We start from the raw sequence: 72,089 nt of genomic DNA on the forward strand, positions 1-72,089 counted from the left end.
AAATTTGTTTAACTTGTACACACTAAAAGGATCAAGAGTACATATGTGTCAAAATGATCTCCCAGGATTGCAAAACTAAGTAAAATTGTAAAAGCTAAGAAAGCAGGGCCTTTTTAAGCCAAAGAATTGAAACAAAAGCAAGTTTTTTCAAACAAAAGTATACATTTCTGCAGACTTTCAGAAACGACTTGCCTGTAGCAACTTTTAAAGCCCAGTAATTTGTTAGTAAGATAATTTATTAAGCTAAGTTTTATTGAAATACTTTTTTTAAGATTTACTTTTAGTGTAGCTTTTAACTTTCACCTTGTCCTTTATATTAGGCAATGGATTACTTTAAGAAATTTAGAGCAAAGTAGTTCACTTGTACATCATATCTAAGACAATGTTACAAGTCATAATCATGTTTTACAAAGTTTTTGTTAAAATATTTTTGAAGATTACTTTAAAATTTATTTTTCTTCAAGTTTGAAGTCCAATTTTGATTAAATAAAAAGTGTTTTTCTTTATGAGTAATATTGAATATAAAACAGTGTGTAACTAATGTTAGAGGTATAATTGACTTTAAATAACTACTGATTGAATAAAATTACTTGACAGGACAATTTTGCTAGCAATGAGCTCATAAGATTTAAGTTGACTAATATAAAAGCTTTGCAACTGTTATGTTTTTTACCATATCAAATTTATGACAACCTTTGATAAGATTTGGTGATTTCTGGTTTAACTTCTGCCTGGTCATGGAACTAATTTCAAAACATTACTGAAAGCTAGAAAATTTAAGTTTTTAGAATTGACAATTCTTTTTTGAAAGTATTTTTTTCAAAAGAAAAGGTCCTGAAATAGAAAAAAATATTTGAAATCTTTTTTTTTCAATTTTTATCTAGGATAAAAGAGTTTTTCTTCATAAATTAAAAAAAAAGCCAAGGGGATCTTAAAAAATTGAGGGTTAAGCCAAAACAAGTTTGGAAACTTCTTAAAGCAATTTAAATAAGGAAAAAACTTATTTTTAAAGAAAAAATAATAATTTAAATAATTAAGATGTTGGTGAAAAAGACTATAACTTCTTTCCTAGAACTGTTTCTTTGTAAATTAAATAGTCATTTATTATGGTTAATTTTGATTAAAAGCAAATCTAAAAGTTATAAAGTGAAAAATTAGTTTTGTCTGTTCGTGTTATTAACATTTATATTATCTCAGAACTTAAAACCACAATAATTTAAAATTTTACTTTTTAATAATATTAAGACCAGTAAAAAATAGAATATTAATTAAGCAAAAAGAAAAAAAAAACTATAAAGGTTATTTTTAATAGGATTCTTTCATAAAAAGCCAGATATTTTCAGAAAACTAAAAAAAATCAAACTAGCTTGATTGTTGGAAACTCTTACATTATAATAATTGTACATATTAAGTATAATTATAAATGTAAAGTTTTTTTAAGTATAATAGCAAATTTCATTATATAGTTTACAATCTAAACCACAGTGCCAAAAAATTAAAAATAATTAATGTTATAATGTTTTGTTAAAGTTTAAGTTTTATAACAAACTGTAGTAAAGAATTGTGAGCTAGTTTTCCTTGTCAATTAGAATCAATTTACAACAGGAAAACTGTGAAAACTTTCTCTAAAAAATATGTGTATTAAGAAATATGAATTATTGTTTGGCCCTTGAAAAATAGTAAAAATAAACATTTTAATCTCTTTTTTTTTGTTGTACTTTACATAAAGTAATCATGCTATTAGTAGATAATAGCTTTTTTGCTATGATTTGCAAAAAAAAAAATTTTTAGTTTTTTTATTACTAAACTTAGGCTGAAATTAATTTCACAGCAAAAATTTTTTCACAAATTGTTTTTAAAATGAAGTTTTCTATTGTTTACAGCTGTTATTTGAGAAATTTTTTAGTCAACATTGTAAATTTTTTATTTTTTATTAAACAAATTAAGTCTAAGAAATAACTTAATACGGGAAAGCCCAAAAGCTGAAAACAAATTTTTGTTTTTATTTTTTCAAAAATGTTTAGTTTTTAAGTTTACTAAATTTGACGACACAGTCTAAAACAAAAAAAAAAAGCTATAATATTTATTTTTGTTAAATAGTTTTAAAGTTTTCAAACTGAGCAAGAATTAAACTCACATAAAACTTTAATAGAAACATTTAACGACTATATTTTATTTTTCAACTTTAAGAACAAGCATTAAATAATCGCACTTAATTTCGCGAGCCAATTTTAACGCATATTTTTTCGATACACAAAATTTCTGAACGTTGAAGTGACGTAACATAAAATTTTTGAAAAATTTCTTAAAAGATTTTGCATAATAACAAAGCTTTATATGTAATTGAGTATGTATTCTTTCTTTCATATACTTAATTCATTTAAAAGTTCTGTGAAGAGCTGCATATTTTGGTAATGTTAAGAATATTTACGAAAATAAAAATGTGTGCATTTGTTAAAGAATTTATTTTGGCTTTTCCATTTTTGTCTACTTTAAGATTTTTTAAACTCTTAAACTAGCTTAATATTGTAAATGTCGCACTTTTCATACTTTAATATCATCTAAAATTTAAGTGTTGACAATTGACATAAATGTTTATTGTTACTTATTTATAATACTTTTCGAATTAAAAAAAACGAGTCTTTTAACTGAAAAAAATACTTAAATGTTCATTTTATGTTAATTGACCCAGCTTTTTTTAAACAACTTTAGCGATAATTGAAAAAGAGAAAAAAATTATGAACGAAAAAAGTCTGAATTAAACTAAACATGTCTATTTTTAAAATGTATGAACTAACTTTATAATTAACTTTACAAAAGTTAACTACTTAATTTTAGCCCAAAAATGACTTTAACAGCAAACATTTTTTAAATATATTGTTTTTAAAATAAAGATTTGTTTAAGTACAGCTGGCTTTTGCAAAATGTTTTTATTGATTTAGTCAGTTTTTTAGTATTTTTTTAATAAGCGAAATAAGTCTAAGATATAAATTATTTAGGGGAGGCTTAAAAATCGAAAACTTAAAAACTTTAAATTTTTGGAAAATTGTTTAGTTTTTAAGTTAGCTAAAATTGACGACACAGTCCAACTAAAACGAAACTATAAGCTTGAATCTAACTATTCTTAAAAAAAATATTTTAAGTTTATAAACTGAGCATGAATTAACTAAGTTTAAAGACACAGTTTAAAACGCAAGTTATCAATTATTTTTTATTTACAATTTGCATTAAAAAATTTATTTTAATTATGAAACCCGACTTAGTTGATCTAACTAAGTTTTTTTTTCAAACACTTGAAATGAAAGTTAAAAATTTTGTATCAATGAGTACATGTAAAAATTGAATACTTGCAAAAGACTTCGCAAGCTTTTTCTACCGCAAAAGTTTTGTAGAATACAAAGTGCATTCTAAATTTCTTAGTGACGTAAGTTTTATTCTGGAAAAGTTTATAACATGTTTTTGTACATAAGTCAAGCTTAAATCTAATCTTATTAAGCTTCTTAGTCGTTTAAGTCTCAATCAATTTAAAGCTCTGTAAAGAGCTAAACAATAAAGAAACATTAAAAGTATTTATACAACTACTAACATGAATATCATTAAACGAGTAAATTTTGCTTTACTGTTTTTGTCTACATGATACACTATTACTTAAACTCTAAAATACGAATTTCCATAAATAACATAATAACACCTCTTCATGCTTAAAATGTTACATACAGAGTTTTTAAAACTGTCAACCAGCATTTATTACATACTCAATTACATTTTTTAACTTTATAAGTTTTTTGAACTAGCTAGTTAAGATCAATGATAATTTAATATAAATGTTTAACTTTATCTACAATAGTAAATTGAAAAATAATTATATATATTTTTTAAAGAGTATAAGCAAAATTAAAAATTAAGTTTGCAATAGATAACAAATACTACATTGAGCTTTTAAAAAATACATTTTATTTCTACTTTTGCTTATTAAAAAAGCTACTTTAAAAGAAAAACGTGGTAAAGGGTAAGATAGGAAGTTTTGGTGATATTTAACATTGCGATATTTGGATTTACAAAGAAATGTTATATAACTTCACGGAATTCGAAAGGTAACTTCTAGTCTATTTGGAATCCTGAAACTTTACAGGATTCCTCTTCAGAGGTTTTATTTTTGTGAACTATTTTTATTGAAAATTTTATTAATTTTTATTTAATTTAAATATAAGTTAATTCTACATACTTGAACGCAATATTAACGATAGCTAGCCTAGTAAAAACTGTCTTATAAAGCTTTACGGAATTAAAAAGGTAACTTCTAGTCCATTTGGAATCCTGAAACTTTACAGGATTCCTCTTCAGAGGTTTTATTTTTGTGATCTATTTTTGTTTTAAGATTTTATTGAAGTTTTTGTTATATAATTATAATTTAAATCTACATACTTGAACGCAATATTAACGCTAGCTAGCCTAGTAAAAACTGTCTTGTAAAACTTTACGGAGTTGAAAAGGTAACTTCTACTCGAAGTATTAAAGTAAAAACATTATTAAATAACTTATTTGAATAAAGGTACAGGTTGCATGCAATGAATAACAAATTGCATGGAATCCAACTAGAAAAGTGCATAGTGACAGATCCCACACTTTACTTAGAAGAAATATGGAAGCCCAAACAAGACTTGACCGAAAAAAAAGACATGAAAAAAAATTCCAAGTATTTAATTTAGCCGATATTTAGAAAATTACTCAAAAAGTAAATTCTTTTTTAATTTAGAAATAGTATTACTAGTCTAATATTTTATTTTAAAGATCACAGGTAATAAAAAGCCTAATAAAAGCAAAACTTCAGAAAAGCAACCAATAAAAGGCGATGAAGATAATATTCTACATTCAACAATGACGGTAATTACTTATAAAAACCTACAATAAAAAATTTAAACACGTAAGAAAACTTATTTTTTTACAGAAAAGTGAAAAACTATCTGTAAAACAATTTAAAATAAGGTAAACGAAATTTTGTTAAAGATCCTGAAGGACAAGTTGTTTATTTTTTTCTGTGGTTATAATTAAAGTTTCAAGTTTAATAAGTTTAAATAAATAATCAGTATAAGCAGTTTAAAGTTTCAAAGCTTTATAATCCAACTGAGATATTATTTTTTATACCGCTGGTAAAGTATAAGTTTTCTTAAATTATATTTTGAATAAAGATTTTACAAATTAAATATTTTATCACAACCGGGTTTCGGTGACAAACAATTGTGACATCTTCAAGTTAAATAAAATAGTAAACTGCACAATACAATGTGAATATAATATTTAATTTGCACATCTTTATTTGATTAAGCTCTTTACATTTCAGTAAATTGAGCAATTTCTTAGTTAAGACAAATAACTATATAAAATTATAGTTTAAAAAATTGTTTTGTTAACTTAAATTGTTTTTCTAAACATAGCATAAAACTATATTTTATTTATAAAATGCAACTTTACTAATTATTTTCTATTAATAACATTTTCAGTATTAAATTACGTTAGCAAGTGTTTTGAATGTAAAATAATAAATGTTTGTTTACTAATACTATATTCTAACTTATAAATAAGTTTTTAAAAAATTTCAAAAAGAAAAAAGTTAAAATAACAAGTTTTCTTCATATAATTTTTTTTTTAGTAAAAAAAATCAGCTACGGATAAAAGTTATTAAAGTATATAGATTTTTTTGTGTTCTTTTTTTGATCATTGCAAACGTTTTTTTACCGTGATTTACAGGTTTTAAATGATGAAAAGTAAGATTTTGAATTTTGATTTTTTTTTACGTTAAGGTAAAGTAATTTCTAAACATGTGCTACTTTTTTTTATTTTACTGTTATACTTTCACTAATTTTCATAATACCATTAAATATATTAGTGTTTGGTCCTACTTTTATAATAATATCTTTATCATTTTCTTTATATGAGTAAGATTGATAGTTTTCAGTTTTAATTTTTTTTTAAGTGTATAAAACACTGAACATAAGTTACGTTTTTTAAATCTTAGTTATATTTAAAAGCAGTTAATTATTAAATTTGTGAAATACTCATTTAATTCGATAATTAATTAGTTATCATATATATATCACTTTATACGCTTATCACAAATTCCCACATACCTAGACATTTCGTAGGAAGTTTTATCTGACTGCAGAATATTTCACAGAAAAAAAGAAAAAATGTGAGCAATACCCATCTTAAAATTACGTGAAATCAAGATAATTAAAAACGTCATTTTATATCGGGCTGTTTAGTTATTTATCTACACTTACAAGTACTTAAAAAAAAGGTAATTTTTAGACGTTAAGTAATTTTATCTTTCGATATTTTACTTAAATATAAAAAAATATGGTTTTATAAGCTTCTAACTTTACTTATTCGATAATTATCGATTGATTTAGAAATTTACACCACTTTGTCAAACAATCTTGTTTATTTGATCCATTTTAACTGTTGCTAATAATTAAATACGATCAGTGGATTTTTAAATTAAATTTAGTTAGAATAAAAAAATTATTAAAGTGTAAACAAACTTATTAAACATATTTTTTTTTTCTCATTTAAAAAGTTCTTTCTGCTAAACTGTAAAAAAATACGCCTAGATTCGAAGCTTGTATAAAGCTCGGTAAAAACCAAAACTTATCTGGATTAATAAAAAAAAATTCATAGTATTTTAACCTAAGAAGATAGCACAATAGTTTATTAAAATGCAGTTCATTTTGGTTGTAATCCTTTTGTTTATTAACATATAACAAAAAATGATTTAGTTATTTTTTGGGTGTACGTAGATAAGCCAAAGTTATGTATGAATATAAATTTTAAAATTTCATAGTTTTCCAATGCTTAATTTTTCTAAGAGTTTTAATATTCAACTTTAAAGCAAATAAAAACAGTGTATTAAGTCAATAACAACAATACAACTTAGGGGCATGTTACTTTTTATTTTCAATATGCTACTATTTACTTCTTCTCAAAATAGTATTAAACAAGTAGTGTTTTTATTTGTGATGACTACTTAAGTTATTCTGTATTTTTTTTTAATTCTCTTATTATAGTTTTCCAACTTTGAATATAAGAACAAAGTATGGAAGATAAAAATTTTGTATTTATTTTAAGCTTTCTATACCTTAAAAAAATACTTGGCTGAAGCTAATTTTCTTTGAAAGTTTGAAATCGATACAAAAACTTCTTATTATACACGTATAATTGTTAAAAACAGAATTTATTTTACTTTAAAGGCTTTTTTTTTCTAATTAAAACTAATATACTTTAGTATCAAATTTATCAACGGTCGTTTTTTTTTTCTTTCTAGGTTTTTGAACTATAAACTTTTATTCTTAGCTACAAAGTTTTAGTACTTTATAAATATAACAACATTTTTTTTGACTTTCATAGTCTTGGTTAATAGTTTAATGTTAAAAACTTTATTGTTTTGTTTTTCTTAGTTGCTCTTCAATACATCTAAACTAAACACTGTGAATTTTAATTTTAGTTTTTAATTCACCCAATTTTATTTTTAGTTCCTACAAAAACAATTTAATTTTTACTACGTTTCATCGATATATCTTAGTTTTTTAAATTTATTTTTTTAAATCTAAAAATATGTTTATTATCAGCTAAACAGTCATTTTTATAATTATATTTTGAAAAATATTAGCTTGGAAAACTTTAATAACCAGTAACCATAAACCTATCTAAATAAAACTGAAGAGGCATTCAAAAAGCTTTTTGAACATCAGTTTTAAAGGTTAACTTTTTGTTCTTACAGTTTTTATTTTTGCTTTTATATACGCTACAACTTATGAATTTAACATGATATGTAATTCCGTCACGTAGCTGTACAAAAGTTTCAAAGTTATAGAGTACTATAACTTATAATAGTACAAAATTGTTTAAATATATATTATCAATTAGTTTCGTTTTTGTCTTTAATGTTTTGTGATGTTTTTAATATAAGGTACTTTCTAAAAAAAAAAGTTTTAACTGTTTTTAATATACAATATAGGGGTGTGTCTTGACTTTTTTCAGTTCGAAGCAAATTTTTTTTCAATAATTTTCTGTTGTAGCTTCTTTAAACAATAAACTTTAGAGAAAAAATTATAAATTTCTACTGCGCAACTGTTTAAAGTTCATTTAGGTACAAAAGATTGTTCAAAATTGACACAATTTAAAAATACCAGTTGAGGAGATCGAAAAATCTTAATAACTAATTAAGTCTTTTAATTTTAAGTAAAATATTTAAAACATAAACCTAAGAACTGACAGTATGAATGATATGACGTTAATTGTAAAGCTAAAACTTATACCGAAAACTTTCACACACTAAAATAATAAATACAAAGCACTAATCAAAATTAATTAAATTAAAATAATAATATTGTTCATACTCAAATATTTTATTATTTTTTTTTAGTCGAATAGTTTATTTATAATTAATTGATAATTTTTTTTTTTGAAAGCAAGTAGTAGCGGCATGAACAATTAATTTACAACTTGATAAAATAAAACTATTCTAAAACTTCAGCTTTTCTAATGTTGTAAACAAAAAACAGTACGCTAATTGATCAATTATTTCCTTATTAAAAAAGAAACTCTTGCAGGTGGGAAATCGTTCAAAAATATTCTTTTTGTTCGGCTAATTTTAAATCAAAATATTCCTTTTTCACTTTTAGCATGACGTAATTAAACATTTTTGGTAAAATCATACTTTTTTTTTTCTACAACAAATTTTATATTACTACGTCATAAAAAATAAAATTAAACTTTACTTTAAAACGTGTCAAAAAAACTTTTCTTACATATATTTTTGCTGGTTTTTATAGATCGCACAGGAAACCGGTAAAAATACGCTCTTGATACAAACATATGTTTTTCGCATTTTTTCGATAACAACGTTCCCGTAAATTTTATTGTTAGATAATTTTTAATAAATCTAATATTTAACTGCAATTTTTTAACCACTTAAAGCACTTATTTATTTATTCATAAAACGATAAAGACACGTATTAGCTTTTATTAACTTCCAATCTCTTCATAAAATCTTTACAATTCTCAAACGTTTTGTAATTAAAGAAATATTTGGCATTTCAGGATAGTTTTTAGATTATTACATTTTTCATTATACTTACGATATGTTTTGTATTATGTATTGGCGTTAAAAGATAAACAGAAATGTAATATGGTTAGTTTTCAGATGTTAAGTGACGATTTACGCTTACTAGTTTTAAGGTTTTATAGTGTATGAAAGTTAGTTTAAGGATTGAGTTAATGGTACAATGATAATAACTATAAGTTATTGCCGTTATAACAAATACTGACTTATACATTAACTAGTACACGATTTGAGTTTTTTCAAACATGTTTAATTTAAAGTAACCCGTCTTTATTGTATAATTTTACGGATTAACAAAATACAAAATTCATGATGAAATCCCAGTTAGAAACATGAACAAATTAGTTTTTAACAAACTGTTAACAAAAGATTTAGTAAAAACAATAAACATAATTTATAAAGTTTATTAAAGCAACTAACTAAACAAAACATACAAACTTTCTCTAAACATAACAACAGTTAGTATTAACAAATAAAAACAAAATTCACCATTGCAGTACTTAACAAATACCTAAATTTATATTCATAAACGACATATATCATCTGGTTACAAGTCTGTAGGTTTTGGTAGGCTTACTTCATAAGAAGGTTCAAACGTGATCCTATCTCTGTAAAACTTGTTGACAATTTGAGGAAATAATTCATTCATGTCATTTCTTAGAACTAAGTCTGGTTTATCATGACCTTTCCTGATAAAAGTATTAAGTTTCAAAAGCTAAGTTTAGTTTTTTACTTTAATAAATTAGTTAAGAATTAACAAGTTTAAATTCTCACCAAAATATACAAGCTAAAAAAATGTAAAAAAATAATTTATAGCTAAGGATACTCAAGCATTCTAACAAAAAATTGAAAAACCTGTTTCACTGAGAACTTTAATACAATTACAAGTTAGAGACTTTATGGTCAAATTTAAAATAAAAAGTTTATTTAATTAACAAAGTTTGTGCTAAATAGGGTTTTGTAAAGCCAGCTATTAGTGGGTGAAAAAATTAATGGGTAATTATTTACTAAAAAAACAAAATCTAATTAAAAGGGGGGTTAATGTTTTATAACTAAAAATTTGATCAAATATAATTTAAAAAACAGTGTTATAGTTTCGTAATTTTTTAAAAAACAACATGGAAACTGTTAAAAAGTTTGTTTAAGTTGTCAAAACACATAAATTTATCCATTTAAATATCTATTAAACAAATCAAACAAACCATTTGACGAGGAAAACCGTTTCATCAGAAACACCGTCATAGTCTTCAACATGCCCTATTCCATATATCTTTTCTGCATGAAGTCCTTTCTTTTTAGGAGGATTGTTTTTATTCACTTTAGAGTGCAAAGAATTTTCCACAAATATATAATTCGTCTTGGGAGCTACACTTTTCTTTGGAGTAAGTACAGTTTTTTTTGCCACAGGTGCGTTTCCTTCTACCTTTGTTGCACTCTTTTTTACTTTTGGGACGTTTCTACTTAAAACAGTCTTTTTTGCTTTTGGCACACCTTTCATGTTAAGATAATGTTTGATTTTTTCTTCACAGTTTTCTAAGCTACTTTGATGCAACCAAGAATTTTGATCCCTAATAATTTTTTAATTTAATTAAAGTTATTAATCTTAGTGTAAAACTAAGATTCAAGACATTAACTTGAAACAACTATAAGTTGTACTTTTAATAACTGCATATTTTATCTATTTTTAAATATCTTAAAACTGTAAATTTGGTTACTATTTATTTAGTCAAAAATTTGTTTTTCATAATACTTTTAACAAAGTATATATTATCAAAAATTAAAAATTCTGTTTAGACAAGTTTAAGTAAATTTAAAAAGCTTTAATTTACTACCCAATATCTAATATTTTCTAAAAAAAATATCTAAAATTATAAAAACTTGAACATAAAACGAATTTATATCACAATACAACTTAACTAACGCAGGATACCCTTTCCATTTTATTAAATATTCCTTTCCGTATCTGTTTTGAACTTTATACCTACTTTTTCTCTCACCCACAATTTTTTCCACTGCAAATTCAACTTGTTCTTCACATTTTTCCCAAACAGCTTCAGTTTCATAGAAGACTTTTGTACGATTCATAATGACTATTTGTTGTTAGATAAAGTAATAGGTGCTACATTTTTTAAGATATAAAATAAAACTTAAGAAAACTGATACCTTAATATTATTTTTCTAAAAATATTGAAAGAGATTGTCTAAAAAAATTTAAATACAATTTTTAATTGATAAATTTTTCAAAGTCAAGTTAAGTCATATAATTGAAAAATTTGAATTAAAATGAGCATTATATTTTTTTAATTTCAAGCAAAAATTCAATTATAACTGAAAAATACTTTCTTCATTTTAATAAAATATATGTATCATTTTTTTCTAATATTCATAAATTTAAACATTTAAATAAGGAACTTAGTTTAAAACTTACTGTATTGAAGTTTTATTTACAACTTGGTGTTTTTTTTTTAAATAAAGTTTTTAAAACAGTGGTCTAGTGTTTTAAATGCACAATTTTTTAAAGTAAAATCGTTTAGAAAACTTTGGTCTAAATGTTGTTGACTAAACTATTTTTTACACAAGATGCAATCAAAAAAATCATTAACTGTTGATTACTGTTGATTTTTATTTTTTCGTTTACTAGTAATACTATTTGGTATTTTTTTGAAGTTATTAGATCACTAATTTCTTTAGCTGATCTATACAAAGGAATTAATTGAAAAAATGTTTTCTAAAATTTTATTTTAAATTTTTCCGGGATAGTTTTTCAGTATACATTCTAATAACAACTTTCAAATTTATGTCTTAAATGCGTTCATACGATTTTGGTCTTAGATACTATATATTTTATTTATTATATAAACATATATATAGTATTTATAAATACTCATTACATTGAACTTTTTAAGCTCGACTTTAGCTATATTTTCAAACTTTATGCAGGATTTTAAAGATTTCAAGTAAATTTAAAACGTGAGGTTAACAATGAAATCAATGAGAATATTAGTATCATACAAACAATACACAGTTACGATTAACTAGAACTAAATTTTACTTTTAATACAGTATGAAAACGTTGAGTGGTTGTTATTTTTAACGAAAATACTTAAATGATTGTACTTTATAATTTGAAGCTGGCTTTTTATGAATATTTTTTTTACGGTTATACAAAATATAAAACCAAATATGATCTTCAAAAACAGTTTACGCGACGTTACTCAGTTTTAACTTAGCTTTACAGCAAATTAATTAGGTCAAACTTCATTTAATTTTTAACTTGTTACCATTATGAAGTAAAAATTAAAACTATTGTTAAATCAAACTTTAGTAGTTAGTATACTACACGATTACTCGATTATTACTACATCTACTTTTGTGTAGCTAGTTACAAGGATCTTAACGAGAAAGTGTTTTCGATCTTTTTTATATTACTTAAACAATAAATTATATTATTTTAGTTTTAGTATTACCTTGGGGGTGCGATGCAGCATTCCAGGGGGTGCGAGATGACTTTTCATTTTTGTATGATAAATAAGGAGATTTTCACTCTCTGATAAAGTTTATAAAGTTAAAAAGTACATTTTGTTATAGAAAGAAGTTGGTGCTAACTTTCTTAATAAATTAATTAACTAATGCATCATAGAGCAAAAGCGTTGTTCTAGAAGTAAACTTATTTTACTAATTTCATTTAATAGCTGTTAGTTTAGAATTAACATTTGAGTAAAGCTTTCTTAGAGTTTACACCTGTGAATTTTAACCATCTATTCTTTAAATGTTTTATTTTCTTAACTGGCTATTAATTGTTCAAAACAGTTTATGAACTAGCATCTATTTTAATTACAAAACTTAAATGAAAATTAGTATATTCAGCAGGTTTTTTATTAGCTGTTAAGAACAGGTTCTGTTAAGTCTATTACATTTATAATGCAATCTTTTATTAAGCTTAGTTATGAAGAAAGTTGTGCTTAAAGATTTAACATATGTAAATTGTAAAGTTCACCGCAATTACTGTATGTTATACCATTAAAGAAAACTTGTTTTTAGCTTTAGTGAAACTACTTTTATAGATCATGAGCCGTTTTCTCAAAATGCAGTTTGAAAGCAAAACTCTTGAACAAAATTGGTGTTGTTCAATGAATATTTTTCTAAAACTTGGTGAAAAAGCAGTAAGTACTCTCATTCCATTCGCAACGACTTACTTGTGCGAGTCGGGATTTAGTAATTTTTTGTCAATAAAAACTAAATCAAGAAACGGCTTGAATGCACAGGCAGATATTCGAATTGACATCAGCAACAAAATGCCACGTTTTCAGAAAGTTTTGTGCAATAAACAGGAACAAAAAAGTCATTAACTTTAGAGTAGATTTAAAATTAAGTTCTTAATCTTTTCAAAATAATATTACATGAATATTATTTTAATAATTTGTTAAATACCTTTAGAGTATAACGACATATCATTTAGAATTTTTTTTAAATATATAAGATTAGTTTAGTTTTTTATTTATGAAAATTGAAAAAAAAAAATTTACAAATATAGATTTTTTTTTTCGTTTAATTGAAAATTAATTAAATATTTTAGTTAGTTTAAAAATGAGCAGGTAGAATTACAAGTGATGAGCTCCAAACTCACTTGCTTGACCTCCAGAAAACGTTTATCGTTGCAGAGGGAAGAGTGAGTTCTGATGTTTTCTGCCTTATAAAAAATAGATAAAACTTGTTCAAATATAGTTTGTTAATTTTTTAAGTTTTCAAGTATTTTATTTTTGTTAATATAGTACACTATCATAAAAATTAAAATACAAATTATTGATTAATGAAATCAATGATTTTATAATTAAATTATTAATAAATAATTATAGCATTTAGTGTTAGGGGTGCGAGATCAAATTAAGAGACTTTAGGGGTGCGGGGCATCAAAAAGGTTGGGAACCACTGTCCTACATGGTCTAGTGGTTAGGATTCCTGGTTTTCAACCAGGCGGCCCGGGTTGAAATCCCGGTGTAGGAATATTTGCTGTAATCGTATAGTGGTCAGTACTTCACGTTGTGGCCGTGACAACCCAGGTTCAAATCCTGGTAACAGCACCTTTTTGTAATGCAGAATTTGAAGTACTAAAGAAAAAATAGTAATATAAAATCATGTGGGTATTTAGTTTACTAATTAAAGCAAAAAAAAGGATTTTATATAAAAGTTATTTGTATAAAATTATTCAAGCAGTAATAAAAGTGAGAACTAAATATTCTATTTTTATCAGGTTTCAGTGTGAAACATTCTGACCCTAGCAAATATCAATAAAATAGTAAAACAGCACGTACAACTTTAGTATAGTGTTTACATAAACATAAATTTTATAGGGAATTTTTATGTAATATTAATACAAAAAGACAACATTTCACAAACTAAACAACAAAATGTATAAGTCATGTTGTACGTTTGTAAGCATATGGTTTATGACTTTTAAAAAAGTGTTACTAGTTGAATATTATAAACTTATATTGGTAAACCATTTTAAAATTAGATTTAAAAAAATTAAATAAACTTGTGTTTAATAAAGCTTAATAAACCTTCACTCAAACACTTTTAAAACTTATGTTCAATATAGTTTTGATAACTCGAGTTTAGAAAAAATTAAAAAACTTATATTTAACAAAAGCTTTTTAATTCATATTTTATAAAACTTTACAAACTTAATTTGATAGTGTTTTATAAACTTTGTTTAAACAAAATTATTGTAAAACTTTATAAACATATGTGCAATAAAACTTTTTAAACTAGTTTCTATTAAAGTTTTTCAAACTCATGTATATTAACACTTTATGAGCTTATGTTAAAAACTTTATAAACTTGTTATTATAAAATCTATAAGTTTATTTTTGATAAAACTTTTTAGTCCAGTTACAAAAAAATTTACTAACTCATTTATAATAAAGTCTTAAAACTTTAAAAACTTGTGTAAAATAATTTTATAAACTTATGCTCAACAGAACTTTATAGATTAATGTTTAAAAAAAACCTTGTAAACTTATATTTTTTTAAACTTAACAACTAATTACTATTATAGGAAAGTTTTTAAACGTATTTACATACCACTTGAAATTTATTATTAACACTCATCTATTCATAATATAGATATTAACATTCATTTAAAATTTACCACTTGACAATGAAACTAGTATAGTTTTGAAAAGCTTAGTGAAATAAAAAAAATAAAATGAGTAATCTGTTAATAATAAGTTGCAAATGGTATATAAAGAACTTTACAAACTAATATCTTTATAAAGTAATGCCATATGCTAAATGAATCTACTGAAAAATATTTTCTAATTAGTATTGAAAATAATTAATACTTTTGTTATTAACTGTTTAAACCTGAAGTTTGTCAGTTAATACTTTATAAAACACTTTAGTTAATATATTTTGAGTTACTTTTTAGTTTTTAACAAAGTTTTATTTAACTTGTAGTACTAAAAATAAATCAATCACCATAAGTAGTTTAATAAGCAGAATAAATATCTAAGTTTGCTTAAAAAGTTGTTAACTGCTTTAATACTGTTAGTACAAATTTCAAAGTATAAAGCTTAAAAGTTTTTGATTGTTATAAGTATGCTTAAACCAAAGTGATGTTTGTAAGCATGAAGGGTTTATAAATACATAAAGTCGTAGTTAGTATAGCGGTGAGTATTCCCGCCTGTCACGCGGGCGACCGGGGTTCGATTCCTCGACGGGGAGGTTTTGAATAAAATATTTATACTTTTGTTTAAAGATTTTTCTACTGTTGGTAAAAACATTAAAAATCTATATCATAATAAATAAATTAGAATTATTATCCGTTACTAAGCACCTAAGCTATAACAACGACGTTTAGTATGTTAAATTAATTTATATAAACTTGAAATTTTATGCATGCTGGCCTCAGTTTATTTTTAAATCTATGAACTAATATTGAAGACATAAGTGTGTTATTATCTTTAATAGTGATAAAAAATGCAGCCAAGTTAAGTAGCTTAGCTTAATTATTTTTAGTTTAATTTTTTGGGTTTAGTTTATGAAAAAAACATCGTTTGGTAAGGCCTTGCCTTAGGCTATTGTTATGAATTCTACATCAGGCAGACAGGCAACAAAACAATATTAGTTTTATATTCTCTAAAATAAGCTCGTAACCAATCGACTGCGTGGCCTAATGGATAAGGCGTCGGACTCCTAATCAGAAGATTCCGGGTTCGAGTCCCGGCGTGGTCTTTTTGAAATGTAACTTGATTTTACACATAACTTGAAAACTGTTAATAATAAATGAGCATATTAATGATTTTTAATTTAAATTAAACATATTAACTGAAAAAACTCCTTTAAAACCATAGTTTATATCGTTGTTATATGGAAGACACTTCTTGTTATTGTAGATAATAAGTTATTGAAATTTGTATGCTGAAAAATTAAACTAGCACCTTTATTGCAATTTTTCTTAGCAAAATTTTTAACTGAAAACAAGCTACTTTAACAATTTTAATAAAAGTAAAAAGTATATAGTAGTACATATATACAAAATTAATTCATCAAACCTAAACTCAAAGGATTTACAGGCTAATAATTAAGGTTCAATGAATACAATCAAAATAATGACCACGATGGGACTCGAACCCACAATCTTCCGGTTCGTAGCCGGACGCCTTATCCATTGGGCCACGCGGCCAGTCTATCACGATCTCATATTAGCGTTTATTAATGTTAAGTTTTAATGCGCGCGTGAAATATTCTCTCAACTATACAGTTCGATTCAAATAAATTCGGCTAAATCGCTACGTCACGATTATAATTGGCTGTTGACTGAGATTATATCGCTGTTAGTTTTTAAGTTCAGTTGTAAGCTTTATTTATTGGCTCAAAACTATTAATGAACTCTTTTCGGTTTTTATTTATTTTACTAGAAAAAAATTCTATTCAAATAAATAATTTTTTTTGATATTTAAAACTTAATCTTAACCATAAATTTTATTACCAACAGTCAAACTTTAATTGCTAGGTCAAACTTGATTATTATTTTGTACAGCAATGTTGATAACAATTTACGCCGAAAAACTTGCTTTCTGTCAGTATTGGAAACTATTTTTCGCCGTGTGTATATAGAATGTACAAAGTAAAAAAATAAAACTTTAAGGGTTACAATTAAGCATGTATTTTTACTAACAACTATAAGTCGTTATATGTTTTAACGAATTCCAATTACAATTAAAAACAAAATATAGTTGATAAAAGTTACAAAACTAAACTTATATATGAAATTAGATTTTACAGGTAACTTGCATAAAAATTCTTACTTTTTAAAAGGTACTTCGAAAAATGAAGAAAGTTTTAAGTGTTTGATAAATACTTAAGTTTGAATTTTTAAACACTTTGTTATTAAAAGGTTGTGGTTTTTTAAGATAGAATTTCGTATATAAACCTACACGTGTTTTTTATATTAATATACAAAATGCATTTGTTAAAACAGAATGAAAAGTTTCAAATAAAAGCTACGTTAATATGATGCTAAGATAAAGTTATATTCTGGTTTAAGTGTGCTGTAAAATACTATATAGAAGCCCTTGTCGGTTTGTTATTAGTATATAAACGCAATTAGCTGCATTTGTGCATAAGTTTCCGTAGTGTAGCGGTTATCACGTTCGCCTAACACGCGAAAGGTCCCCGGTTCGAGCCCGGGCGGAAACATGATTATATTCAAAAAATAAAATTATTGATCAACCTGCCAAAAAACGCATATTAGACAACTAAGATAATCAAACTACCATCTATTTTTTCTGTTTTAATGATTACTGAAAAAACAAGTTATATCAAACTTTGACTATTTACATATATTAACGTATGAGAAGTCAATAATTTTGTTTTGCCATTAAATGTAATCAAATGTTTTTAAGCTATAAACTTTAATAAAGTGAATTTTATACATTTTTCTCATTATTTGTGTAGAAGCATTATAAAAGTAAGTAAAAGTATTTTGGAGAATAAAAATATTATTCAAAAGTTTTTATTTCTGATTAATAAATTTTAAGCATCAAACCAATTTCCAGACAAAAATGCATTGTCCGGGAATCGAACCCGGGCCTCCCGCGTGGCAGGCGAGAATTCTACCACTGAACCAACAATGCATGTGTTTTTCAAATCGGATTGTAAAGTTAATAAATTATCTTTCCCTTATGTGCTCAGTATAGCTGCAAATATTACTTATCAATGCTTATATTTGCTTAAAAATTCCACCATTGCATTATAAGTTTTAAAAACAATAACATACAACAATAAACATACAAAAAAAGCGTCTAATTTAAATTATTTTATTGAAACTTTACATTGAATTATTTTGTTAACTGCAGTTTTTGTTAAATTGTAAAAATTAATTTTTAGCTGAGTTAGTCAATTTTTATTATTGACCATTTAGTTAAGAGTATATCATGGTTACATACTTAACTGCTTATTTTATAAAACCAGAATTGTGTTTTTTATGAAGTTTTTTGTGTTGATTTTCTGTACAATACTGTTGAACAACCTGAATTAGCAATGCTTAATTTTGGCAAAATTAAAAATCTTAAATATTTAACTTTAATTAATCACAACTTTTGTCAACTTTGCAATTTATTAAATTAAGAAAAACAATTATTTGCACAATATTTTATTAATTGTTCAGAAAAATGTTTTATTAACTTGTTTTAAAATAAAGTTATATATAAGTAAAGTTTGTTTTATGACAAAGTAACAAAATTTGTTCATTACTTTTCAAATTAATTGTTCAAAGTGAAGAAAGAATGTTTAAATTGATTTTTTTTTCTGATTCCTAAACAGTAAAAGTAAACATAGATGATTTTTATTTTTTTAATTAAAAAATTATTGTCTCTTTCGTAGTTTTAACATGAAATTTATAGTTTTAACATGTATTTATAGTTTTGTTTTTGAAAATAATAAATTTTTATATAAGAATATTTCAAAAAGCTGCAGTTACTTTATTGTTTAATGTTTTTTATTTAATGTTTTATCCTTATAACTTTACAATCTTATAACTACTTACCTCATTTTAATACTTTAATTTGTATGATTTTGACTTTTACAAAACAATAGGTTTTTGTATATATTTTGGTATACAAAGCTTCTTTTGAAAAAAGTTTACACTTGTGTAATATTTTACTTGTAAAAAATGAAGCTTTAAAATAATAGTTTGAACTTAACTTTTTCTATTAAAGTTTTTTCTGTTGTTTTAAGTTTTATTTTATTGCAATTCACTTAAGTATATAATTGGTTTTGCAAAAAATGTTTTTTTATTCGCTTTTGTTTTCATTTACCTTATTTAAACTTTTAATGTTTTACTTTTAAAGCTAAATAATAAGTTAGTTTACAAATTGAATTTATCTTAAATATAAACTGTTGTATAAATCTTAGAGAAAGTTATGCTTAAAGCTTCTTTTAAGTTTCATAAGTCTTATAAACCAACTTAAACAATCAGTAGTTTAAAAAAAAGTATTTTCTACAAAAACTTGGTCTGCTTTTGATGTTTTTAGCACAATATTAAATATTTTATTAGTTCAATAAAAAAACTATTATTTTTTACTCTTTTTAGCTGTAATTTTTTAAATAAAAACTTTGATAAAACTTGTGAAAATTTTGTAAGATATAGATTGTTCTGTTTTGTTTTTTTTATTAGTGATACAGAAAACACTAATGTGTATAAATCCAAATATGATTTTTATAAATAACAAACAAAACCTGATGTATTTAATTAATAATAGTTCAATTGATAAAATATTAGATTTTGATAACAAATTGTTAAGATGTTTTGAATTTGTTTTTCATTACTTCTTGTATATCATACTGCTTTTTTGTTAAATAAAAATATTTGTATAATATAGACCGATGTATTACTTAAATAACTTATTTGTACATTTAAAATATATAATGTTTGTAATGTTACTATAAATAGTGCAAAGCAAATATGTAATTACTTACAGCTTTAAAGAAAGCAGTTGTTTTCTTTTTAATATATTCGAACTTAATATTTATATGTTAGTTACTTATGGTTTATTTGTGTGTAAATTGAAAATAATATAGAAAATTATTTACAACAAGCTTGTTTTTATTGAAATCGTTATACTGACTTAAGTATAAAAGAAACAATCGAACTTGTTAAAACGATTAAAATCAATGTAAAAACTGAATTGCGATATTTTTCAAACTTTGTGTTCTAATGACATAGTAAGTGAGTTAACAGTAAATAAGGCTGTAAACTATAAATAATATAAATGAGAAGTAATTATGTAAATGACTTGTGTTGGCAGTTCTGTCGGTGTTTTAATTTTGTCTAAAATGAGCTTTCCCTATATTTTCTTCGTAATTTTAAAGTTTTTTTTACAACTTATATTTTATAGATACTATTTGTACATAGCTTCCATTTGTGTATTCGACAGGGGTGCCAAAAAACCTGGAATATAACAATTTAGGCTAAAAAACCTGGAATTTCGAACAAAAATCATTATAAAAATCTTAAATTTTTTTTTTTACATGTTCAGTAGTAAATTTTGATTTATCGTAAAAACCTAACATATAGATAAAATGTCATCAACATTTTTTTTATCAAAAGATACCTCCAAATTAGCTTTACAGTGTATTTTTAATGTTATATACTATTTAACACAGTTTCTTACTTTAAACTTTTTTTTAACTAGAAATAGACCGAAAAATGAGTACTTTTAAAAACCTGGAGGAAGTTTTGAAAAACTAATGGATATTTGCAAAAAACATTTAGCAAACCTGATTCTAGTTTTAAAATAAACATTTTGGATGCAAGTTTCTCATAAAATCAATAAGAAATAGCATATTAAAATTCTTTTCAATAACCCTTTCTTCGAAATTTTTATTTAGCTCTAATGTAATCGTCCAATATTCCTTTTTATTAAAGAAGTTTTACAGACTTTTTGACATTAACAATATATTGCATTACTGAAATTAATAATTATTTTTTGTTAAGTTTTTAAGTCTGTATTTAATTAACTTAAAACAAACTTTTGTTGCAGAAGTTTTTTAAAATATATTTAATATAATGACATAACTCACCTTAAGGTGTTGATTAAGTTTGAATAACAATTTCAATTAAACTTACTTATTCAAAATTATAGTCAGAAATTATGTTTCATCTGTAAAAACGATTTACATAAAAATTACTATAAATTATAATTTAATCAATTTTATTAAAATTTGTTGCTTATAGACATATCTATTTAGACATTTATACAACGTTTACAACTCTTGACAATTGTATTTGTAAATGTTACTGTCTAGTTGTTTATTGTTACATTGTAGTGTTACCTCCTGTCTTTATATTAAAGTTAATAACTGTTAAAATTTCTTTTGTTTAACTAACAGATAAAAACAAAGTAAATGATTTTTTTTGATAATCAAATGAGAGAATAATTTCATATATATTGCAAAACTTTTTAATATAATCATTGAAAGCTCTTTTTAGATCTATAAATATAGAAAAAACTTTATACTTCCACACCATCAAACATGAGCAAATTCTGATTTATTTTATATAAAATTTTCAGCCGACTTGTTACAACTTTGTACAATACGTCACGAGAATGCACTTCTGTTTTTCGAATATCGCAAACCAGTTTTACATCGCATTTTTTTTAAACAAATTCGATTCTTTCTTATATGCTTTGTTTTCTATAATATTTATAGTAGTCGCTGCTGTGAACAACTTTAAAAAAATTATTTACAACTTACACATAAATAAACCATTAATTTCATAAGCAACTAGTCTATATAGATCAAGTTTAAATTTATCATAAAAAAAATGACAACATTAACTATTTTTTAAGCACAATTGTTTTAATTATCTTTCTAATTGGTTTTTTTTAACTAAAAGTAGCTAAATAATATAGTTGCTTACCAAAATTTCTCGTTTTGAAGTTTACAGTTTTGTGTATAACATCGTAACTTACGTTATAAAGTTTATTGAAATTTTTATAATTTTATAAGAAAAAGGTGTGAAAATGATAACAATGTTATAGTAATCGATCACTAGAGGATAACAAACTAGTTCGAATTTTAAGCTATATTTACTCGATCAAATAAATAAAGCAATTTGAATAAATATTATTTTGTTCATTAAAGAACAAAAAAAAAGGTCTTGAATTAATTTAACTTAGAAATTGGTGTATAAATAAACATTTCGGTCATCAAGTCGTACTCGATTTAGACACAGTTTAACATCTTTTTTAATGCTAATTAAAAATATATGTTAACAAGTTATAATAATTATCCAATACCACGTTTTCCTTTAAAGTAAAATTTTTTTATAAGCAAAAAATAAAACAAATTGTCTTTTTTAAAGGCTTAATGTATTATTTGTTAGTTATTCAAAACTTCATTTTTTATTTAGCTTAAATTCTTTGAAAAATATTTATAAACTTTTTATACTTATTATATTATTATAACTATTTATATATAATTATTATAACTTATTATATATAATTAACTATATTATTATAGATAAGGTTAAACACGTTTTTATTAAATTATCATTGATCTTAACTAGCTAGTTCGAAAAAACTTATAAGGTTAAAAAATGTAATTTAGTATGTAAAAAATGCTGGTTGACAGTTTTAAAATTTATGTATATAATATTTTAAGCATGAGGAAATGTTATTATAATATTTATGGCAATTTATATTTTAGAGTTTTAGTTATGTATCATGTTGATAAAAACAGTAAAGCGAAATTTACTCGTTTAATGATACTCATTTAGTAATTGTATAAATACTTTTAATGTTACTATAGTTTTTAGATCTTTACAGAGCTTTAAATTGAAGACTTAGACTTAAACGACTAGGAAGCTTGACTAGATTAAATTTAAGCTTGACTTATGTACAAACACGTTTTATAAATTTTTCCAGAATTTAAACTAAAGTCACTAAGAAATTTAGAATGCACTTTTAATTATATAAAATTTTGCGCTAGAAATAGCTTGCGAAGTCTTTTGCGAATAATTAACTTTTACATGTACTTATTGATATAAAAATTAAATTTTCATTTCAAGTGTTTGTAAAAAAATTAATCAAATCAACTGAGTCGGGTTTGATAATTCAAAAAAAAATTTAAATCAAATGGTGAATAAAAGTATAATTGATAGTTTGCGTTTTAAACTGTGTCTTCAAACTTAATTAATTTAAAACATAAAATACTAATGTTTTATGATTTCCAGCAAACTAAGGTTACATTCGGGTTTCCCCCTTTAAGTTATCACTAAAAATTTGAATTATATTTAAATAATTAAGAATGTTAAGTCATAATGTAGAGAAAAAACATTAAAGCAAAAAATAGTATTAACAGCTTTGAACAATACACATGTTAGTAGTTGTGTAAGGCAGGAATAGTTTTGAGTGATGAGTCCTGATGAGTCCTAATAAGGACAAAACCGGTCGTAGGATTGTCTCGGATGCTGTTGTTGTTGATCTTGCGGTAAAGTTCATTGTTTATTATTGGTTAAAACATTGTTAGGAGTAAAAAATAAATAAAAACTTTTTTTTTGTTGTCAAACTCAAATAAAGTTATTAATTAATTATTTAATTTAATTATAGTCCAATGGATTTTTTAAATTAATGCAAAGAAGCGTTTTCTATAAAAGAAAAAAAACTTACTTAGCTATAAATATAAGGAAAATAATCAGACTTAAAGTTTGGATATTTTTTAAAATTGCAAAAAAAATGCTAATCGAGCTAAAAAAATGCTCGTACAAATCTCTTGTTGAATCATGCTTAATATAAAGTTTTGTTTTGATTATGTAGGCTTCAGTGTTGCTACGCATTATTTTGACTGAATACTATTTTGTTAAATTACAAATATTCTTGGAAGCAACTTCTACTCAAAACTAAATAATCAAAACTAGCACAATAATCAGTATATTATAAATGCAAATTAAACAACTATAAAGAATTTTGAGCCTCTTATATTACGTTTATTTAACATTATTTTTATGTTTTTAAATTTTTATATACTTAAATTAATAAAATTTATTAACCTTAATGACTTTCTTTTAGTAAGAGTTTTCATAAAAAAGACTTTGTACAAATTTTAATACATGTTTAGATAATAAACACATAAAGTTACAAAGTATTAGTTATACCTTTGAATTAAACAGTAAAAAGAACTTCAACAAAATTACGTTCATATTTTTCTATTATGTCACTGTATAGTTAACTATTTTTAATAAAACTTTTATTTTACTTGCTACGGCAAAATATTTTTTTAAAATATCTTATATAAGTTTCATTTAGGTTTATGGTTTTTTTTTTTCATTAATAAATCGCTCAATTAAAAAGCTTTTATCCAGAAACAAAATTAACTTAAGTCTTATTTTAGCTTTTTATACATTTTTTAATGTAAATATATCCTATGTTAAATTAATATAAAAGGTCCTAAAAAATCTTTAAACATTAAAAGCTTTTTAAAAAATATAAATACTAAAAGCTCTTGTCAGAGCAGTAAAATAAATCTTTATATGAAATATAAATCTGCAAAATTATGCAATTTCTGGTTTTTTTTATACTTAGTATACTGACAAAGAAATAAAACATTTATTGTTACGTCACAATACTACACATTCCGCAATTTTTTATGAAGTTTCGCAATTTAGCTTTACAATGCAACTTTAGCTAAAAATTTGTGTTTTGGTTTTATGTCGCTTTTTTCTTAAAAAGTTAGCCTGTTTCGCACATAATTTAGGTAAACACATAATTTGCTTTACACAGTTTATACTAAATTTTATAGAACTTATTTTTTACAAATTACAATATACAACTAGTTTGTTCATTGTAACATCAGTTACAGTCTTATCTCAATGTACAAAGAGGAGTTTCGAAAATTTAAAAAAAATTTTAAAAATTAACATTTTGTTTAAAAAAATAATTTAGATGTATTACCTTTCAAACTTATTTTAATAGTTTTTTTTTGTTTAGAGTGTTTTATATACTAACTGTAAGAAGCTGTTACAGCAGTCTATTACCACGTTATTATCTTAAAGTAATATTTTTTTAACAGATTAAGTTAGTCTTAGATTATTTTTATGAAATCTCAATAAACTTTGATAACTATACAAAAATTTAATTCTAAAGTAAGTTTATACATTTTCAAAATCGACATATTTACTTTCATTTAGTCACTTTTTAATAAATTTTAATTAACTTTTAAAAATTATCTGTTAAGTTGTTTTAAAAATAGTTTAGTCAATTAACAAAATAGTTTTACTAAACATTTTGCTTGTTGAAAAACTCATTTATTTAAAGGATGAAAATTATTGTAAATAAGTAATGTTAAAGGATTAACCAATAACCAAAGAATCATGTTAGATGATACTTAAAGTAAGTAAGTGTGATATTCACAGTTATAAGCTACTTTTTGAGTTTTAAAAATCTTAAAGTAGACAAAACTGGAAAAACCAACATAAATTGTAAAATAAATACACACAATTTTATATTTGTAAACATTTTAAACATCACCATAGTATATAGCTCTTTGCAGAGCTAAAAAATTCGATCTAAATACCGAAAGGAGCAAGTTCACAATTACTTATAAAACTTTGTTTATATACAAAAGCTTTCAAGAAAGTTTTCAAAAATTTTAAGTTACGTCACTAAACCCTTAAGAATTCATTTTGCATCGAATAAAATGCGTTAGAATTATTTTGCGATATTAAGCGCTTGTCCGTACAGTTAAAAAACTGTTTAAAAAACAACTTGTTTAATTTTAGCTAAGATTAAGAAATAAAACTTTTTTTTTAAATAGTCCATCTAAAACACATAACTACGTTTTATCTTAGACTGTGTCGTCAAATTTAACTAACTTTAATACTTAATAATTTTTCAAAGTTTCAAACTAGTTTAAGTTTTCGGCTTTCGGGCTTCCCCATTTAAGTTTATTGTAGACTTAATTTTTTATTTAAGAGAATCCTTGAATTTGACAATTCAAGCAAAAAAAACTTGGAATTTGGGAAATTTTGAAAAAAAAACTGGAAATATCTGGAATCTTATCAATTTTCACATGTTTTGTACTAAAATTTGACTCAAAAAACCTTTCATATAAATAATTTTTTATGTAATTCTCAGTTTTTTTATAAAAAACATATTCAAAATAGCTTTACAACATCTTTTCAATGTTTTTATATTATTAAACACAGTTTTTAACCTTAAACTTTAAACGTTTTAAGAACTCTTTTTGAAAAGTTTTCTTTTAAAAGTTTTTGAAAAGTTTTCTAGGAAAAAAGTAATTTGTTTCTGAAAATTTTGTTCAATGGTTGTGAATTTTTTTTTATCCTTATTTTTCAAGTACAAAAAAAATTCACAACCATTCAACAAGATTTTTAGAAGCAAATTACTTTTTTCCTAGAGTAAATAGTTTTTAAGGTTCCAAGTCCTTATCATATCATGGATGTAAGGTATGGGGGGAAATTCCAAAAAGCTTAAATGAACAAAACTATCTTATAGCATTTCAATCTGGACTAAAAAGTGTATTACTCAACATCAATCAGGCAAGAGTCAATCCTAATTTTCTGTTTTAAATAGTATCACTTAAAATGATTTCCTAGTTATTAGGTTTTACTCTCTATTTTATTCTTTTAAAGCAATGGCAGCTGTGTTGTGATCAGAGTTAATTTGGTCTTAGATATAGTTTTTGGAGAAGCAGTTTTTATTTACTAACTTAACTTTTTTTTTCATGTGATTTGGTAATTAAGTATGATTATTATTTTTTATTTATTATTAAATCATTTGTTTTTAAATAATTGTTGAGTTTGTTTTAGAGTAACAGAGTTTTGAACATGTATAGCTGAAACTTATTTTGTTTATTTTTATTCTTAAGTGAAATTTTTAAACAATTTTTTTTTTATTACTTAAGCAGTTGTTAAGTTTTTTTCTTATTTTTTGTTTTATTTTTAAAACACATTTAGTTTTAGAAAAGAAAAATATGTTAGTTATAGCATTTTTACAACTTCTCCCTTTTTGTTTTATTATTGACCTTTTTATTGCATTTTCAGGGTTGCTCTTGTAGAGAGGGCAACAAGAAAAATGTGGACATACATGATCATAAAAATTAAAATCTTTGTGAGGAGACGGTGTGGTGCCCATAGTAGACTATGATTTTCATGGTCAATATTGGCAGTAATGGGTTTAAAAAAGAATGCACACCCTTTTATTTTCTTTAAGAATTAATTTCTCTAATTAGTTGAAGTTAAAAAAAATCATACATTTAGTTTAAAATTAAGTTTTATCAAAGTTTAAAATAAAACTTATCAAAGTTATTTACACATATATGGTGTGAGGCTCGATGACCAAAAGGTCTTTCTCCACACCAATCTATTGACCATAGTTGTGAGTGTTCACTTTTTTCTTTCTTTCTTTCTTTATTTATTTAAAGGACTACTCAGAATGACCAAGGACATTTTTTTAAATCAAAGAATGGCAACCCTTGTCACTGCTAACACACTCATATTACATATGTAAAACTTAAAGCTACTGCTAGTAATAACAATTTTAATCAGGTGTTAATATCAATTTGATACAAACAGCAGTCTGCATATAAGCATTGTTAGCATAATAAATTATAAAAATAAGTTTATCCTGTTTTACACCAATAATATAAGTAATTTGTTTCACTTTTTTTGTTTTGAAATTTATTTCATATAAAGAATAAGTTAAATCTCCAAAAATAAAGAATAAAGTTCTATTAATTATACAGTGATTGCAAAGAATTTTAAACAAGTTAAGTTTATAAACTGAAAAAGAAAGTCAGTGCATGTTAATAATGTTTAGAAAAATATTTTTAGCTTTCAAAGTGTAAGATATTATTAAAGGGTAGCCACAAAACGTGGAAAAATATGTAATTTTTAATAATTTTACATGCTAAAATGTGAAATTTTAATTGAAAACTAAAAATCTATCAGATAGTTAATTAATTTTATCATCATCAAATTTTTGTTATTAAAATCAGCTTTTCAGTATCTTTTTAATGTTTTTATACTATTTAACATGTTTTTTACATAAATACTTATTTTAAACTAAAAAAAGGCCAAAAAAACTTTTAAAAACTTTGGTAGATTTTTAAAGATTATGAGAAAATTTGCCAAAAACCAGCGGCAACCCTGTGTTAAAAAATATGTTACTTTTTATTTATTGTACTCATTCAATTGAAGAATGTGGGTGATTTTTTAAAGAATTTTGTAAAATTTATGTAGTTTTAACCAATTTGTTATTTTTTATCAATATGCTGTAAAAAATACAAAAAGAGTCAATTGAGGAAGTCAATTTATTTTATAGAAATCTCTTTCATAAGCTGAAAACTAACTTGTCTAATTTCAAATAAAAAATACCAAGCAGCTTTTAAAATTTGTGTATAAAAAAGTAACCAAATAGTAATTGATAAGTCTCATATGTAAAGTAGAATAAACAGTTTAGTTATCAGCTTCGTCTATGTTGATACTTATTCGAATTATAATATAACAAAGTTTAAATGTGAATTTATAAAAGTTTTTAAGTGTTTATAGTTTTTTATGACAACATATACATAAGTTAGCTGAAAAAATATACTTAGTTAGGGTATATGTAGATAAGGTAGGTGTAAAAAGGCATGAAGGGTAACTTTTGGACAGAAACTTTTATGCAAAAGTTATAGTTAAAATTATTATTCTACTTATTATGTTTTTTTTTTATGTTTTTATATGTGAATATTATTATATTTATTGTCATTTTTATCCCTTACTTGGGTCAGTAACTTTAAAAAAAAAATTATCTATTGTATATATTTTATTTATTACATTAATATAAATAGTTTTAAATTTCTTACTACCACTGTTACCCCTTACCCTTGGTTAATATTTTTATTATAATAATTTTTTTTTTAGATCACTTGTGCAAAAGTGACCTTTGATGCATATTTAACAACTGTATAAAATTTGAAGTTTGATTACTAGTACTGCAAAATTAGTTTAAAAATTCTGATTGAAAACACTTATGTTTATACTAAAAGCTACTAACATTTGTTACCAAATAAAATTTCATAAAAAAATAATAATTTTGGAAAAAAAAACTCTTAAAGCTGTTTGTTCTTTGACAAGATTAAATAAAAATAACATGAAAATACTAAAATATTATAGATAATGAAATATAAAAGCCTACTATATTGTTCTTGACATTTTTATATTGTTTACTTGATAAACTTGAACAAAGAACTAAAATGGAAACTTTTGTACAAGCCCTGATTTTGTTCTAGACACAAAAGAACAAAATAATATTAGAGTTATTTATTTATTATAAAAAAATAGTCTACCATATTGTTATCCAAGTATGTTTTAAAGTTTTTAATTTAAATTTATTTTTTACCTACTTTTTATAGTGCATTTCAATTTATTTTATTTGTTGTGTTGTTTTTAATTTAGTTAAGTTAGCTAAAAAAGTTTAATTTTAAGAATGATTTATCAAATCTGTTCAAAAAAAAATCAATTTCTACTTAACACCAGTCAAAAAAGAAGTAAAGGTATAAAGTAAACCCTTAAATTATAGATAACAAGTTTATAAAATATTGAAATGTGTTTACATTTATTAGTGCATATTGTCACTTGATTTAAACTTGGTTTATAAAGTTAGTTTTATGTGAATGTTTTTTGCTTTATATTTAAACACAAGCATTAAAATTTCCTAGTTTCAAAAACATATCAAGCTTTTTTAAGGTTTAAGATGTATGTTTAACTCTTTATTAAAAAGTGTAAAATAACCTAATTTGTAAAACAATTAATTTAATTTTATTTTTAAGTCACTTCAAAGTAGCTTGGTTAGTTTTTTGATTTTATAGTTATTAAGTTGAATTTTAAATTGCATTATTTAGAAAGAATAAGAAAAAAACTTATAGTTAGATTAATCAAAGTATAAAATCCATGATTTTATGATAAAAATAAATTGGATGTTGTAAAAATGATTGGTTTGTTTTAAAGCTTACTTCAATTACATTTCATAAATTTACAAACAGTAACCAAATTTCAAGATGATATATAAATAGATAGATTATTATTTTTTTAAGACTTATAAAGAATTATTAAAATAGTATTTATTATGAAAGAAATTACAAAGTTAAAATATATTATAATCAATACTAAAAAAGAAAAAGTTTTCAGTTAATTATCAAAGTGTAAATAACCATTTTAAAATGACAGTTTTTAAAAATGTAAAATTTTATATTAATTTTTAATTTCAAAACTTGGTGGCCCAAACTTGCAAAGATCAAAGAGAAACTCAATGAAAAATAAATGATTTTCATTAGACAAAAAAGATGACAATCAGTATACGTTAGTTGTTTTTTTTACTTGGTTTTATTGTTTTTATTTATTGTGTTTAATCATGCAATGTTTACTGTGTATTTTAATTTTTTAGTATACCAATTCTTTTTTTTATCACCTAAAGTTAAGCCAATTTCAGCTGAAAATGCAATATTATCTTTACTTGGTCTCTAAATTATTTGGTATTATTATATAATTATGCAAAAATAAACATTTTAATACTGATATCAACAGTAATACTACATCAACTACATATTTCAATGGTTTTTATATTGCTTTAATATAATATTGTTTACTCTATTAATTATTTATGACAAAAAAGTGCTTAAAAACTTTCTCAAGGACCTTGTGTACAAAAAAAATTGTATAAAGTTCTCCACAGTTATCTTGTCAGGACAAAAACTACCATAATAGCTTTTATTAATTTTTTTTTAAGTTTCCATATCAACACAAAAATAAATTTAATTTTATATAAAGTAGGTGAAAAAAATACAAATTAAATTAGTTGCTTTTTTAAAAATGCGATGACCCTCTCTATCAACAAACTAATGTAAATAGCCATAGATATTTTTTACTTTTGGTTTTCATCATTAACTCCATAATGTCTAGTATAAGTTTTTAATTATGGGCTTATGCCCCTGCCTTTTTGCTGCATGCCCCCTTAAACCCTTGTCTACTGTAAGTTTCATAACTACCCTTACATTTGGCCAAGACATTTTTTTTCATTTCTGCAAGTTCAGAATATTTAGTGTATCTGTAAGTTTCAATTTATGGCCTTATGACCCCCCCTGTGGCCCCTTGACTACTAGCTGCCCACTCTTTGGCCCTTTAGCAGCTTATGGCCTTCTAATTTTTAGAATAGCCCAAAAGGACCACTTGGGGGAACCCTGTTATACATACTACTCAACTCACAGAAGTACTACTATGAGATTTCTGTACATACTTAACCTTTTAAATATTAACTATGTTTGAACACAATAGAAGTTTTTACAAAGTCTGTAATATTGTTTTAGATATAATGTTTTAAGAAATACTGTGATAAAGGAAATACCGCAGGTCTAGTTGTTCAGTAGAGTGCTTATAAAATTTGAACTTTGTGTTTTTTGCTGGAATGCTTTTCACGTGTCAATTGTCACAAAAACACCTTGTGCAAAAGTTTTACTGATTTATAAAACCTTTTAAGAGGCTATTTTTTATTTTTAAGAAAAAGCCTTATGTAAACTGTATAGTAACCTTCAAGTCATATTAATTTTGCATAGAGTGTTTTGTGGTAATTTCCACACCTAGAATAATTTTAAGTTAAAAAATCCAATGTAACATTTTTATAACACCCTAATGTTGTGTTGAAAAAAGAGCAGAGTTAAGGTTAAAGTAAACAAAACTGAATTACTACAAAAGTACAAGTTTAATCTAGATATTTATCGAAAAAAGTATGCAATTTTTTTTAATTATAAACATAAGTTTACTTAAAGTCAGTAAAGTACTATATCAATTTTAAGTTTCTATGAAGATTGTTGACTAGTTTGCAAGGCAAGTTGAAAAATTCTGATTGGTAACACTTTTGTTTATTATTTTCAAGTGACAAATATAGCTTAAAGCTTTTTAATAAATGATTAAATTGATATGAACTTAATGACATATGAATTTATTATTTCAAGAATTTATTTTACAAACTAAGTTTTGGTCAAAGACCTCGTCAGTGCTTAAATAAATATTATTTAAATAGAATAATTTCATAGTAAATAATTTTACAAACAAAAATTAGTTTGTAAAATAAGTTATTTAAAGAATAAATTTATTATTTCTCCTCTAGTAGTTAAGATGTCTTTATTTGTTTTCTTAAAACCAAAACAAATATATTAATGACAACATTTGACTATAAACATTGTTCAAATTTATGGTTTTTATAACAAATTTGAATAAAAGGTACTGTACTAATATGTTTTTAACAATATAACACAACTTATATTAAATCAAAAACTTTTGTACAAACTTTGGTTTTGTTTTAAAAACAAAAGTATCACGCTAGTGAAATTTTAAATTTGGATATAAAAAAAGGATTCTAGTATTGTCAAACTTAAAAAATGTTTAAATTTCAAATAGCCCTTGAAGACATATTACTAGTTGGAAGTTATATAATAAATCAATTTTATGTATTTATTGTCACTTAAATATAATCTGTGCATGAAGATTAAAAATATGGCTATGAATAATCTAATATTTCACAGTTGTTGTGAATATTGTTTTTAATAGTCATTAAAAGAATTTATCATCATTAACTTATTGGAAATTGTTTTTACTTAAACCTTTTTTAGGTGTTGAAATTTTAAAACATTTGAAAATATGGCTATTTGCAACACTTAATAAATTTCTCTTATGATAAATATTTTTTCAATTTTTTTGAACATACCAATTTCTTTAATTAGAAATCCTTTTACATTTTTAATTTTAAAAATCTCTTGAAAATTATTTAATGAGTTAAGATAAGTTATTGTGTTTAGAAGAACAAATTGTATAAAAATAATTTAAGGTAACTCTTATTTTTAATTTATTATTTTATGTAGATTTATATGGTTCTTGTTTAATCCCAAAAAAAGTAGTGGTAGGTAAAAAGTATGTAACAAAAATAATTGGAACCTTAAAAATAACTATTAAATATTACTTTGATTGTTTGAGTTTTACAATTCTTATCAATAATTTAAGTTTTATCTCATTAAGTAATTTATAGTGTTGTGTTTAAAGAGTCATGTTTCTATTTCAACCTTATTACTGTCTCTGATGGAAAATAGTTGATTTGTAAAAAATTTTATAACAATTTTAAGAGACTTATTTGTTGTAAGAAAATTTAAAGTTTTCCAGGACTTATGTTTTTCTCTGTGAAATGAAAACACTACATTAGAAATACTCTTTTAATAATACTTAAAATTTAACATAGATTGTAAAAGGTTATGTTAATACATGCATTAGTTTGGTGGTTGTTTAATTGTAAAATTTTGTATGTACTTACATAAAAGTTTACAAATATGATCTTATTTGCTTGTGAGTGAAATGTGCTGCTCAATTTTGATTAATTTACTACAATTTTACTCTATCAGGGTTGCCCCACATTCTGACTAAATCATGCTTGTACAAATTAATTTAGCAGAACTATTTCTCAGTTTATTTTTACTAAATATCAAGCTAGCTTTTCAGACTATAAAGTAGCTAATTTTCTTTTTATTGTATTTTTATTCATATTAGGATGATTATTGCATTATATATGTGTCACTAGCTTAATAAACATTGTTTATTTTTCAGCCGTTGTATTTTAGTCCTTTTTTATATTGATTTTGATATTAAGACAAGCTTGTTGCTTAGACTAATGTAGCTTAGACTGATTTATAATTACTTATGTTTTTTTTTTGATTTAAAGTGTGGAAATTCTGTCTTTTTTATTTGTTTTGAAGTACAAATATTAGAAAACACTGTTGCAATACAAAATAATTTATTTATTTTAATGTAGTTACAAAGAACGTTTTTTAAAAAATTTGGCCTGTTACTCATAAAGAGCATAAAGCCAAGGGTTAGAAGCTTTTTTGAATAATTATTACTAGTATAACTAGTACTGCAAAATTAGTTTAAAAATTATGATTGAAAACACTTATGTTTATACTGATAGCTACTAACATAATGTTACCAAATATATACTTTATGTACAATTACTGATTTGAAGTTAAGATAATATGAGAATATATAAATACTCTTTAAACTATTTAATTTCATTTTGATTTCAAATTAATAATACCATTAAAATACTAATATAGTGTAGATAACTAAGTATTAAAACCTACTATATTATTCTTTACATCTTTAAATTGTTTACTTGATACATTTTATTAAAGAACTAAAATGGTAGTTTTTGTACAAGCCCTGATTTTTTTAGACACAAATGAACCAAATAATATTAAAGTTATTTCTTAACTAAAAAAAAGTCTACTGTATTGATATGGTTTTATAGGTGTTAATTTTACATTATAATTTATCCAGTTAATAAAATGTTACCTATTTTTTTAGTGCCTTTGAGTATGTTGTAATATATATTTCCAATTTAGTTAATTTAGCTAACAAAAATTTAATTTTTGAAATGTTTTATTAGATCTCTTTAAAAATAAAAAACAATTTCTACTTAACACTATTCAAAAAAGAAATAAAGGTATAAAGTAAACCTTTAACTTATAAATAAAAAGTTTATGAAATATTGATTAGTGTTTGCATTTTGTCACTTGATTTAAGTTATGTTTGTTTAGAAAGTTTGTTTTATGTGAAAGTTTTATATTTCTCATTTAAATAGAAGCATTGACATTTGCTAGTTTTAAAAAAATGTAAAACTATCCAAAAGTTTAAGATGCTTGTTTAGTACTTTTACTATTCAAATTGTAAATAGTATTACTTTAATTCAATTTTAATTTACTACAAACTAGCTTTGTAAGTTTTTGTTCTTATAATTATGTTATTTGGTATATTTTAGGCTCTCTTTTAATATATTTTTAAAATTTACAGGTAGTTTACAATTTTGAAGATGATTTACTAAAAGATAAGTTTGTACTTAATATAAAAACTTAGTAGGTATTTCAAAAAAATTTTCTATTAGAAAAAAAAAAACAGTTTGTTTATAAATAATACTTAAAAAATTTAAAGTTGTCAGTTGATTACCAAAGTGTAAATGACCAATTAAAATGATAGTCTTTATAATTATAAAGCAATTATTTATTTTAGATTTCAAAACTTGGTATAATATAAATAATTCTTCTTAAACCGAATTTTTCAGAATTATTAGAAGTTTTTTGCAACTTAGACACATTTAAGTGTAATAAAGATATTAATTAATAGAGATACAAATATTTTGAAACTATCAAAAATGTTTTCGTATCTAGTTAAATTTTCATTTTTTTCTAAAATAATAATAAGAAACTTGTATTATGAAAACCATGAGTAGAATTGTAATTCTTTGAGTAAATTGAAAATATAATAATGTTTATCTTAAAGATTTTTACGAAATTTAAGCATATTCAGAACATTAAAGTATTAAATAGTTGTAAAAATAAAGAAACATTTGTGTTTTTACGATGTTTAATTTTGTGTATTATTATTTCAGATATTTCAAATCTATGACTCAGCAATTGGCACTTTCTAATCCAAAGAGAATTTTATTAAGACTTTGAATAAGATTGAAGAAATTAGAATAAATAATCAAGTTTTTTTATATGGTGCTACTATTTGTGCTTATTTTTATACTTAGTCTCTTATATATCTACAAAATTGCTAATAACTCTAAAACTTTATTATTATCTTTAACTATTTGAAAAGATAAATACTTCAAAAAGAAGGTTGAGTCTTTTTTGTTCTTAAACTTTAAGTGAAAAACAGTTTCGTCTACTTAAAGTTTTTTTTATTTACTTAAAAATACTTATTTTATAAAAGTTAAAAATCATAATTCTTTCATTCCATTTCAGCGCAGTTTTGGTCCACTGTCCAACTTAACAAGTATAACCAAGTTTTTCTAAAATAAATAGGTTATTTTAATAAACAATATTGATTAAAATTTAGCATAGAAATTTTATACTAAGCAACCTAAGAAATAACTTTGGTTGACAGTATAAAAATTTCAATGATAGTCAGTAATCAGTATAATTATAAATATTTTTTTGCCTTTATTTACTCTTTGAGTTGTAATCTTTACCTCATTTATTTTTTATAAAATTACAACTTTTTTCACAGATGTGAAAGCTTAGTAACCCTCCACCACCAGTCCATTTGCAGTGTAGGGCACAAGAAGGTGGAATAGTGAGGTTGAAGCCTTACCAGACTACTTAGTGTATACACGTCTTGCTTTAACTTTTTAGGAGTAGGAAATTTCTTTATCTTGTCTGTGTTGTTTTGTTATAACTACATGAGTTGTATTAAATGTTGCTGTAGTTGTTAAATTAATCTATATCTTGCCAGTGTAACAGCAAATAATTGGATATTCTATGATTTTAACTGAAATGCTTGCTAAAATTTGCTCTTTTTGTCTATTTTTAATAACTCCAGCTGATTCTTTTTTTCTTCATTTAATCAGCTAAGTTAATGATTTTTAAGTGCTTAGAATTAATCTTGTTTTGAAATTTAGTTTATGTTTACCGATAAATTTCAATAATTTTTCTTAATAATAAAGTGTTTTTGCTCTATAATCGTTTTAAATTCTAAAATAGTTATAAAATAAAATTATTTAAAATTATTAATTAAAATATTAAATTCTAAAATAAATTTAATTTTATATATAGTGCAAGCTACATATTACTTATTAAAATTCTAAACAAATGGTATGATAATTTTTGTTGTAAATATTGAAATTTTGAGTATGACAACTGGGAATTAGGATCTTTAAATGAAATAAGTTGAGAAGTAAAGCCGTGAATTTTTTTATTTGATAATAACTTTCTATATGGTTTTATTTCAAAAGTCCGCTTCCTACAAACTGTTTGTAATTTTTAAAAGTGTATTTCTTATAAATTTAAATTAATTTTTATTTATGAATTGGATACATATTTTAATGTTTTTTTCAAAATGCTAATAAATTTAGCCTCGATAGCTTTTTCTTTTATATGGCTGTATTGGATGATTTTACAAAACTTTTTATATTTTAAAAGTTATTTGAAGATGTTACTTTTTAATATAAATTATTTTGTAGTATTAATTCTAAATTAATAAAAGTTAGTACATATATATGTAAATATTGTTTGACTATTAACTAATTGGTTAATTTAAATTTTTGTTGCTTATAAAAGAATTACATATAGTTTAATCTTTTTTATGTGAAATAATTATGATTTTGTTGATTCTTGAGATAGAATGGGCTTGTTCTAAAATGCAAAAACTGTTATAAAACATTAGCGTAAAAAACAAATAAGTAAAAGGAGTAAGTTTTTTATTAAATCAAAATTTAAAGTTTACCAACCAATCAGTCAAAAATATTTTTAATGTTTCTTTTGAACTATAAGAAATTGATATTATTATATAAGTTTTTCAAATAAAAAATTCAATCATTACTAAATTAACTTTCCAAACGCAGTCAATCGTCTTAACTTTTAATCTTAGTTTAGTTACTGCAAAGAAAGTTGTTATTCTAAAATTATTCAACAATAGAATTTTTGATGATGAAAATTTGATTAAAAACCAACAAAAAACGAAACGGTTGTAAAAGTAATAATTACTGTTTTTAATTTAGCATTGTTTTTTTTTTTTAAGAAGCGAGAAATTAAAAACAAACTTTTGCAATCCATTCATCAACATATAACTATAAGATTTTTTACACATACATAAAATTATATAAATCGACCGATTTCTTAATTGCAACATAGTTTATTATTACGTCACAAAGCAATTATTTGTAGATTAAAATCGTAATAAGCATTATTGCATCAAGTCCTACATGGTCTAGTGGTTAGGAATCCTGACTTTCACCCAGGCGGCCCGGGTTCGATTCCCGGTGTAGGAACATTTGCTGTAATCGTATAGTGGTTAGTACTTCACTTTGTGGCCGTGACAACCCAGGTTCGAATCCTGGATACAGCACCTTTTTGTTATGCAGAAATTTAAGTATTAATGAAAATTATGATATACGATCATGTAGGTAATATAAATAAAAGTAACATGCGTAAAATTATCAAACAGTTTGGTTTGGTACTGGTTTTAACTAGAAAAATTATACTTTTATTTCTATACTTTTATGCTTTATGACGTAACAATTTTTAACTATGTATTTCAAAACTACTGAATATAACTAAATTTGCACTATATTAGTATCAGTTTTTAGCAAGTTTGTTCTGATGAACAGCTAAACGAAATTGATTAATAAACCTTTTACGGAATGAGTGACTTATTTTTAAACATCTTAAGTTTAAATTATTCAAGCAATTGTAGAAGTGAAAACTAAATACTCTTTTTTTTACCAGGCTTAAGTGGGACAAATTCCGAACTTAACAAATTTCAATAAAATAGTAAAAATACACTATACAAATTTTGTATAGTGCTTTCATAAACAAAAGTTTTATAGTAGAATTTTTCTGTTATATTAATACAAAAAGACAACATCTCTCAAACTAAACAACAAAATATATGAGAAATGTTGTACGTTTATAAGCATATGGTTCATAGCTTTATAAAAAGTTAAACTAGTTAATATTTACAAACTAATCTTAATAAAACAATTAAATAAAAACTTTATAAGTTTGTGTTAAATAAAACTTATGTTCGGAATTTTCAAAATGATTTCACATTTTTCAGGTCAAACTTTCTTATCTCTTTTTAACTCATTTAGGTGGTGTAACTCATTTAGGTGATATTTAACAGTTCTTTTTGTCCATTCCTATACAATTAAGGTTTTAATTTAATTGTAACCTTCTTCAAAGAACTCAGGTTAACAGATTATATATGCACGATGTCCTGAAACTCAGTAATTACCAGTAAAAGTTTCTTTTCTGAAAACAATAGTCACAAACTCAGTAACTTTGTATTTTATCTAGTACATCATTGTAGGATATTCTGTTCTAACTTGTTATTCTGTTCTTTTTCATTGGTAAACTATATTGAATTATACCATTTTTTAGCTTAGTTATCTGATTTTTCAGTCACATTGTGGTGTGAAACGAAAAGTCAATCTAATATGGACACAGTGTCATCGTGCACATTTAACCTGTTCACATGCATTCCTTAAAAAAAAATCTATACATACTTTTTAAATAAAAACTTAAAAGCTTCAACTTACTAAAACTTTATAGATAATGTTTAGTAAAAGGTGACAAAGTTAATCTAATTAATACTTTACAAACTGAAAGAATAAAACTTTATAAACCTTCACTCAAACACTTTTAAATCTTATGTTCAATAAAGTTTTATTAACTCGAGTTTAGTAAAAGTTTAAAAGCATATATTTGTTAAAAGCTTTTAGATTTCGATTTAATAAAACTTTACAAACTTAATTTGATAATGTTTTATTAACTTTGTTGAAATAAAATTGTTGTAAAACTTTATAAACATATGTGCAATAAAACTTTTTAAACTAATTTTTATTAAATTTTTTAAACTTATGTATATTAACACTTTATGAACTTATGTTAAAAGCTTTATAATCTTGTTATTATAAATTTATAAGTTTATTTTTAATAAAACTTTATAGTCCAATTATAAAAAACTTAACTAACTTATTTATAATAAAGTGCTAAAACTTTAAAAACTTGTGTAAAATAAAATTTTGTAAACTTATGCTCATCAGAACTTTATAGATTAATGTTTAAAAAAACCTGGTAAACTTATATTTTTTCAAATTTTACAACTAATTACTATTACAGGAAGGTTCTAAACGTAGTTACATACCATTTGCAACTTGTTATTAACACTCATCTATTCATAACATAAATATTAACATTCATTTAAAATTTACTACTTGACAATGAAATTAGTATAGTTTTGAAAAGCTTAGTGAAATAAAAAATAAAATGAGTGATCTGTTAATAATAAGTTGCAAATGGTATATAAAGAACTTTACAAACTAATATCTTTATAAACTAATGCCATATGCTAAATGAATCAACTGAAAAAGTTTTTCTAACTAGTAATAAAAATAACTAATACTTTTGTTATTAATTGTTTAAACCTGAAGTTTGTCAGTTAATACTTTATAAAACACTTTAGTTAATATATTTTGAGATACTTTTTAGTTTTTAACAAAGTTTTATTTAACTTGTAGTATTAAAAATAAATCAATCACCATAAGTAGTTTAATAAACAGAATAAATATCTAAGTTTGCTTAAAAAGTTGTTAAGTGCTTTAATACTGTTAGTACAAATTTCAAAGTATAAAGCTTAAAAGTTTTTGATTGTTAACAAGTATGCTTAAACCAAAGTGATGTTTGTAAGCATGAAGGGTTTATAAATACATAAAGTCGTAGTTTGACAAGTCCTCGTTAGTATAGTGGTGAGTATTCCCGCCTGTCACGCGGGCGACCGGGGTTCGATTCCCCGATGGGGAGGTTTTAAAAAAATTATTTATTCTTTTGTTTAAAGGTTTGTCTACTGTTGATAAAAACATTAAAAGTCTATATCATAATAAATAAATTAGAATTATTATCCGTTACTAGGCACCTAAGCCATAACAACGACGTTTAGTATGTAAAATTAATTTACATAAACTTGAAATTTTATGCATGCTGGCATCAGTTTATTTTTAAATTTATGAACTAATATTGAAGACATAAGTGTGTTATTATCTTTAATAGTGATAAAAAAGGCAGCCAAGTTAAGTAGCTTAGCTTCATTATTTTTAGTTTAATTTCTTGGGTTTAGTTTATAAAAAAACATCGTTTGGTAAGGTCTTGCCTTAGGCTATTGTTATGAATTCTACATCAGGCAGACAGGCAACAAAACAATATTAGTTTTATACTCTCTAAAATAAGCTCGAAACCAATCGACTGCGTGGCCTAATGGATAAGGCGTCTGACTCCTAATCAGAAGATTCCGGGTTCGAGTCCTGGCGTGGTCTTTTTTGAAATGTAACTTGAATTTACACATAACTTGAAAACTGTTAATAATAAATGAGCATATTAATGATTTTTAATTTAAATTAAACATATTAACTGAAAAAACTCCTTTAAAACCATAGTTTATATCGTTGTTATATGGAAGACACTTCTTGTTATTGTAAATAATAAGTTATTGAAATTTGTATGCTGAAAAATTAAACTAGCACCTTTTTTGCAATTTTTCTTAGCAAAATTTTTAACTGAAAACAAGCTACTTTAACAATTTTAATAAAAGTAAAAAGTATATAGTAGTACATATATACAAAATTAATTCATCAAATCTAAACTCAAAGGATTTACAGACTAATAATTAAGGTTCAATAAACACATTTAAAATAATGACCGCGATGGGACTCGAACCCACAATCTTCCGGTTCGTAGCCGGACGCCTTATCCATTGGGCCACGCGGCCGGTCTATCACGATCTCATATTAGCGTTTATTAATGTTAAGTTTTAATGCGCGCGTGAAATATTCTCTCAACTATACAGCTCGATGCAAATAAATTCGGCTAAATCGCTACGTCACGATTATAATTGGCTGTTGACTGAGATTATATCGCTGTTAGTTTTTAAGTTCAGTTGTAAGTCTTATTTATTGGCTCAAAACTATTAATGAACTCTTTTCGGTTTTTATTTGTTTTACTAGAAAAAAATGCTATTCAAAAAAACTATTTTTTTGATATTTAAAACTTAAACTTAACCATAAATTTTTTTACCAACAGTCAAATTTTATTTGCTAGGTCAAACTTGATTATTATTTTGTACAGCAATGTTGATAACAATTTACGCCGAAAAACTTACTTTCTGTTAGTATTGGAAACTATTTTTCGCCGTGTGTATATAGAATGTACAAAGTAAACAAATAAAACTATAAAGGTTACAATTAAGTATGTATTTTTATTAACAAGTATAAGTCGTTATATGTTTTAACGAATTCCAATTACAATTAAAAACAAAATATAGTTGATAAAAGTTACAAAACTAAACTTATATATAAAATTAGATTTTACAGGTAACTTGCATATAAATTCTTACTTTTTAAAAGGTACTTCAAAAAATGAAGAAAGTTTTAAGTGTTTGATAAATACTTAAGTTTGAATTTTAAAACACTAAAACACTTTGTTATTAAAAGGTTGTGGTTTTTTAAGATAGAATTTCGTATATAAACCTACACGTGTTTTTTATAGTATATATACAAAATGTATTTGTTAAAACAGAATGAAAAGTTTCAAATAAAAGCCACGTTAATTTGATGCTAAGATAAAGTTATATTCTGGTTTAAGTGTGCTGTAAAATACTATATAGAAGCTCTTGTCGGTTTAATATCAGTATATAAACGCAATGAGCTGCATTTGTGCACAAGTTTCCGTAGTGTAGCGGTTATCACGTTCGCCTAACACGCGAAAGGTCCCCGGTTCGAGCCCGGGCGGAAACATATTTTTAATCAAAAAATATAATTATTGATTAACCTGCCAAAAAACGCATATTAGACAACTAAGATAATCTAACTACCATCTATTTTTTTTGTTTTAATGATTACTGAAAAAACAAGTTATATCAAACTTTGACTATTTACATATATTAACGTATGACAAGTCAATAATTTTATTTTGCCTTTAAATGTAATCAAATGTTTTTAACCTATAAATTTTAATAAAGTTAAATTCATATATTTTTTCTCATTATTTGTGTAGAAGCATTATAAAAGTAAATAAAAGTATTTTGGAGAATAAAAAATTTATTCAAAAGTTTTCATTTCTCATTAATAAATGTTAAGCATTAAACCAATTTTCAGACAATAATGCATTGTCCGGGAATCGAACCCGGGCCTCCCGCGTGGCAGGCGAGAATTCTACCACTGAACCAACAATGCATGTGTTTCAAATCGGATTGTAAGGTTTATAAATTATGTTTCCCTCATGTGCTCAGTATAGCTGCAAATATTACTTAATCAATGCTTATATTTGCTTTAAAATTCCACCATTGCATTATAAGTTTTAAAAACAATAACATACAACAATAAACATACAAGAAAAAGCGTCTAATTTAAATTACTTTATTGAAACTTAACATTGAATTATTTTGTTAACTGCAGTTTTTGTTAAATTGTAAAAATTAATTTTTAGCTGAGTTAGTCAATTTTTATTATTGACCATTTAGTTAAAAGTAAATCATGGTTACATACTTAACTGCTTATTTTATAAAACCAGAATTGTGTTTTTTATGAAGTTTTTTGTGTTGATTTTCTGTACAATACTGTTGAACAACCTTTACTTGAAGTTAGCAAAGTTATCAAAGTTTGTTTAAACATAAGGTTGAGGCGGATTTTATTTTAGCGAAAACAAAAAAAAATAGATTTTTTAAAAGCAAAGAAAAGTTTAGTGAAGGGTTTCCCAAAGTCGGCGATATCGCCCCCCTGGGGGCGATTTTAGTAATTCAGGGGGCGATAATTAGTAAGGGGGCGAAAGGGTGGGCGATAACTAGTAAGGGGGCGAAAAGGGGGCGATTTTAAAATTTTTGGCTGTCATAAGATTTTTACTTTTTTTCTTGCTATTTTACTAATTTTAGCTTGCTAATAATTATTTGACCCTGAGGTGAAACTTAAACAAAAAAGTTTCTTTTATTTATGTAACAAACAGAAAAAAAAAAATTAAGTGCTTATGACTCCTACTTTCAAGTAAATATTTCCTTATTTAAGAATTACATAGATCATAGACGATTGGAATCCCTCTCACTATTTTATAACCTGACATATATGTTATTTGGGATCATAAATGGTTTGTAAAAATCTCTGTTATTTATTATTAACTATCACCTCATGATATTTCCAGTTTTTTTTGAAAAGTCACTAAGTTAGACTAAGAAATAAAACTATACAGAGTTGTCAATTTACCTAGAAACCTGGAAAATTCTAAAATTTGACAATTTAGGCAAAAAAATACTTGGAAAAAATCTGGAATTTTTAACAATTTTAACATATTAAGCAGTAAAATTTAGATTTGACACAAAAAAGCTATCATATAGATAGAAAAATGGATTCCTTCGAGGCAGATACTTTTGAAGTAAACGACTTACAGGAAACCTTCTCAGACTTACAAACTGACCTTGAACTTAAAGTAAGTTCTTCCAAAGAACGATATGAAAGCTTTTGGACTCAACAAAAACTAAGGCAAAAGTATCCAATCATTTATGAGGAATTTAGACTGTTGTTTATAGCTTTTCCTTCTAGCTATGTTGTTGAGAAAGCTTTCAGCTCAGTTATCAGCATCTTGAGCAAAATATCTAATCTAGATATTTATAAAAGAGGTGAGTTAAGGCTCTATTTTACTGATTAAGCACCAGATTAGAAAAACTTGCAAGCAGTCATGAACCGTATACTTCACATTAGATTAGACTTCAGTAGCAGACATTATTTTATGAAAATGTTTTAATTTTAATTGATCTTTTGAAATATTTCTTATTTAGCCCGGTTTGTATTGTATTTAAGTAGTCTTTTTTAAAATAACAACTTTATTGAGGTATTTATTCTACAACAGGTTTGCATAATGCCTAATAAATATTAATTATGGTAGACTTCCTCTTGAGTTCGTCTTTTTTACCCAAAAAAGAGTGCAAATTTATATTTTCTTAAATTTAACTTAAGTAAAGTCTATTACTAACTAAATATTTATAAAACAAAATATATATAATATTTGATAGCTTGTATAGATCTTTTTTTTTAATGAAAGTTTGTTTTATATTTTAGTGGATTTCATGTTAACATTATTGCATATAAGATATTGAAATTTGTCATTTTGTAAAAATAAAATGGTAGTAATTTTTTGAGTTTGCACTTTTTGATTTTTTTCAAAGTGCGAACTCAATCGGAAGTCTACTATATTTATTATATGGTTTATGTTTTATAGTTGTTAATAGTTTTATTTTGACCTAGTTAATTTTGTAGTTCATATTCGTCGTTTTACATTACACTAAAAGTTTTTATAGCATAGTGATTAAAATATTTGTTTGAAAGACCTTTATTTGACACGTTTTTGTTATTACTTGTTTAATCTGTATATAACTTATATCACTATATAACTATTATCTGATTGTAAAATTTGGGTAACCATTGAAGTTTTCATTTCTTAAAAGAATTTTTTGGTTTTAAAAGAGTATAAATTTGAGGTCTCTATTTAAAATGACTTCTACGTTTTCATTTGAAAGTTTCTTAAACTCAAATTTATTTTCTAACTTTATTTATTATTGTTAAAAAATTTATTATTATATAAGAATTATTAAGAAGTATTAAACTATTAATACAACTGTTTTTTGTTTTATCTTAATTTAACATATATTAGCAATTAGAACATACTTAGTTTATTTTAATACTTTAACACTAGTTTTTAGTTTTTCACTATTTTCCTCTGTTAAATTATTAGAGGCTAATAGCTAGAAAAAAATTTTTAAACAGAATTAAATAAGCCATCAAAAAGACTGCTACAGTTACAAAACAAAATTTTAACCTAGTTAAAAGTTTTTTTAAATTGATTATTTCTGTTCACAGAATTAACTGTAAAACATTGGATTTTTTTTTGAATTTAAATTAAGAAAAAAAAATGTTAGAATTAAGGTTTAGTTCCCTAAAGATTATTCCAAGTCAAATACTATTTCATGGTGTTGTACTAAGAAACAAATAGTTTAAAAAGTTTAAAATTAGATTTTTAACTTTACAACTAACTTGCTTACAATGTATTTTAGCATTGAAATTAATAAATTTACTGCATTAACTGAAGCTGTTGATGAAACCACTTTTCATGTGAGATAATCGACCAGTCGGTCAAACTTCCTCAAACTAGATCAGAAATTATTTTTTAATTTTTATTTTATTATGTGTAAAATAAACTGTTCATTATTTTATAGTTTTTTAATCTCTGGTATAGATATTTTAAAATATGCCTATTTAAAAACCAATTTAAGTATTTTGTGCGGCTTAAATAAGTTACTTAGTATTAACTTCTAAATGTCCGAAATTTGTTATATGTGATATTATTATAATTTCAAGTTTCAGTTAAAATTTCAGATGGGTAACGTACGGATCAGATACAGTCGCAGATCCAGTTGAATTTCGACCCGCTAAGTAAATTGAAAACTACTTGTGCAAAATAAATAAAATTTAGTTTTTTGATACTTAACATTTTGAAAAACGCTTTCATTTCGTTTTCAGTTCACAATAGTATTTTCTAGATCACAATAATACTAAACCAATTTATTACAATTTTACTCAAGTTTTTTAAATTCTTATTTATTATTTTTTTAATCATGCAGCCCGCAATTACCTTTTTTTAAGGAGTTTAAACTAGAAAAGATATTTTAGTAAATATGTATTGCTGACTACGAAAGTTGTCCACCACTGACCTAAAAGTTTCATTAGTTCCAAAACAGTTCATATTTAAACAAGATTGATTACAGATTACACAAGGCTTTTTAATAATTAAGTATTTAAATACACTTTACTGGGCTTCTTTAACTGTAAATTATTTTCTCAAGCCCTGTAAACTACTTTGAACACAAAAGTGCGTGCATAAGAATTACCAGACTAAACTACATACCAAACACAACTTTTTTTAGCTCAAAAGTTTATACTTAAAAGAAAAACTACTTTGTAAAATCGTGGGGGGCGATTTTTTTTCAAATTACTGAAAAGGGGGCGATTTAGTAAATGAGTTTGGGAAACCCTGGTTTAGTGTATGTTAAAAAGTAAGTTATTTATTTTTTACTTTTATTACCTCGAACAGTAAAGTAAATTAGCTTTACTAAAGTTAACTATAAGTTTTGAAAAAATAAGCAATACTTGTTGCTTACAAGTTTTTAATAAATTAAAAAAAAAACTAAGGCTTAACTTGAGTTTTTGAATAAAATATAGTTTAATTTTAAATAACGTTTGAAAAACCTTAGCAAAAATGCGTCGACCGGGAGTCGAACCCGGAACTAGTGCTTGGAAGGCACCAATGCTAACCGTTACACCATCGACGCTTATTGTACACTGCAACAAATTTAGCATATAAACTTATTTTTCAAAACAATCCATGTGTAAAGCAGTAAACACTAAGTAAAATCAGCAGTAAAGCTTAGCAATTAGCAGTATATCTGGAAATAATTTTGTGCTCTTTAATCTATATTTACAACTTATGTAACTTTTTTTCAATATTTTAAACAAGTTTTATCTTTGTTGAAGTAATATTAAACTTATGTTTCATTTAAGTTGTTTGTACTTGATATGGTGCTAGAATTTAGAATGTATTGCAGATATTACAAGCTTTATTACTTTTCTTTATATTGGTAAAAATATGTTAAGGATAACTTAAAGCTAAATATTAGCTTGTTTGTGAATACATACTGTCATGTACAATATAATTTAAATTATTTTTTCTTTTTAGTAACTGAACTTTGCAAGTAATTACTAAGTTTGAATAATACTAAAGGGGAGGTTTGCAACAAAGTAAATAAGTTATTAAAATTATATCACCGCTTAAATTTTAATGTTTTTTGTTTTATTTATCTATTCTTAACCACTAAATTTAAGCTACTTGAACTTTATATACTTTTATGTTTTTAATTTACTCATTGAAATTGAAAGTATAAGCTTGTGTTTAGGGTTTGGTTACTTTGAAAACATTAAAACTTATGCATTTCTAGAATCTAAACAATTCGTCAAATTAATATTTTAACAATTAGACTTATACTGTTTATTCAAACTAGTATTTTGATTATTGACTCTTTTCAACTTTTTTATCTGAAACAAAACAAAATCATAATGTATAGAAAAAGCTTTTACGATAATGTAAATTGACTAATTACTTTAACTGGTCAACTTGTATTTAAATTTTTATTTCAATTTTAAAATCAACTTTATAAACCAAGCTTGTTGCATTTCAAATCATTTATAATTGTAAACCCTTATGTAATAAATCGAATTGTAAATATTGAAGTTTGGTAATTTCAAGCAATTTAAAAAGTTATATAAAAGATTAATCTCTATTTTTCCATACATTTTTTTACATAAATATTATTGTTAACAATAATTTAAGCAATCATATTAGCAATATATTTGGTTTGTTTTATTTACTAAAGATAACTTATCAATTTTATTTGATGTTTTATAATAAAACATAAATCTTATATACTTAGTTATATGCATAAATGTTTTTAATAAGTTGTGTATGTGAAAACGCTTTTAATCATTTTATTAGTTGATCAAGTGTCTTTTGATATGAAAATCATAACTTAAATTCACAAAAAAAAAACGTATTACTTATAAACCGAGACGCTTTTTCTTGTATGTTTACAAAAATAAAGCTTCATTTGATCACAGCGATTCTACCCACAAAACAGTGGCCATAAAAATTCATACCCGAAAAAAGTAAGCATTGTAAAATTGTTAAATTTACTTATCAGTGTGACGTACTTTTGTAACTTAGTTGTGTAAATTTTTAAATATAAAATACTGAATTCACATTAAGTTATGGGCAAATCGATTCAGAAATTCTACCCACAAAATAGTACCCATAAAAAGTCCTCACGTTAAAAAACGGGTCTCTTTAATGAACTCTTTCCGGTTTCTTTAATTTTACTTTACTAGAAAAAGTTAGAAGTCAAAAACAGTTAGTTTTTAATGTTTGGTATTTTAAAAGAATGTAGAAACAAACTTAAGATCCTGATTAGCGAAGTTTGAACATCGAAAACATCGATAACAGTTTAAAAAAGTTTTTTTAAGTTATAAAAGTAAAACAAGAGTTTAAAATAAGATAAAAAACCAAATTTAAAAGGATACCCATAAATTCTATCATAAAATAGTTCACTGTTTTCGATAAAGTACGTCACACTCATAAGTAAATTGAAAATTTTATTATTAATTAATATTAATATTAATTAATATTTTGAAAATTGCTTACTTTTTTCGGGTATGAATTTTTATGGCCACTGTTTTGTGGGTAGAATCGCTGTGATCAAATGAAGCTTTATTTTTGTAAACATACAAGAAAAAGCGTCTCGGTTTATAAGTAATACGTTTTTTTTTTGTGAATTTAAGTTATGATTTTCATATCAAAAGACACTTGATCAACTAATAAAATGATTAAAAGCGTTTTCACATACACAACTTATTAAAAACATTTATGCATATAACTAAGTATATAAGATTTATGTTTTATTATAAAACATCAAATAAAATTGATAAGTTATCTTTAGTAAATAAAACAAACCAAATATATTGCTAATATGATTGCTTAAATTATTGTTAACAATAATATTTATGTAAAAAAATGTATGGAAAAATAGAGATTAATCTTTTATATAACTTTTTAAATTGCTTGAAATTACCAAACTTCAATATTTACAATTCGATTTATTACATAAGGGTTTACAATTATAAATGATTTGAAATGCAACAAGCTTGGTTTATAAAGTTGATTTTAAAATTGAAATAAAAATTTAAATACAAGTTGACCAGTTAAAGTAATTAGTCAATTTACATTATCGTAAAAGCTTTTTCTATACATTATGATTTTGTTTTGTTTCAGATAAAAAAGTTGAAAAGAGTCAATAATCAAAATACTAGTTTGAATAAACAGTATAAGTCTAATTGTTAAAATATTAATTTGACGAATTGTTTAGATTCTAGAAATGCATAAGTTTTAATGTTTTCAAAGTAACCAAACCCTAAACACAAGCTTATACTTTCAATTTCAATGAGTAAATTAAAAACATAAAAGTATATAAAGTTCAAGTAGCTTAAATTTAGTGGTTAAGAATAGATAAATAAAACAAAAAACATTAAAATTTAAGCGGTGATATAATTTTAATAACTTATTTACTTTGTTGCAAACCTCCCTTTTAGTATTATTCAAACTTAGTAATTACTTGCAAAGTTCAGTTACTAAAAAGAAAAAATAATTTAAATTATATTGTACATGACAGTATGTATTCACAAACAAGCTAATATTTAGCTTTAAGTTATCCTTAACATATTTTTACCAATATAAAGAAAAGTAATAAAGCTTGTAATATCTGCAATACATTCTAAATTCTAGCACCATATCAAGTACAAACAACTTAAATGAAACATAAGTTTAATATTACTTCAACAAAGATAAAACTTGTTTAAAATATTGAAAAAAAGTTACATAAGTTGTAAATATAGATTAAAGAGCACAAAATTATTTCCAGATATACTGCTAATTGCTAAGCTTTACTGCTGATTTTACTTAGTGTTTACTGCTTTACACATGGATTGTTTTGAAAAATAAGTTTATATGCTAAATTTGTTGCAGTGTACAATAAGCGTCGATGGTGTAACGGTTAGCATTGGTGCCTTCCAAGCACTAGTTCCGGGTTCGACTCCCGGTCGACGCATTTTTGCTAAGGATTTTCAAACGTTATTTAAAATTAAACTATATTTTATTCAAAAACTCAAGTTAAGCCTTAGTTTTTTTTTTAATTTATTAAAAACTTGTAAGCAACAAGTATTGCTTATTTTTTCAAAACTTATAGTTAACTTTAGTAAAGCTAATTTACTTTACTGTTCGAGGTAATAAAAGTAAAAAATAAATAACTTACTTTTTAACATACACTAAACTTTTCTTTGCTTTTAAAAAATCTATTTTTTTTTTGTTTTCGCTAAAATAAAATCCGCCTCAACCTTATGTTTAAACAAACTTTGATAACTTTGCTAACTTCAAGTAAAGGTTGTTCAACAGTATTGTACAGAAAATCAACACAAAAAACTTCATAAAAAACACAATTCTGGTTTTATAAAATAAGCAGTTAAGTATGTAACCATGATTTACTTTTAACTAAATGGTCAATAATAAAAATTGACTAACTCAGCTAAAAATTAATTTTTACAATTTAACAAAAACTGCAGTTAACAAAATAATTCAATGTTAAGTTTCAATAAAGTAATTTAAATTAGACGCTTTTTCTTGTATGTTTATTGTTGTATGTTATTGTTTTTAAAACTTATAATGCAATGGTGGAATTTTAAAGCAAATATAAGCATTGATTAAGTAATATTTGCAGCTATACTGAGCACATGAGGGAAACATAATTTATAAACCTTACAATCCGATTTGAAACACATGCATTGTTGGTTCAGTGGTAGAATTCTCGCCTGCCACGCGGGAGGCCCGGGTTCGATTCCCGGACAATGCATTATTGTCTGAAAATTGGTTTAATGCTTAACATTTATTAATGAGAAATGAAAACTTTTGAATAAATTTTTTATTCTCCAAAATACTTTTATTTACTTTTATAATGCTTCTACACAAATAATGAGAAAAAATATATGAATTTAACTTTATTAAAATTTATAGGTTAAAAACATTTGATTACATTTAAAGGCAAAATAAAATTATTGACTTGTCATACGTTAATATATGTAAATAGTCAAAGTTTGATATAACTTGTTTTTTCAGTAATCATTAAAACAAAAAAAATAGATGGTAGTTAGATTATCTTAGTTGTCTAATATGCGTTTTTTGGCAGGTTAATCAATAATTATATTTTTTGATTAAAAATATGTTTCCGCCCGGGCTCGAACCGGGGACCTTTCGCGTGTTAGGCGAACGTGATAACCGCTACACTACGGAAACTTGTGCACAAATGCAGCTCATTGCGTTTATATACTGATATTAAACCGACAAGAGCTTCTATATAGTATTTTACAGCACACTTAAACCAGAATATAACTTTATCTTAGCATCAAATTAACGTGGCTTTTATTTGAAACTTTTCATTCTGTTTTAACAAATACATTTTGTATATATACTATAAAAAACACGTGTAGGTTTATATACGAAATTCTATCTTAAAAAACCACAACCTTTTAATAACAAAGTGTTTTAGTGTTTTAAAATTCAAACTTAAGTATTTATCAAACACTTAAAACTTTCTTCATTTTTTGAAGTACCTTTTAAAAAGTAAGAATTTATATGCAAGTTACCTGTAAAATCTAATTTTATATATAAGTTTAGTTTTGTAACTTTTATCAACTATATTTTGTTTTTAATTGTAATTGGAATTCGTTAAAACATATAACGACTTATACTTGTTAATAAAAATACATACTTAATTGTAACCTTTATAGTTTTATTTGTTTACTTTGTACATTCTATATACACACGGCGAAAAATAGTTTCCAATACTAACAGAAAGTAAGTTTTTCGGCGTAAATTGTTATCAACATTGCTGTACAAAATAATAATCAAGTTTGACCTAGCAAATAAAATTTGACTGTTGGTAAAAAAATTTATGGTTAAGTTTAAGTTTTAAATATCAAAAAAATAGTTTTTTTGAATAGCATTTTTTTCTAGTAAAACAAATAAAAACCGAAAAGAGTTCATTAATAGTTTTGAGCCAATAAATAAGACTTACAACTGAACTTAAAAACTAACAGCGATATAATCTCAGTCAACAGCCAATTATAATCGTGACGTAGCGATTTAGCCGAATTTATTTGCATCGAGCTGTATAGTTGAGAGAATATTTCACGCGCGCATTAAAACTTAACATTTATAAACGCTAATATGAGATCATGATAGACCGGCCGCGTGGCCCAATGGATAAGGCGTCCGGCTACGAACCGGAAGATTGTGGGTTCGAGTCCCATCGCGGTCATTATTTTAAATGTGTTTATTGAACCTTAATTATTAGTCTGTAAATCCTTTGAGTTTAGATTTGATGAATTAATTTTGTATATATGTACTACTATATACTTTTTACTTTTATTAAAATTGTTAAAGTAGCTTGTTTTCAGTTAAAAATTTTGCTAAGAAAAATTGCAAAAAAGGTGCTAGTTTAATTTTTCAGCATACAAATTTCAATAACTTATTATTTACAATAACAAGAAGTGTCTTCCATATAACAACGATATAAACTATGGTTTTAAAGGAGTTTTTTCAGTTAATATGTTTAATTTAAATTAAAAATCATTAATATGCTCATTTATTATTAACAGTTTTCAAGTTATGTGTAAATTCAAGTTACATTTCAAAAAAGACCACGCCGGGACTCGAACCCGGAATCTTCTGATTAGGAGTCAGACGCCTTATCCATTAGGCCACGCAGTCGATTGGTTTCGAGCTTATTTTAGAGAGTATAAAACTAATATTGTTTTGTTGCCTGTCTGCCTGATGTAGAATTCATAACAATAGCCTAAGGCAAGACCTTACCAAACGATGTTTTTTTATAAACTAAACCCAAGAAATTAAACTAAAAATAATGAAGCTAAGCTACTTAACTTGGCTGCCTTTTTTATCACTATTAAAGATAATAACACACTTATGTCTTCAATATTAGTTCATAAATTTAAAAATAAACTGATGCCAGCATGCATAAAATTTCAAGTTTATGTAAATTAATTTTACATACTAAACGTCGTTGTTATGGCTTAGGTGCCTAGTAACGGATAATAATTCTAATTTATTTATTATGATATAGACTTTTAATGTTTTTATCAACAGTAGACAAACCTTTAAACAAAAGAATAAATAATTTTTTTAAAACCTCCCCATCGGGGAATCGAACCCCGGTCGCCCGCGTGACAGGCGGGAATACTCACCACTATACTAACGAGGACTTGTCAAACTACGACTTTATGTATTTATAAACCCTTCATGCTTACAAACATCACTTTGGTTTAAGCATACTTGTTAACAATCAAAAACTTTTAAGCTTTATACTTTGAAATTTGTACTAACAGTATTAAAGCAGTTAACAACTTTTTAAGCAAACTTAGATATTTATTCTGTTTATTAAACTACTTATGGTGATTGATTTATTTTTAATACTACAAGTTAAATAAAACTTTGTTAAAAACTAAAAAGTATCTCAAAATATATTAACTAAAGTGTTTTATAAAGTATTAACTGACAAACTTCAGGTTTAAACAATTAATAACAAAAGTATTAGTTATTTTTATTACTAGTTAGAAAAACTTTTTCAGTTGATTCATTTAGCATATGGCATTAGTTTATAAAGATATTAGTTTGTAAAGTTCTTTATATACCATTTGCAACTTATTATTAACAGATCACTCATTTTATTTTTTATTTCACTAAGCTTTTCAAAACTATACTAATTTCATTGTCAAGTAGTAAATTTTAAATGAATGTTAATATTTATGTTATGAATAGATGAGTGTTAATAACAAGTTGCAAATGGTATGTAACTACGTTTAGAACCTTCCTGTAATAGTAATTAGTTGTAAAATTTGAAAAAATATAAGTTTACCAGGTTTTTTTAAACATTAATCTATAAAGTTCTGATGAGCATAAGTTTACAAAATTTTATTTTACACAAGTTTTTAAAGTTTTAGCACTTTATTATAAATAAGTTAGTTAAGTTTTTTATAATTGGACTATAAAGTTTTATTAAAAATAAACTTATAAATTTATAATAACAAGATTATAAAGCTTTTAACATAAGTTCATAAAGTGTTAATATACATAAGTTTAAAAAATTTAATAAAAATTAGTTTAAAAAGTTTTATTGCACATATGTTTATAAAGTTTTACAATAATTTTATTTAAAAAAAGTTAATAAAACATTATCAAATTAAGTTTGTAAAGTTTTATAAAATATAAAAAGATTTTGTTAAATATAAGTTTTTTAATTTTTTCTAAACTCAAGTTATCAAAACTTTATTGAACATAAGTTTTAAAAGTGTTTGAGTGAAGGTTTATTAAGTTTTATTAAACACAAGTTTATTTAATTTTTTTAAATCTAATTTTATAATGGTTTACCAATATAAGTTTATAATATTCAACTAGTAACACTTTATTAAAGTCATAAACCATATGCTTACAAACGTACAACATGACTTAATATTTTGTTGTTTAGTTTGAGAAATGTTTTCTTTTTGTATTAATATAACATAAAAATTCCCTATAAAATTTATGTTTATGTAAAAACTATACTAAAGTTGTACGTGCTGTTTTACTATTTTATTTACATATTTATTGATATATGTTGATGAATGGATTGAATAAGTTGGTTTTTTATATTTCTCTGTTCCTAAAATAAAAGCACTGCTAAATTAAAAATAGTAATTATTACTTTTACAACCGTTTCGTTTTTTGTTAGTTTTTAATCAAAATCAAATCATCAAAAACTCTATTGTTGAATTATTTTAGAATAACAACTTTTTTAGCAGTAACTAAACTAAGATTAAAAGTTAAGACGATTGGCTACGTTTTGAAAGTTAATTTAGTAATGATTGAATTTTCGATTTGAAAAACTAATAGAATAACATCAATTTCTTATAGCTCATAAAAAATATTAAACATATTTTTGACTGATTGGTTAGTAAACTTTAGATTTTGATTAAATAAAAAACTTACTCTGTTTACTTATTTGTTTTTACGCTAATGTTTTATAATAGTTTATGCATTTTAGAACAAGCCCATTCTATTTCAAGAAACAACAAAAACATAATTATTACACATAAAAAAGTTTTTAACTAAAGATATGTTATTCTTTTTTAATTTCAAAGTTTTAAATTAACCAATTAGTTAATAGTCAAACAATATTTACATTTATATGTACTCACTTTTGTTAATTTAGAGTTTATACTAAAAAATGATTCATGTAAAAAAATAACATCTTCAAACAACATTCAAAATATAAAAAGTTTAGTAAAAACATCCGGTACAGCCATACAAAAGAAAAAGTTTTTGAGGCTGAATTTATTAGCATTTTGAAAAAAAAAATATGTATCCAATTCATAAAAAAAAAGTAATTTAAACTTATAAGAAATACACTTTTAAAAATTAAAAATAGCGTGTAGGATGCTGACTTTTGAAATAAAGTCATATAGAAATTTATTTTCAAAAAAAAAAAAAAATCATGGTTTTATTTCTCAACTTATTTTATTTAAAGATCCTAATTCCAAGTTGTCATACTCAAAATTTCAATATTTACAATAGAAATTATCATATCATTTGTTTAGAATCTTAATAAGTATTATGTAGCTTGCAATATATTTTAAATTAAATTTATTTTTTAAATTATAAAAATATTTTTTTATATCATTGAGTAATTAATGGTAATCAAAGCACACTATGACAATTTATTAACCAAAAATCAGTCTATCTCCTCAAAACCTACCTATTTTAAAGACAATACTAAATCTTTGATTTTAATTATTAATAAAAAATTATTAAAAAAAAATATAAAAAACTAGAGTATCAAACTTTTTACGATTATTGAGCAATAACACTTTATTATGAAGAAGAACTAATAAATTTATTGATAAACATTTACTAAATATAAAAACAAGATTAATTTTAAGCACTTAAAAACATCAACTTAGCTGATTAAATGAAAAAAAAAAGAATAAGCTGGATATATTAAAAATATACAAAAAAGAGCAAATTTTAGCTAGCATTTCAGTTAAAATCACAGAATATCTAATTATTTGCTGTTACACTGGCAAGATAAAGATTAATTTAACAATTACAGCAAAATTTAATACAACTCATGTAGTAATCACAAAACAAGACAGACAAAATAAATAAATTTCTTAGTCCAAAAAAGTTTAAGGCAGACGTCTAACTAGTCTTGTAAGGCTTCAACCTCACTATTCCACCTTCTTGTGCTTGAGTGTCCCTACTTTGCAAATGGACTGGTGGTGGAGGGTTACGTAGCTTTCGCATCTGTAAAAAAGGTTGTAATTTTATAAAAAATAAATGAGGTAAAGATTACAACACAAGAGTAAATAAAGGCAAAAAATCTTTATAATTATACTGACTATCATTGAAATTTTAATACTGTCAACCAAAGTTATTTTGTATTTTGCTAGACACAAAGTTTCACTTTTACTTCTTAGAATTTATCACCAATACAATGCTTAAATCGTTTGTAAAACTTAAACTTCAGTTGATTAAAAAATCATATTTCACATATCAATTAACTGCGACATTAACTTGATGAAAAATAAACTTCATTTTAATTTTCTAATAAACAATGAACTACACCGCACGACCAACAACAACATCATCCGAGACAACCTACCACCGGTTTCGTCCTTTTTAGGACTCACAATGCAGGCTTAGTAGCGAGAAACCGCTGTTGTGATCTTAACCAAGCGGGTTTAAGTGCAAATGCACGGAATCGACCGTTTGTGGGCTAAGTCCAAAAAATTAAATTTTTAAATATTTTACCAAAACAATGCTTATCTCGTTTACACAGCTCAAATACGAATTTAGGTTAAATAATAAAACCTTATTCTAGCCGATCATAAATTAGTTGTAATAAATTTCCTCTTACTTCACTGGGCACGTTCTGCTGGTGGCCAACTTCATTTTGATGCCTGATCTTGCTGTAGAAAGAATTGTTGGTGTCCTTCATCTCGCTGTAGATCTGTATCCCTGCCTTCTGCAGTCTTCCTGTTTGTTCTTCAATTGTACAATAATTTAGCTCCTTTGTAGCTTTTCTTGTCATCATACCCAAAAAAGTTCTCTAAATCTCTTCCCTGTTTTCAGAAGCAAAAGTTTTTGTCAATTTTTAGTATAAAATATGTTTACAGTTAAGAACTCTTATAAATAGTATACATGTTTTGAAAAGATACTGTAACGCTACTTTAAATGTGCTTAAAGTTCATTGTAAATAAAAGATTTTTTAAATTTATTAAAATTTCTTCAATATGTAAAAGTTGTTTGAAAACAAACTTTAAGGTTTTTGGTGATTTTTGTTCAAAAATCGAGGTTTTATTATTTTTTAAAGGTATCCAAGTGGTGTGCGAATAAAGAAAATATTTTTAAAGCACCAGGTCTAAGACCAAATATTTTGAGCGTTTTTTTTTTGTTATTCTGTATACAATATATAAATTCAATTGTAATGCATCCATTATGTATAAGTCACAATATACACTTTTAATTGATGTAAGCATATACTAATAATTATGTTTTTGTTTAGCATAAATTTAAAATGCTTAATTTTGGATCTTAACATTTTATACAGTTGCCAACTACAAATCGTTGTTAACATATATGTATGAATTCATAATTGAATGTATAAGCATTTTAATATATTTAAGTTAAACATTTGTGAGCTTTTATAATACTGATGAACGTTTCTTAAAACATAAAAAAAAATCAAACAAACTAAAAATATGTAAGTTAAGCCTTATCATAGGTTAATCCATATATTTAAATAAACGTTGTTTAAAAGCTCTATTAGGTCATGTTTTTCATAGTTGATTAAAAAATACTATGTTTGGTCTCTTTGTGTTAGAAAATTAGATTTGTACACTAAAAATTTTAAAAACTACTTTTTTAAAGTTTATAAAGTAATCAAGAAAAAGATTTTAAAAAGCTTTTATATTATTAAAAAAATATTGATAGTAATTTCTATTAACGTTTGAGAAAAACAATTAGTTTGAACAGTAGTCATAACTTAATTCATTTATAAACTTCATATAAATTTGACTGTTTGTTGTAAAATTCGAACCTATGTTGGTCAAACAATAATAAACAAAGGTGTCTACAATCAAAAATTTTTAACTTGCTCTTACAAGTTATCAAAGTTTGTTGTAATTTCAAAACTAGTACTGTGAGTACAGCACTTTAATAACTAATATAATCATAAAAAAACTTAAAAACAAACATAGAAATTGTAAGTTATTTAAGTACTACTAGTAAAATCATAAAAATAAAATTTAGTTGATATCTGTTTTATAACACTCATATAGAACAAAATGAAAGATTATAGTTCTTATTCAATTTAAATTGGCTATACTTAAGTAGGTTAAAAAACTTGGTATACCAAAGAAATGAAACACACAATAAACATGACATAACAAAAGTAAAAATTTCTAAATGAAAAATTAATATAAACAATATTACAAAATAAATAGAAAACAACTTTATAGTTGTTTATTAGTTGAAGAATAGTTTATAAATTTTAACTGTCATCTTCTTTTGTCTCACGAAATTGTTGCAAATTTATTGATTGATCTTTTCTGATTTGCGCCAACTGATGGTCTACCAAGTCTGAAATGAAAATGATGTTTAACAGTCTTAAAACCATAATTTTAATTAGTTACAGACGATCTGATAACCAATCAAATGTTAGTTTCATTCCAATATTATTTGTAAGACATAACTAACTTGTAATACTTTTTTTTTCTAAATAGTTGCTAACTGTAGAAACCGACACAAAGTTAAAAAAAAATAATTTATCTTTTACTTTTAAATCATCTTGAAATTTAGTTACTATTTGTAAATTTATAAAGTATTCTAGAAGTTAGTTTAAAATTAATTTTTATAACATCTGTTTTTTAAACTTTAAAACTAAGGGGTTTGTACTGTAAATAAGTTTTTATTTCTTATTCTTGCTTATTAATGTATTCTAAAGTTTTACTACATAAAAATAAAGATGAAAAATTAATAAATAAAAAGTTAAAAAGTCAACAAAAATAATATACTTTACAAGTTATTTCATTTAAAAAACATCAATATAGTTTTCAAACATCTGGATTGCTTTATCATCTTTTAAAAATAGTAAATGCTAGTTGCTTGTGTTGAAATAAAAAACATAAAATAATCGTTTAAAAAAAAGTATATAAACAAACATAAATTAGGTTACAATACCAACTTGATTAACGTCAATACATTCTAGTAATCGATAAATTTGTTATTTATTAGTTATAAGAAAATATCTTATACTTTTTAATTTTTTATTTGTAATTATTCTAGTGACCCTGAATTTATGACCATTAATCCATTTAAAGTATTGCCATTCTCTAAATTTAATTTCTGTTTGTTTGATAATCTATATTAAATAATATATCAGATTAAATTTAAGTATATACTCAAAGGCACTAAAATATGTACGTAAAAACTTATGAAATGTAAAAAAAAACACTTATAAAAGTAAAATTTCCGAGCAAAAACTTTATATTTATTGACATATGATAGACTATTTTCTTAAATTTAATTAGTTACTTTAATGTTATTTAATGGATTTGTGACTAGAATAAAACTAGGGCTTGTACAAAATATTCCATTTTAGTCATTTATTAAAATGTACTTAGTAAACAAAATAAATATCAATTAAAGAATATAGTAGGCTGTTATGTTTTACTATTTTTACTGTTTAAGTATATTTATGGTGTTTTTTATTTAAAATTACTATGAAATCAGAAGAGTATATACAATTTGATAGCTTTTTTAATGCTATATAAGTAGCTGTACTTTTGAATTTCAAAATTGGTAACACAATGTTAGAAACTTGAAAGTATAAACAAAAGTGTTTCAAATCAAAATTTATAAACTTGTGTTGCTACAATAGTTTAACTTTATATTGTATCCACAAATAATACAGCTAATTATGTTCTTTTAGCAAACAGTAACTTATGTATATGCAAGGTGTCCTTAAAATGTGTAAGCACTTTAAATTTGAACTATTTTATAAGTCTAATAAAAACAAACATTGTAGCAGCTGATAACTCAACTGTCTATTCTAATTTACACATGAAGTTTATTAATTACTATTACTTGAATGGTAGCTAGACTTGACAAAAAAGAATGAAAAATAAAAGATTTTTACTTACCCTGTGTGTTCTTAAGTTTTTATTTTTAGCCAGTATCAATAAAAGTACTTTTTACATCTTTAACTTTAACAGCATAAATGTAATTAAATGTTGTGTGCACAGAAAAATATTTGAGATAAAAAGCTTATTTTAATATATGAAAAAATCAGTCTTGTTCTATGTTTTAAATAAGTTATTAAGTAGTTATGTTATATCATGCAATTAAATAAACAACTTAATCTTATAAAACATGATTTAATGATAAAATATATTTGAAAAAGAGATTAAATACTTGTTATGAACCGAATTTTTATCATTGACTAAATGTGCAAAGAAATTTTTGAAACTTCAAAATCAACTGCTTTTGGTTTATATATAATTTCTGAGAGTATGCCTATCAATTTAAAACTTTTGTCTACTAAAATATATATATATTATAAATATATGTTTAAATAGCATAAAATTGAAAGATTTAACTTCGACCTTAAAATTGTTGTAAGCATATATGTATAAATTCATAATTAAAGTGTATAAGTATTTTTGATATTAAAATAAAACAGTTGTGAGCTGGAATAATACTGATAGAAACTTAATGAATGTAAAAAAAACATAACGTACTTAAATACAATAGACTATGTAAGTAAGTCTTACAAAATCAAATATATATTTATTTAAAGACTACATGTTGTTTAAAAAGTGTATTAGGTCATGTTTTTTATAGTTAATCAAAAAAAATTACTGTGTTTGATTTCTTAGTGTTTAAAAAAGGGTTTGTTCAAAATATCTGAAAAATCAAAGTAAGGATCTTAATAGGCTGTTTTGTTGTTACAAACAAATTAATAGTAATTTTTTTTTAAATTTGAAAAACATTTTGTTTGAACAGTAGTTATAATCATTTAGTAACTTCATATCAATAAGGTTGTTAGTTTTAAAATCTGAACTTGTAATGGTCAATATTAATTAATTAAGATGTTCACAATCAAAATTTTTTTAAATACATTATCAAACTAGTTATCAAAATTTATTATAATTTTTAAATCAACACGGCACTTTAATAAGGAATATTGTTTCCAACAAAATAAAAAACATTGGAATTGTAGGTTATTTAAGAAGTAATAATAGAATCAATAAAAGAAAATCAATGATATTTGTTTAATAACACTGTCATATAGAAGCAAAAATAAAGATTATAGTTGAAATTTAGTTTAAATTGGCTATACTTGAGTAGCTTAAACAAGTTGGTATAAAAAACTATTTAAAAACACAATAAACTTGACATAGTTAAAGCAGAAATTTCTAAATATGAAACTAATAAAAATAATGTTACAAAACATATAGAAAACAACAACAGCTTACAAGTTTTGATTGTCATCTTCTTTGATCGAAACTATTGTCATTTGATATTTGATGATAAGTGCCAATCAACGAACTACTAAGGGTCGAAGTCTAAAATAAATGTAATATTTAACAGTCTTAAAAAAATCATTCTAATTAGCTACATACAATCTATAAACATATGATTTTTTTTAACTCAAGTAATATTTAAAAGATTAAGTTAAGTTGTGATACTTTTTTTTAAACAGTTACTAACTGTAGAACTTACAACAAAGTATTAAAAACAATTTATATACTTGTAAATCATCTGGAAATTTAGTTAATATTTGTAAACTTATAAAAAGTTTTAGAAGTAAGTTGAAAATCAATCAAAATTTTATCTTTATATCATCTACATTTTCAAACTTTAAGGTCATAGGGGATAGAGGGGTGGAGTAAAACACTTTTTTAACAATCTGATTTTTTTATATAGATTTAACTAAGCTACGAGATGCTTTCTACATATTTAAAAAATTCAAAACACTTTTTTTTGATATATCCGGACAAAGGCGGAGGCAACAATAGATTCCTTATGGGAAGCGAAAACTAACTAAAACGGCAGCAATAGACTATTTCACTAAAAATCTATCTTCTCTTACGCATTTGAAATAATTACCTCAAAATTTAAGGATGTGTCTGTCTGAAAGAATTAAAAAAAAATTAAAAATAGAAATTTTATATAAAAACTAAACAAAAAAAAAGTTTTTACTTAAAGTTGCTTATTAATGTATTTTAAAGTTTCACTACATAAAAAAAAAGATGAAAAATAATAAAAACAAAAGTTAAAAAGTAAACAAAAATAATATACTTTACAAGTTCTTTTATTTTAAAAACCTCAAAAAAACATTTAAATTATCTGGATTGCTTTAAAATCTTTTAAAAACAGCAAATGTTAGTTGCTTGTGTCAAAATCAGAAACATAAAGGTGTGACTTAAAACAAAATTATAATGACAATACGTACTTTCACCAATGTAAACACATTCTAGTAACTTATAAATTTATAATGTATTAGTTGAAATGGACTTACCTTATACTTTTTCATTTGTAATTGTTTCAGTACACCTGATCTGATGACAACTTATCCATTTATAGTATTAGCATTCTCTTAATTTAGTTTTGGTCGTTGTATTACCTATATTAAATAATATATGATAATAAAGTACAGTATATACTCTAAGGCACTAAAAAACTTAGGTAAAAATTTATGAAATAAAAAAAACACTTAAAAATTTAAATTTGCAATTAAAACCTTTATATTGATTGAAATATGGTAAAATATTTTTTAAGTTAAATTAATTACTTTAATACTATTTGATAGATTTGTGTCTAAAATAAAATCAGGGCTTGTACAAATTTTTCCATTTTAGTACTTTATTAAAGTGTATATAATAAACAATATAAATATCAATTGAATAATATAGTAGTCTGTAATATTTTATTGTTTTTACTATTTAAATATATTTATGGTATTTTTATTTAAGATTAACTTGAAGTCATAGAGCTTGAATAGTATATAAGTTTTATTGTTCCTATAATCCCATATAAGTAATGGTACTTTTAAATTTTTAAATTAGTAACATTATGTTAGAAGCTGTATAAACAAAAGTCTATTAAACGAAAATTTTAAAATTTGTTGTGCTACACTAGTTATCCAATTTCATACTATAACAACATATACTACACATATTATAAACTTTTAGCAAACAGTAACTAATGTATATTTAAGGTGTTATTAAAAAAATAAACACTTAAAATTTACTTTAAATTTAAATATAATATTATAAGTCTAAAAAAAATCAACATTGTAGCAGCTGATAACTCAATTATTCATTCTTTAATATGAAACCAATTTCACTATTTTTATTTTAAACAAAATAGTGGTAGCTAGACACAAAAAAGAGTAAAAAAGAACAGTTTTTCACACTCTATGTGTGTTCTCAGTTTTTTTTAGCTAATATCTATAGTTTTTATAAGTTTAATAAACTTTTATTGCTACTTTATGTAAAAATAATAAAATGTTTGCTTTATTACTTTATTATAAACTTAAAAGATAAATGTTGTGCCTTTTTAAAGTACTTATCCTTATACAAACCACTTTGATGATTTTTGAGTACATTTTATATATTCAAAAGCTATTTGATATAAATTTTTTCCTTAGCATTAGATAAGCAAGTTTATAGTTTATGATTAGTATTTGTTTAGAATAAACAAACAAACTTATTTTTTTTCATTTATTTTGTAGTTTTAAACAGCATAATATTTAAAATAAGTTTTTCTAAAACTATATTAGTTTTAACATTTTAACTTTAAAACGAATTCTAAAGTCATTGGGCATATAAAACATACTAATTAGTACTTTTTTAGAGTAAGTTAAGTTAAATACACAGAATCTCTTAATAAATTTTTGTTAACAATACAAAATTTCAATGTGTTACTAAGATTTATGCTTTTATACATAGCAGTGTTGTAGTATAAATAATGATTTACTGCATTCAGCAACTTTTTGTTAAGGTTCAGATCTCAACAGATCTTATCAAAAAAAAAAGACCTTTATATCATACATTTTTTCACAATGTAGAAATAGACTGCTGACTTTTATTGATAAAAATATAATCTCATTGAATATGTAACAAAAAGTCTATATTATATACAAGCTCTAAGCCAGGGGTAGGAAAATTGCACAAAGGGTATAAATGTTAAGCAAACATGCATTTTTTGCTTTCAAAAGAAAATCATAAATTTTTTTACTAAATATATTGTTGCTTTAAGTAACAAAACAAAGGTTTTAGTTAGAATTTTCTTGAAATTTGAAACTAATACTAAACATTCTGGTGTTTGAAATGAAGAGTGAAAACCTAAATGGTCAGCCAATAGTGTTATTTTTAAAATTTAGCCAACCACCAAAAATTACTTGTTAACTCTTGGTTTCAGCAAACAAGTAGAAACAAATAAACAGTATCAGATAATTTTACATACACTAGTTGATATTTGTTGTAAAAAAGGTTTACAGAAGTTTTCTGATTGCTAAAGATACAACAAAAATACATGTTGATAACTAAAGAGTGTTTAAAACTTTCAACTTATTTTTAACTAGAAAAAAGTATGTACTAAATAAAAATGTATTTTTTTTTTAAAATATTTTGAAATGTGTTTTATTTTATTACCAGTAAACTATAATGCATATTTAAATATTATTTCTTACACGTTACTTAAAATAAAATTTTTAACTTTTTTTTTTTTTAAACTACTTAGCCCTTGAAGATTTAATTATGTAGTCAAATCCTTGGAGTTTTTTATAAACTAAGAATGTTGAATTTAAGTTTATTTAGTTATCTCAATCTGGAAGAACCTTAGATTGAAAAAGATCCAGAATTTTTAAGGTCTTAAAATAATTAAGTCCAGGGGCTATCAGTAGTGATGAAGTCATAGGATTAGTAATTAAGTGTGATAAGTAATTTTAATTATTTAGGACTTTCTTTTTACTAATTTATGTAAATATGTTAAAACAAGTACAAATAATTGATTAATATAAGTTCAAATAAGAAAAAAAAAATATGGTAGGACTCTAAAAGTTAAAAAACTTGAATTAATATCTTAAAACTACCCTGTGTCAACAAAATCTGAGAAATAAACCAGCCTAAGATAACTGTTAACATTTTATAGTCGTAAACAAGACGCTAAAAGGTATCCGTATAGCAGACAACACAATAACCATAAGGTTCTTTGTGCATCAGGTCCTTGGACCAAATAACTTGAGCCCCTTTTTTGTTTTTCAATATAGTAATAATGTATATTATTATAAAAAATTACAACTTATGAATTTTTATCAATACTTTTTTCTTGTATATAAAATAAAGTTCTTCTATATCTATTAAGAGATTGGTTTACATGTAATCTTCTATACTGTATAAAGTGTTACAACTAAAACTTCAAAAACTAATTCAAGAAAATTTCCATAGGGATTCCTCAATGCTTTAAAAGACTTACTCTTAATTTTAGTCAAACAAATTTTGAAACTAAAAACATTATAACCTACTGTACTGGTCAAAAACATTAAGTGACAAATAATATAATGATGATTTCAACTAACTTTTATATTTGATTTTGCAGCACTAATAAATATTTGTATTTAGAAACAAGACTGTCTGTATAAGTTTTGTTATAACTTGTTTAATAAATTTTAAATAACATATTATGTTAAAATATCTAGCACTTAGAGAGTTAATAAAATTTTATTAAAAAATATTACTTACATGCGGATAATGTCTTTTTCAGTTTATCAACCTAATTTGTCTAAACTTATTTGCAGTTACTGTACAACTGCTAGCACTTAAATCTTTATTATTAGAGCTTTAACCTATTCTTTGTATAGACATATTATATGAAATAATAAATAAAATAATTTATTATTATGACTATTAGTGTAAAACACCTTATACTTACAATTTATTAGGCTAACAATGCTTATACTCAAGTTGAGCTTTGTAACACACTAATATTAAAACAGCTAATTAATGATATTTATCTTTATTATCAGCAGTAGATTAACATTTATCATATGTAATATTAGTATGTTAGCAGTAACAGGGTTGCCACTTTTTCAGTCAAAAAACATTTTTCAGTCTCCTGAGTAACCTACAGGGTTGCCTCTAGTGTTTGACAAACTTTCTCAAAGTTTAAAAAATTTCTTCTAGCTTTATCAGAATTTTTTCAGGGTTTCTTGACCACTTTTTGAATTAAATTAATTTTTGTATTAATAGTAAATAAGTTAAAAAAGTTGCTTTCTGATAGATTTAAACAACTTAAACAATACATTACAACTATTATCATGGTAGCATAATATATCTTGAGAAATTTATTTGAGGTTTTTAAAAGTACTTGTTGTTTGGTCTATTTTCAATTTTAAGTTAAGTTTAAGATAAAAAGTGGTAATTAGTATAATAAAATTTAAAAAATACTGTTAATCAGATTAAATACTAAATATGTTTTTTGGTGTTGTTTCGAAATTTCACTACTTAACATGTAAATATTGTTAAAAATTCCAGGTTTGTTAGTAATTTTTGTTCAAAACTTCTGGTTTTTCCAGGTTTTTTAAAACTTCTCAAGTTCCAGGTTTTTTAGACTAAATTCCAGGATTTTCCAGGATTAAAAATTCAGTAGCCATGCTGAACCTTTAATTGTTTTCAGTCACCCTGATTTTTTAAGTTGCAGAGAAATATCTGAAAAAGTTTCAAAACCAACAAAAGTAAAGTTCTACTTCTAAATTGGTTTTAAAATATAAAAAAAATTGAAAATAATTCAAATTGTCATTCAAACTCTAGAAAAAAAAAACTGACTTAAATTTTTTTTAAATCTTAAAACTATCCTGAGTTTTTTATAAAAAAAAACTTAACTGTGCTGAGTTGTTCTGAGATTTTTATATAAGATTAAAACTAGCTGAGTAATCAGAAAATTTTCAATATTTGAAAATTTATTAGAGTGTGTGGAGGGTTGCTAAAGGATTTATAAAAAAAATTCCCGTTTTCTTTCTTCTTGGTATGTAATTATGAGGTTAAAAATTTTTTGACAGGCATAACTACATTGAAAAGATACTTAAATTTAGTTTAAATGTGTCTCTAATAAAAAAAGAACTATATGATAAATCTTCGTAACTTATCAAATTTTAATATTTAATATGTGAAAATAGTTTAAAATTCCCAGGTTTTTCTAAGATTCAAGCTATTTTGGCATCTCTTTGTTGAGCATAATTGTGAGTGTTAAAATTTTATTAAGTATAAATGTATACTTCATAAATCAATTATAATCTAAATCAATAAATACTTACCCCAGAACCAAAAAGCAAAAATTCAACTACTATTATTGTTTTAGTTAATTGTTAATTAAACAAAAAACAAAACAAAAAAAACCTAAAAGTTTTTGGTTCAACGACTTATAAAACAGTAAGTTTAATAAAGTTAAAATAACATGAGAAGTATTTTAAATAATTCAGAAATTTTTAGCAATTTCATATAAAAACAAATTTAAAATTAAAACACATAAAAATATGAAAACTTTCTTTAATAATAATAGCTATGAAGTATACAAATTTTTGTTTTGTCCATAAAGAATAGTTTTTTAAATTGAAAAGCTATACTTTAAATGTTAATACTTTAAAAAAGAGTTTTTAGTTATGAATTATAAAAATAATAGGTATTTGGTATTATTTGCAAACTGGTTAATTAGTTTGTGAAGAACCTTATTTCTGCTCAAAATAAATAAACAATTTGTACAGCAATTATAAATTAAATAATTTTTTTAGCGTTTTCAAATAAAATTGATATTGAAAACAGACCTTGGAAAATGTTGTGGACAGTTTAGTTAGGTTTGTCTTTGTCTTTTTATTATAACTTTTTTTTTAGTTTAAGAAATAACTTGGGGAAAGCCCAGCTACCGGAAACTTGACTTGTTTGAAAGTATGAAACATTGCTTTTTCAAAATTTTTAGTAAATTAAATTTGACGACACAGTCTAAAATAAAAAAATATATATATAAATTAAGTTGTGTTCTACATTTCTTTTAATAACTATCAATTTAAAAACTGAGCCTGAGTTAATTTATCGGAGAAACATTTAAAGAGCTTATTTTAGTGTTTTGTAAATTTTAGTACAAAGTATAAACATTAAAGATTCGAAATTAATTTAGGGAGCTAATTTTAATGGAAAAGTTTTATTTATATAGCAGTACATTCGTCAAAATTAAGTGAGATTCATTTTTATATATAAAAGTTTATGTATCTTTAATTTAATCATTAATAAATTGTTTGTCATTAAAATTTAAAATTAAAAACATTTTTAAAATTTAAAGCTTTGTAAAGAGATAAATGTAATGGTTATGCTAAAAATATTAACGAAATATTAACCTGCGTATTTGTTTAACAATTTATATTGACTTTTCTTGCTTGTATATTTATGATAGAAATATGTAAAGCTATAATAGATGCTTAGTAGTTCTAGTACCACACTTTCGATGCATTAAACATCATTGATGTTTTAAACTAATGACCTATTACCGTTCTTATTATTTATTCAGACTGGTGTTAAATCTTTGAAAAGATGTAAACGATTTTTTCACATATTGAAACCAATTTTTAAATCATTTTTTCAGTAGTTAATAAAAAGTAATTTATACATTAGAGATAGATATTATGTTATGCAGTAAGCTTAATTAAAATATTAACCATAAAAACATGGTATTTAAGAACTTTAATTATAGCTTTTTACTTTATTTAAAAAAAAAAACAAAGTAGACATATAAATTATTTTAAGTTTAAAAAAAATAAATACTTAGTATAGTAAACACGAAATTTAAAGAAGCAACTTTAATAGTTATACATTTATGTCAATATTGAATAACTGCTATTAAAGCTTATAGATATTAGATGTTTTTTTAAGTAAAAATGTGTCGTACTAGCAAGGTAGTTGTTTAATGTAATCATTTAAATGTAAAATGTAAATTAAAAAAAAAATTATGCTGAGAAAGCATGTAAATTCCTAGTACTACGGACAAAAACATGCAATTTTTTTCGAAAAAATCAAAGTGATAGAAGTGCGATGTAAAACTAAGTTGCCAAATTTTCATTTAAACTGCTCTGTTTTGTGCGCATTATAGTGACGTAACAGAAAAGTTTTTAATATTTCGGCAGTACTCTTCATATAAAAGTTACTAGAAACTGCATACATTAGATATTTTTTAAAATAGTTTGACAAAATTGTAAATTTTCGAGCTCTAATATGAGCATTTAATCATAAGTTGTTTTAAGTTTACAAGGTTTTTGACATTCAACCGTGTTGTGTACCATTATAAATTATTTATTTTATTTTGAAGGTATAAATTTAAAACTTAAAAGTATGTTTAATAATCTAATTCTTATCATAGAAAAAACTTTTAAATTAAATTATAAAAGTGATATGATCTACTTTAAAGCTGCAGGTTAACTTTAAAGGGTCAAATTCCTCAAAGCTACTTTTTTATAATACAAAGCTAAACAGTTTTATAGTTGTTATGTTGATTAATTTTAAGATAATCCAAAAAAAATACTTTGTTTAAGTTAAACTAATAATTATGAAATTGTAAATAATCTACTTTATAAATACTATTTAAATGAATACATTTAATTAAAAATCAAAATTTATAAAATTCTATCAACGTTATAAAGTTCCACTTTATTTAATTTAATTGTGTTAAAATAATGTTTTTTATTTTACTTTTATAACAAATTGTATATTACATTTTCCGAAAACTAAGAATGTTTAAAATTGTTTAGATAAAATTTGTGATGTCTTTCAAACTTGTTGTGTTGCAACAGAATAATTATCTCTTTAAAACAATTAATTTGTTTTAATAAGTTATGTTATTATAAATAACAGAAGCAAGTCATATATCGTCTTAAACTTTAACAAAACAAGTAAACTCTGTTAGGACGATCAAAACAACAAAAGTGCGATATTAAACTGATTTGCGATAATTTTGTATAAAACTGCCATACCCTGGTAGCATCATATTTTTGTTACAAACCAACTTTTAAAAATTTAGTTTAAATCTTAAACATAAGAAATCATAAATTGCATAGTTACAACTTTACAATCCTTTGTTTACTGTGTTCTTGTTTTTTTTAATTTGTCGTGTTTTGACGTAAGTTTTCAAGTTAAGTATATTATAAATTTACTATCTATTTTTATTATCGTTCAAAAACTTTGTACTTTAGGTATTAAAATTTTGACAAACAAATTTATTTTTAACATTTTATAAGGGGAAAGCTTAATATTTTAATCTACGATATTTATTACATGTCAGTCTAATAAAATTGTAACTGAATTTATTTTAAATATAAATATTTAAGTGGAAGTTATTTTTTGGTTAAAAAAAGATATTAATTTCTAAAAAAATTTAGTTTGTTGAAATTCCATCAATATAGCTCAAGAAACAATAATATTTAGTTTACTTTTTTTTATAGTATGTTCAACAGTACCAACAACATAGGTAATATAAATTTTCGTAGTCTTTTAAAGTTTCTAAATTTATCTTTAGTTTATGCTATTTTTAACAATTTAATTATTATTAAAAATCTGTAAGAATTTATTTCAATTTAGCAAAATAATTTTCGGTCAAATTAGTCCATATAAACATTTAAAGCTATAGTGTCACATGATCAAAATAAAGCTTCATGTTGTGAACATAATTCAATTAAAGCTATTTTTATTGCAAATTTATGTGTGTAAAAGTATATTAGACAACTAGGTAGTTTGTATTTGTTATAATCATAAATTTACTTTCTTATGTTGTTTTCTATAGAAATATTAAAAACCAAATATTTGTATAAAACTAATATTTTAGTGAATTCAAATTAAAACCATAACAGTCCTGGATTCATTTTAAAATTTAAAGTTTTTAAATAGATCGACGTACTTTTTATTCTATAATCTTTTAAGTTCAAAAATAAGCACAGTACTAAGACTTTTTTACAATCTTATAAATGAAGCGACCTATTTTTTGTTAAATTAGTAGTTTTATGATAAGATAAAGTTTTATTTTTTAACATTAAATGAACATAGTATAATTTTTTGTCAATATATTCAACAATTATTACAACAGTTGACTTATATATACTAATTCTACAGTCTATTTTTACTGAAATTATATCAAATATTTGTGTAACTAAATTTTTTTATTGCTGCTTGTGTAGAAGGCAATTTGTTATAAATTAAAAAAAATAAGCTAGTAAATTAGTGGGTGTGCATTGTCGTTTTTGGTGTTTATAATAATTTGAAAAAATTGTAGAAACTAAATATCTTTTTGTTCTGTGAGTTTTAATTTGCTTAGTTTTTACAAAATACTTTCTTACCATATCAGAATATTGAAGATAATAATTTCAAACAGTTATTTTTCATAAATTTTAAAAATAGATGATCCTTTGTCATTAAAATATATTATAAGTTTTAAATACTTTTTTTTAATTTTAATAAAAACTGAGAAATGAAAACAGTATTTAGTCTCTAAACTACAGCTAGAGTAATTTATAAGAAACATTCCT

At 23.8% G+C, this 72,089-nt stretch overlaps 1 protein-coding gene and 16 non-coding genes across 17 annotated transcripts; 9 read left to right on the forward strand and 8 right to left on the reverse strand.

The window, feature by feature from the left end:
* Positions 1-9,668: 9,668 nt before the first annotated feature.
* LOC145836802 (chromobox protein homolog 5-like) lies at positions 9,669-11,206 on the reverse strand. The gene is made up of 3 exons (XM_082944575.1): positions 11,043-11,206; positions 10,324-10,689; positions 9,669-9,810 (listed from the first exon to the last, which is right to left on the reverse strand). The coding sequence occupies exons 1-3, from the start codon at positions 11,204-11,206 to the stop codon at positions 9,669-9,671; spliced, it is 672 nt and encodes a 223-aa protein (XP_082800701.1).
* A 2,847-nt stretch (positions 11,207-14,053) lies between these two features.
* Trnae-uuc (transfer RNA glutamic acid (anticodon UUC)) lies at positions 14,054-14,125 on the forward strand. Its single transcript has one exon. It is a non-coding gene; the product is annotated as a tRNA-Glu (tRNA).
* A 2,159-nt stretch (positions 14,126-16,284) lies between these two features.
* Trnar-ccu (transfer RNA arginine (anticodon CCU)) lies at positions 16,285-16,357 on the forward strand. Its single transcript has one exon. It is a non-coding gene; the product is annotated as a tRNA-Arg (tRNA).
* Positions 16,358-16,735: 378 nt separating this feature from the next.
* Trnar-acg (transfer RNA arginine (anticodon ACG)) lies at positions 16,736-16,808 on the reverse strand. Its single transcript has one exon. It is a non-coding gene; the product is annotated as a tRNA-Arg (tRNA).
* Positions 16,809-17,751: 943 nt separating this feature from the next.
* Positions 17,752-17,824, forward strand: Trnav-aac (transfer RNA valine (anticodon AAC)). The gene has a single exon. It is a non-coding gene; the product is annotated as a tRNA-Val (tRNA).
* A 366-nt stretch (positions 17,825-18,190) lies between these two features.
* On the reverse strand, positions 18,191-18,261 carry Trnag-gcc (transfer RNA glycine (anticodon GCC)). The gene has a single exon. It is a non-coding gene; the product is annotated as a tRNA-Gly (tRNA).
* Positions 18,262-37,923: 19,662 nt separating this feature from the next.
* On the forward strand, positions 37,924-37,995 carry Trnae-uuc (transfer RNA glutamic acid (anticodon UUC)). Its single transcript has one exon. It is a non-coding gene; the product is annotated as a tRNA-Glu (tRNA).
* A 2,969-nt stretch (positions 37,996-40,964) lies between these two features.
* Trnar-ccu (transfer RNA arginine (anticodon CCU)) lies at positions 40,965-41,037 on the forward strand. Its single transcript has one exon. It is a non-coding gene; the product is annotated as a tRNA-Arg (tRNA).
* A 379-nt stretch (positions 41,038-41,416) lies between these two features.
* Positions 41,417-41,489, reverse strand: Trnar-acg (transfer RNA arginine (anticodon ACG)). The gene has a single exon. It is a non-coding gene; the product is annotated as a tRNA-Arg (tRNA).
* Positions 41,490-42,440: 951 nt separating this feature from the next.
* Positions 42,441-42,513, forward strand: Trnav-aac (transfer RNA valine (anticodon AAC)). Its single transcript has one exon. It is a non-coding gene; the product is annotated as a tRNA-Val (tRNA).
* Positions 42,514-42,880: 367 nt separating this feature from the next.
* Trnag-gcc (transfer RNA glycine (anticodon GCC)) lies at positions 42,881-42,951 on the reverse strand. Its single transcript has one exon. It is a non-coding gene; the product is annotated as a tRNA-Gly (tRNA).
* A 4,067-nt stretch (positions 42,952-47,018) lies between these two features.
* On the reverse strand, positions 47,019-47,090 carry Trnag-ucc (transfer RNA glycine (anticodon UCC)). The gene has a single exon. It is a non-coding gene; the product is annotated as a tRNA-Gly (tRNA).
* A 3,306-nt stretch (positions 47,091-50,396) lies between these two features.
* On the forward strand, positions 50,397-50,468 carry Trnag-ucc (transfer RNA glycine (anticodon UCC)). The gene has a single exon. It is a non-coding gene; the product is annotated as a tRNA-Gly (tRNA).
* A 727-nt stretch (positions 50,469-51,195) lies between these two features.
* On the forward strand, positions 51,196-51,266 carry Trnag-gcc (transfer RNA glycine (anticodon GCC)). Its single transcript has one exon. It is a non-coding gene; the product is annotated as a tRNA-Gly (tRNA).
* Positions 51,267-51,633: 367 nt separating this feature from the next.
* On the reverse strand, positions 51,634-51,706 carry Trnav-aac (transfer RNA valine (anticodon AAC)). Its single transcript has one exon. It is a non-coding gene; the product is annotated as a tRNA-Val (tRNA).
* A 951-nt stretch (positions 51,707-52,657) lies between these two features.
* On the forward strand, positions 52,658-52,730 carry Trnar-acg (transfer RNA arginine (anticodon ACG)). Its single transcript has one exon. It is a non-coding gene; the product is annotated as a tRNA-Arg (tRNA).
* Positions 52,731-53,109: 379 nt separating this feature from the next.
* Positions 53,110-53,182, reverse strand: Trnar-ccu (transfer RNA arginine (anticodon CCU)). The gene has a single exon. It is a non-coding gene; the product is annotated as a tRNA-Arg (tRNA).
* Positions 53,183-72,089: the final 18,907 nt, after the last annotated feature.

This window comes from Thalia democratica, chromosome 5, assembly GCF_965202585.1.
Source record: "Thalia democratica chromosome 5, ktThaDemo2.hap1.1, whole genome shotgun sequence".
Classification (NCBI taxonomy): Eukaryota; Metazoa; Chordata; class Thaliacea; order Salpida; family Salpidae; genus Thalia; species Thalia democratica.

Coding starts and splice junctions, on each gene's coding strand:
- LOC145836802 (XM_082944575.1), bottom strand. CDS start 11,206: ATGAATCGTACAAAAGTCTTCTATGAAACTGAAGCTGTTTGGGAAAAA. Junction 10,690..11,042: donor AAATGGAAAGGGTATCCTGC/GTTAGTTAAGTT, acceptor AAAAATTATTAG/GGATCAAAATTCTTGGTTGC. Junction 9,811..10,323: donor ACGGTTTTCCTCGTCAAATG/GTTTGTTTGATT, acceptor TACTTTTATCAG/GAAAGGTCATGATAAACCAG.